The sequence below is a fragment of the Triturus cristatus genome, chromosome 6 (assembly GCF_964204655.1).
Source record: "Triturus cristatus chromosome 6, aTriCri1.1, whole genome shotgun sequence".
NCBI lineage: Eukaryota > Metazoa > Chordata > Amphibia > Caudata > Salamandridae > Triturus > Triturus cristatus.
Genome location: NC_140589.1, coordinates 687347897 through 687419985, shown reverse-complemented (window position 1 = coordinate 687419985; position 72089 = coordinate 687347897).

Here is a 72089-nt window from a genome sequence, read left to right as displayed (position 1 = left end):
GGCCATAAGTTGAAGATTAGCCACCTTTTCTGCCACTTTAGCCATATAGGGGAGGAGTGAGATGGGTCGGAGATTATCCATCCTGTCCCAACTAAGGTTGGGTTTCTTTTGGAGTGGAAGTACAACAGCCTGTTTCCAGCTTTGAGGTACGCTGCCGGAGCTAAAAGAGAGATCCAGAACCTCTCTGATGTAAGGTTCAAGCGTCACAATACTCTCTGCCAGAAGCTTAGGAGATGCAGGGTCTCGTGGGGATCCTGACGTAATCGAGCGACATAGCCGCTGTAGCTCGTTCGAGGAAGGAACAAGAAAGTTAATCAAGCTGTTCGTTCCTATCTCGACTGATTTGCTCTCATTGAAAGCTGTTCCCTTTGTTTTTCCTCCCGAGAAAGTGGAGTAAATGGTAGCCACTTTATCCGAAAAGAAGGCAGCGATACGATTGCAGGAATCTTTCGAGACCAACAACGGGTCAGCCGAAGAACCACAAACGGCAATCTCCTTGCAGATTTTAAAAAGCTCCTTAGTGGAGTTATTGGCTTCAACTATTCTACCGGAGAAATAATTAGTTTTGGCACGCCTAATTTGGGTGTGGTATTCTCTGCGTTTATCGATATATCTTTGTTTTGCATGATCCAGATAAGCCAGTCTCCACTGTCTTTCAAGTTGTTTACATTCTGCTTTCACCAGGCGTAGTTCTTTGCTATACCATGGGGCGGATTTCTGACGTCTGCTATGCGGATTTTTATGGCATAGCGGGGCAGTATCGTCTAGGGCCTTGTTTATACGAGCTTCTAATCTCTCTGATGCAGATGTTGCATCCTCACCTCCTGGTTTGCCGCCTCTGGTAAGAGCAATGTCAAACTTAGATTTAGAGAAAGCAGTCCATTTGCGACTCAAATATTTAGAGATGGTACTCTTATAGCTATAACTAGGAGGGGTGCTTAATGTGAAGGGCACCAAAAAGTGGTCGGACCACGAAACAGGAACGGGGGCCTTAATTTCAATATCTTCCCAATTCATAAAAATAGGATCCAATAAATGTCCTTTTTGATGGGTAGGGGCTTTAGATTTAATCTCTAATTGGAGAGATTGTAGTTGCTGACTGAGATCAATTGCTCCTTTGTCCAGTGGGTCCTCCCAGTGGATGTTAAGATCGCCTAGGAGCATAAATTTATCTCTGCGTAAGGCAGTCTCAGTTAAGTCATCAATAAGGCTATTGGAGAAGTGAGTAAAAGGGCCCGGAGCACGATAAATCAGAAGGCCCTTCAGTGTGTTTCCCTCATTAACCTTGATGGAGAAGGCACCCGTCTCACTGTCAGCAATAGCCAGAGGTTCAAGCTGGCAGTATAGTGGTTGTTTGTAAGCTATGGCTATTCCACCACCTCTGCCCACAGTTCTATCTAAGCGTGCCATGGCGTAACCAAAAGGGAGAGACGCCACTACATCAGGCTCAGAGTCAGGGTTGAGCCAAGTCTCAGTAAGAAATAATAAATCCAATTTCGGGTCTATAAGTAGCTCGTAAATGTCAAGACTGTGCTTTCGGAGTGACCTAGTATTAAGTAGTCCGCATAAGAGCCTGCTATTCATGGTCTTATGCGCAGGTTCAATGCGCCAGTTATATTGACACTCTTTACAATTAAAAGTGTCTTCTGCCTTAAGACTGGGAAAACATGCTTTGGCGACAGGCGGGCAAAAAGCACGGAGTTGCTGTGCGCTCCAGCGGATAACTGGCCCTTTTCGGACAGGGGTTATGGCCCCTGTCCCCAGCCGGCCGCGGACGGGCGCAGACGGGCTTGCCTTAGGCGCGCCTTCGGCGCGCCAGCGGCGCGCCCGCTGCACGGACGCGGGGGCATCGTCCTAAGTAGGGGCCGGTGAGGAAGCCTAGAGCGCTACCCTCACTGCTCCTAAGATGGCGGCTCTATTTGAACAGCTAAAAACTGTCGAACTGTGCAAAAGGCTCTAAGAGAATTCAAGTGCAAAATAGCAATTAAAGTTTCGTAGCAGCAGGTAAAATAAACAGTTTTTTGCATAAAACAATTCTATATCAACTCATACGTCGCGCGCTCACACTATGCACCCGGCTCAAGCCTCAGGTGCCCATCCTCCCTAATGACCCTGTGGCTACCACTGATATCACCCTTTTCCTGTGCAGCAGCTTGCTGCCTCAGGGTTTCAAGAGTGGGACAGGTTTCTTGCCCCTGGCACAGATCCTCCCTAGAGGGCCGATACTAAGGCCCAAGCTCCTCAGGCTCAGTGCCCTCAGGGTCTAATAAGTCCTCTTACCAAGAATAGGGGCTCTGACTTGGAATCTGTTTAGAAGCTGGTCCCCCAGTCTTCTTGCGTTTTCTCTAGGGGGGCTGGTCCATTTTTTCAGGATCCAGCACCTCTTTTTCACTCTGGATACTGCTCTGTGCTCTTGTTTTCATACAACCCCATTCTGGGAGCCCTAACCTTCTTGCTTGGGACCTCAGTTTGATTTCAGTCCACGGGGAAGTCTCCAGATCATTTCCAAGCAGGCAGTCTACAGGGATGGTTGGGTAAATGGACACTTACTTTTGTGCAACTACTCCCCCCTCATCAAAAAATACCATAGCCATGGGATGGATCTTTGTGACATTGTCAGCATTGGTGACTGGATAGGTCCTCCGAATCAGTTACTGATCTGAATGAACCCTTTAATGGGTCACCATGGTTACACTTGCCCCAGTATCTCTCAGGTCCTCTACTCTGGTACTATTAATCAAGGGGTGCTGCCTGTATTTTTGAATATTAGTGGGCCAGGCAGCAGAGGATAAGTCTACCCTTTCCTCAAAGACTATGGTTGCCATGGCATGGTTGCCAATGACATGGTCAGGCCACACCTGTGATCCCATCAGGACATTAGCATCTGCATGTACTGCAGGTTGACTAGGGGCATTTTTCTTATTTTTACAGCTAGGGTCTCCAGTTCGGTGTCCCAATGACCCACAGTCATGACACTAAGCCTTCTTGGGATCCAAGTTTTTCCCCTGGTACCCACCATTTGGCTGTGCGGAGTCTCTGGTCCCACCCCCCTGAGAAGATTTTTGGGGGATTGAAAAAGACTGTTTGTTTTGAGGGTTACCCTCTTTCCCTTGGGGGTCCTTTTGACTATTTCCATAGGTCTCCCCCACCAATGCTAGTCTTGGTCACCCTTGTCTTGACCTGGTGGTCTGCCTTCTTCCCCAGTTCTTGTGGAGAAAGTGGACCTAGGTCTACCTGGAATTGATGTATTTTGTCTTGGTAACAATAACGTAAAATATGTTCCTTCATTATCAAATTATAAAGCCCTTCAAAGTCATGTAAATTGCTACCATCTAACCAACCTCCTAGTGATTTCCCTGAGCAGTCTATAAAATCTACCTATGTCTGGCTCTGGGTTTTTTGACCATCCCTGAATCTGATCCTATACTCTTCCGTATTAAATCCAAAGCCCTCAATCAGGGTACCCTTCATGTGGTGATAGGATTTAGCATTGTTTTCAATGAGTGTCAGAAGTCTATCCCTTCAATTTCCTGGGAACATTTACCACAGGATAGCACTCCACAGCTTCCTGTAGACCTGTCTGCCAAGACAGGCTCTCTCAAATGCAATGAACCACTTAGTGAAATTATCACGGTCAAAGAATGTTGGACAATCCCTTTTGGGACGTCCCGGTGAGAGTGGGGCACAGTTTGGAGGGGGTACCTACAACTATGTTGGGCACTACGAGACGTACCCAGAGGTTGGAGGGCAGATAATACACCCCTTAACAGTAGAAGGACGGTCCCCACCGAATAATACTGGCCATTGCTCACTTGGCCGCTCTGATCCTACGGTGGCCAGAATATATATTTTCATTTATTCACTTACGCAAATATCTGCAGAGTGACTGTTTAACCTTGATGTTCTGATGAATTCCCCAGGATCCCTGTATGGGACCTACTAGGGGCAAGAACATGTTGATCCCTGTGAGGGATAAATTTGATTAAATCCCCAGTCCTCTCTTTGAACCTCTATCCCTGAGGCCACCCAATAAAGTTTAAGTGGACCCCTGGAGATAGTTCTACCCACTACCACAATCACATTTTCTTTGCACTCTGCCCCTCATTCACCTTCTTTCACTGCTCATCTTTGAGCAAACACCTCAGCTCCTCCCCTTGGGGGAGTTATAGCCCACACCTTGGACCTTGCAGTCCAGGTGTGAGGAGGGAACCCATTGATGATGAAGCCTGTCACCATATGGTTAGAGAGGGCTCTGGTCCTGAAAGGATTCCTTTCCTTTCTTCCTTCCTGGCAGTTCCACTACAAAAAGTCAATTGCCAACATACTGATCTTATCTGTTTGACTTTAACGCCAGATGTACATTGGGTGAATTTGCGCAAATGCAGTTACCGTGCGGCGACAACTAACCAGTGACCGATGTAAACTGCTGAGCGCTGAAGCAGCGGAAATGGCTATTTACCACAATGTGTGTACGCAGATCGAAGGCTCGTTTCGTGGGACTGACCCTCCAATGTGAGACAGCACCATCCCTGAAAGCTTGCCTCTTTCTTAGCTCCATTGCACGTGACTTCTATGACTTAACCATGAAATCACCATTCACTATTTAACCATCCCGTCTTTGTTACAGCCTGTGCCTCACTCTTCGGTGGTGCCCACATCTCTGTGATCTATTCCAACAAGCAAAGGGTTTCACAGGGTCTGGTGTATCCTCCTATTCCGAATCCTGACCCATAACATAGTCGCAAGACCTGCCTCCCATTTACATCAGAAGGACGGTGGACAGCCCATTTTGTCTCCCCAGTCCATCGCCCATCCTTTTTCGCCACTCACTGCTCTCGTCTGGTACACAGCCAATCCAAGACCAGGAAGTGGGCTGGCACCAGTGCTGTGTGTCTTACAAATCCCTCTCCTGTCGTCGCATTTGATTTAATCTGGCAAGATGATCGCTGCACAACTCCAGTCCTAGTAAACTTCACAGAATTAAAGGATGATCAAGTGAGTCCGATGCTGTATTTTGTATTCAATCAAGAATTAGCTTGGTATAAACAAAACAAAATACCGCCATATCACAGCACGTTCAGGCAGCACAGTGCGCTGTAGCGACAGTGTACATCTCTAGGGTGGAGCGGAACTCTGCGGAATTCCTCAGAGTTTTTATGCAACTCTTCAGAATTCTGTGTAGTGCAACTCCGCAAGCTCTGACTACCCTTAGTATCTACCTCATCTGGGACACTACTGGGGGTCAATCCCAGTAATGTTGCTATCTGATGGGGTAAAGATGGAGTCAGAGTCCCCATCCTCTACCTCTTGGGACTCATAATCCTGTTCATGAGGGGGGTAGGGTTACTTGCTAGGGACTTGCCATTCTTTGCCAGCAACTGCTGGAGATGGGATTTTGTGGGTTTAGGACCCTTGGCAAGTTTCCATGCTTTGCACAGGTCTTTGGGTTGCTGAACTCTCATATGTACCTAGGGGCCAGGTTGAGCTCCTGCAAACTCGCAACATTCGCAGTCATGGTTCTTAAAGAGTTGGGGTCTTATTAGGACTGGTAAGGCCTAACTTCTTTACAGACTTTCAATTTCTAAACAGTGGGGGACTTAACCAAGGCTCCAAAACTAGTTTAAATACATTTTGAAACAATTGAACATTTTCTTGACAGTATTTGTATTAGAACAGCAGTCCTGACACAGTATCCAAAGGTCAGAAAGGTACTGAGAAGTTCATATCTGAGGTCCAGTATTTATACCCAGTTGTGCCTTTAAAGGGGGAGAAGCCTCACAGGTTTCTCTTTGAAGTCCCCAGACATCCTGCCTTCCCTGCCCTGGCTCCAGAATAACTATAAGGGATATGAAGCTCGTTTGTGGAGGCAGGACACAGCCTATTCAGGAGTAAGTGGGGCTGTACCCAGCTCCTCCCTCCCATCCTGCAAGTGATGGCCCATCCAATCACACTTAATCCCCCATTGTGTGTGACTGTATCGAAGGAATACACAAATAGCAACAGTCAGCTACTCCCAGTCATGTGACCTGAGACAGGCTAAAGGCACTAAATGGCTAAGGCAAGAAAATGGCAGCTTTCTAAAAGTGTCATAGTCATATTTGCTATTTAAAATCTGTCTTCATCAGAAGTTAGGATTTTAAATTGTGATCCTGATACACCAACTATGAACTGGTTGTCCCTTCTAATTTGAAAGTTACACTTAGAGTAGTGAACAATTAATTTAAGAGTGTTTCACTATGAGGGAATGAAACACTTAAAAGTACATTTCCTGGTTTTTAAATGCATTGCACTCTGCCATCTGGACAGTCCAGGGCCTACCCTATGGGTAACTTATCTGTATTAAAAAGGAAGGTTTGGGCCTGGCATAAGGTTTATTTTGCCAGGTCAAAATGACAGTTTAAAACTGCACACATGCTGTGCAATGCAATGGCAGGCCTAAGACATGTTTAAATGGCTACTTAAGTGGGTGGCACAATCAGTGTTGCAGGCCCCTATAAGCATTTAATTCACATGTACATGTAGTACCAATTTACTAGTGACATATAAGTACATTAAATATGCCAATTGGGGATAAGCCAATATTGCCATAAGCACTTTAGCACTGGCTAGCAGTAGTAAAGTGCTTAGAGTTCTAAGTCCAGCAAGAACGAGGTCAGTAAGGCGGAAGGCAAAAAGTTGGGGGGGAGACCACCCTAAGGCTGACAGGTCTAACATGCCTTCTGAGTTAAGATACGAAAACTGAATTCATGAAGAATATTTTCACACAGTATTGAAAAATATTATTAATGACATCATCTGATGAGTATATTGTGTCAAAATAGTATGGGACGCACATCGAGACCTCTTTCACCGCCGTGAGGGAAACGGCTGGGTTGCTGTTCACTCCCTGCTCCTCTGAACTGGCTACCACTTTGTTTGTAACGCCGTGAGGGGAACGGCAGCGCGCGGGCCAAACCACAAGCCCCAGAAGCCCCTGCGTGTCTGACGCTGTCACGCATCAGCCGGACCAGCTGCCAGCCCCTTATCAGGCCGGGAAGCCTCCCGCAGCGCGGGACGTGCGCGGGCAGCGCCCGGGCCAAGGGCGGGCCCGTCCTTGCCCGCCATCGCCAGGAGGAGGCAGGGCTGGGCCGCCCCTCTAATATTGACACTGTGATTGTGATTAAAAGACAAGTGAAGCCTGTTCATCTCACCGTGAGTAAGCTGTGATCTGAAAGTATTGGGTAAGCAGAACAGAACCAGCAGCAAGTGCTCAAGATCTGAGGCCTAGTAATGCTCATTTGGGCCAACGCGGCTGTTGTATGACTCAGTGGCAAGGTGGTTGGACTGACATCATTGACACATTTAGCCACTGAGGCCGTAACCAAAACTGTCTTCGCGCGTGGTGGGAGTGCCCTGGGAGGGTTGAAGAAATTAAGTTAAGGGGCTGGTGACCATTAGGGGTGCAGAAGGCCCCCACGGGCAGTATGGCCAATTTGGTAGGGAATATTGTTGCGCGAGTGGTGGGAGTTTAAGCTGTTTGCCTGGTGACTTAAGGATAAGATTCCGGTAGTATGGCAGGCACAGCTAGAACTCGCTCAACTAAATTAAAATTAAGGCCACCCACTCAACTAAAGCCGCCCCCTATGGAAGACGGGTTACTGCCCCCACAGGTTCATCCTACGGCAATCGACCGTATGTTGCAAAAAGCTATAGGGGCGGTCTCCAGTGAAATTGAACGCACTGAGAGACGTTTATCCCTCACACCATTATTGGATATATCGACTCCAACACAAGTGACAGTTAGCGACAGAGTGGAATCTCCCCCTCCCCTAAACTTAGAATTGAGTACCTTGGATCTCCCAGGTGCCCAGCAGATTTTAGAGAGGGACATGGGGGTCCACACTATGGGTATACCACCAGAGGCAAGTAGGAAACGCAAAGCCAGCCCAACGAAAGGCAGGCCAAAGAGATTAAAAAGCTGTAACACCCCGCCAATAATGAAAACTAAAACTGGGATAGGGAGGAAGGATGAGTCTAAACAATATTCAATTCCACCACTCTGGATGTCGCAAATAGTGGCAGATCTCCAATTACATCTGGAAACTTTTATAGTTAGCCAGATCAAACCACTTGCCAGCAGATTGGATAAGATAATCAATGAAATAAAAAGTAGGGATAGGATACATAAGTCAATATTGGACACCGCTTTCACCCCTAGTGCTAGTGGCCCTAATTGTGCCCCTGCGGATGAGGGACAATCTAGTAACTCGGAGGCGAATCAAGTACAAGCCTCGCAGTTACTAGTACGAGAGGCCCACACAACGCAGCAGACCAAGCCTACAAACCAAAAGGGGAAGGTTCAGCTAAAGGGAGCGCAAGGGCAAGATTCAAATGTTACACCAAGGGACCATCTAAGTCCCCAAAACACAATTCAAAAGAATCATGCAACCTATCAACCAATGAGTGTGCCTAGGCCAGCAGCCACAGTCTCCCTCCCAACGATAAATTTACCGCCAGAGGCATGCCCATTAGTTGTGATTCTGGCAGGGGTCCCAGAACTTAAAGGTGATCAGAAGGAGTCCCACCAGGAACTGAAAAACAAGGTTATATATTGGTTGGGCTGTCATAAACCTCTCCCACAGGGGAAAGATGGAGAGATACTTTTAGTCAGAAGGGTCAACTGGCTCGGAAATAGGCACAAAGATATCCCAGGAAACTGTATTATCATTAATTTCAGGGATAGCAGTGTAGCTAAATACATTCTTAGAGAGGATACAATGACACATAGTAGGATTATAAAACCCCTGCCCTTGGACTATTTTTATCCCCGTCAACATGTTTTAAACATGGAAAGACCTCATGAGGGTGGTCAAAGGGAGCTAACCCGTATAAATCCTCATGTAATACAGGGATGTCAGGGAGAAAGGCTGAGGCCGTGGGAAGCAGACTTGGCTAGGTGGGAAAATAGGTTTACTCCCCTTATGTCCCTAGAGGATAATGATTGACTAACCCGTTCTTTCTCCACATTGTTACCCCTATGCAAGGAAGGGAAGTTTAATAATCGGGGGGATAAGGTAGTCGAACTATGTACAGCACAGGTTGACACTTTTGCAGTTAAGTGTCAAATGAATACCACAGAACAATTAGTATTATTACCAGAAATAAGAGAGATTGAACCAGTTGATCAGCTAGTTGTCCCTAGCGGTGACATACCATGCCCCAATAGAGTGGAAAGCGAGATAGAGGAAGGTGGTATACCTCAGGATCACGAGGGTTTAAGAGAGGAGTCAAGGGTGATAGGAGGTTTAGGTGGGGCGCAAGACACTATCCAAAGAATGGGCCAGGTAAGGAAGCTAGAGGGTGGGCTAAACATTATCTCCTGGAATACGGCTGGTTTGGCAAGCAAGTTCCACAACCAGGAGTGGAGGGAATATATTACCAAATTTGAGGTATTAGGCCTTCAGGAAACTTGGGTAACTGATAATAGCTCCTTTCATATACAGGGTTTTAGAAGTTTTTTTATCCCAGCCCTAAAATCCAGTTCTGGTAGAGCCATGGGGGGTCTATCTATATATGTGGACCTAAGGGTGCAAGGCAAGTGGACAAATATATCAAGTCCATCCCGCAACGTACAGGCTGTAAGGTGTGAGGGGCTGGGACTTGGCCTGATATTATACAATATATATAAGCTGGGTGATGGTAACGAGGAAGATGATATCTTGGGAGTATTAGATTCCATATTGAGCAAGGATCACCCACACGCAAATGGAGCAATGCACCCACATCACATAATTATGGGTGACTTAAATACCCACTTATGCCCCTTTTTGCTTCCAATAAGCCCAGACTGGTCGCGCTGTCCCTCGGATAAAGGGCCCCATTTCGCTCATACAATAGAGGGTAGAGAACTGAGTAAACTCCTGATTAGCCACAATATGGAACATACAATGGATATGATGGCTATGGAAAGTGACGGCTCTCTCCCTCCGACTTTTAAAGGAAGAGGGTGCTCGTCAATTATTGATTATTTTTTAGTTTCTAGGTCCCTTAAGCGCTTGATAATAATGGTTGGAATTGAGTGGAACCCATTCAGTGATCACAACCCTTTAACAATGAAATTGCAGTATCAGGTCTCATCCAGGACATGCATAGTGGGTGGGCACACAGAGAGGGCGACAGACCAAGGAAGGCGGCTCAAGTGGGCTAAAATTGAGGGCGCAGTATTCTATAGAGCCCTGATTGAGCAAGGAAAAAAACCAATCGAAGAATGCCTTGACCTAGCAACCGAGGGACCTCAACTGCTAAGTGCATTTGGGAAGATTACCAGTTTGGTTGACGAGCTTCTGACAACTCGAATTGCAAAAAGAATCTCAAATCAACCAAAATGGTTCGATAGTGATTGCTCACATGCCTTTAGAGAGCTAAAAAGCTGTTTAAAACAGAAGCCCAGGAACACAGACAGGGTTACTCAGTGTAGAGCAAAATACAAGGCTGAGGTTAAAAGAAGGAAGCTAGTTCTCCAGGGGGAAGTGTGGGCCGACTTAAGGGAAGCGGCAGAAAGTAGGGATCTCTCAAAATTTTGGAGCATAATCAATAAACCCTGCTTTCACGATAGCCGCACACCGGACGTTAGTGCAAACATCCTCCCGGAGCAGTGGGTCGTACACTTTAAGAGTCTGTACAATCACGAGAGGATGATTGCTGCCCCAGAGGAAGATGTCACCTCGCAGGACCAGATGGTCGAGTTCACCCTAGCCGAAATACCCAAGGGAATTGAGGGCCTATCAAAAAATAAGGCACCAGGCCCCGATGGGGTCCCCCATGACCTGTTTACTAGCAATGTGGAATTATGGGCCCCATTAATGGCTAGGGTTATAAACGCAGCAATCTTGTTTGGTTTGCCGCGATCCTGGTCAACTGCCACTATCGTCACCATTTTTAAGAAGGGCAATAGGGATAATCCCCAGTGCTACCGTCCCATTTCCCTGATTGACATCTCTGCTAAGATCCTGGGAAGGGTAATCCTTAACAGACTAATTGAATGGACCGAGGACAATAATATTGTTTCGGACATTCAATATGGATTTAGATCAGGGAGGTCAACCAGTGATCAATGTCTGAATCTATACTTGCTAGTCGCCAAGTACACCATGACAAGTAATGAATCCATCCATTTAGGATTCATGGACTTGGCGGCAGCCTTTGATCATGTAAATAGGGAGAAATTGTGGCTAATGTTGAGCCAATTTGGCACTGACCAGGGACTGATTACTATCCTTACGGAGTTACATAGAGATACCACAGCCAGGGTAGGCTATAATACTGAAGGGGGCCTCACTGAAGCTTTTGTGTGCTCTAGTGGGGTAAGACAGGGGTGTATTCTTGCGCCCTTTTTATTTTCCCTTTATATTAATAACTTAGAGCAGACCCTGATCGCTTTAAATACTGACTGCCGAGAATTGGTATGCCTCAAATTCCAGTTTTGCTTTATGCTGATGATGCAGTTTTGTTAGCCCGTACCCCGAAAAGCCTACAGATTCTAATTGATGGATTTGTGAAATTCATGGGAACTCTAGATCTCTCTGTAAATCTGGGCAAGTCATTTGTGATGATGGCAGGCAAAAAATCGCGGTCCAAGTTCACACACAAAATTGGGACTCACACACTGGAAAGAGTGCAACTCTTCTCCTACCTAGGGATATTGTTCGATGAGAGATTAAAATTTACATCCCTGGTAGAAGAGAGATGCGGAAAATTAATATCCTCAAATAGAGCAATGACTAGCTATGGGCGAAGACTAGGCAGATGGTCCCCTGAACAAGTAATGAACCTGTATAGTTGCATCTGCTGTTCTAAAGTTCTGTATGGAGCAGAAGTCTGGGGCTTTGTAAACACAAAACAATTACAGCGGGAGGAAAATAAAAATTTTCGGTCCAAACTAAAAATCCCGCAGAGTACCCCAGATATCATTGCCCACAGAGAGCTAGGGAGGCCATATATTGAAGATATGGTCAAGTACAGACCGATCTTAGCGTGGCTCAATATTTGGATTAACACTGAAGCCAAGATAAGTAGGCTAATATTGAGCGACTGCCTAGGAAGAGAAAAATGTATGGAAATACCCTGGCTTAAGTATGTTATGGCCTCCTTGGAGAAGCTGGGCCACATAGAATTTTTCACCAATCCATCAGTAATTAGAGCTCAGGATAAACCCTTGTTAAAAAGTCTGTTCCTGGCCCAAAGAAATACAACTAGAATGATGGAAGAAGGGACCAATGTATCAGTGAACTCTCATTGCCTCATCAAGACCACTGTGGGAATGGAACCCTATCTCTATTTAATGTATAATGCACAGGATAGATTTTTAATATCTCTTTTTAGGCTCAATCTTTTACCTTATTTATTAGCGGACCCGCAAGGCTACATTGTTCCGATTGAGCAGAAGGGTGCCTGCGGCTGCGACAATCGGTCTCCGCAGGACACCCTTCATTTTGTATTTTTCTGTTCTTATTATACCATACCTAGGCGAAGTTTTTTAATTGATATTTTGAAAAAGGCTAATTTGACTCAGGCTAAATCAGCATTATTGTTTTTACAAAGGGCAGCTGACCCATTGACTCTGTGTTGCATTCTGAATTTTATTAAAGTAGCACTGAGATTAAGATTAACTAAAGGTCAGGCCTAAACTGTGTCCGCTAAGAAGCTGTGTACCCGTTAGGTGACATGCCTGCCTTCCTCTTTTTCTTCTCATCAAATGTTCTTATGTGATTGATTTAATTGTTTTTTAAACGATTTCTGTATTGTATATATATGCTCTTTTATGGTGTTTTTAACATCCGAATAAAGAACTATTGATTGATTGATTGATAGTATGTGATGAGCGGTTCAAGTGTGATGGTACATTATAATGCGTTAAAAGCTGTCTAGTATATAAAGATTGTAAATAAGGTATTTATGTCAACCAAGTTTAAAATTACCAAACTATAATTGCTGTGTTGTTTTACCAATGATTAAGTATCTAATTTATTGGGAAATGTACTTTCACTGTTACTCACACATTGTGATGAGAATTTAGAAAAAGCAAGTATTTTTCAAATATCATACCAAATATGAATTTCAACTTTCAAATCCAACTTTAATCGGTTGAATTATGTTAAATAATGATTAGGTGACACTGGTTAAAAATTGGAATTGAAGAATATTTACCAATGTTTTACTAATGATTAAATATCTAATTCTTTGGGAAATGTACATTTACTGTTACTCCCACATTGTGATGAAAATTTGAAAAACAAATATTTTTCAAATATCATTCCAAATATGAATTTCAACTTTCAAATTCAACTTTAAAATGGTTGAATTATGTTAAAAAATTATAAGGTGACACTGGTTAAAAATTGGAACTGAAGAATATTTACCAATGTTTTACTAATGAATAAGTAGCTAATTCTTTAGGAAATTTACGTTCACTGTTACTCCCACATTGTGAAGAAAATTTGAAAAACACAAATATCATACCAAATATGAATTTCAAATTCAACTTTAAAATGGTTCAATTATCTCAAATAATGATCAGGTGACACTGGATAAAAATTGGAAATGAAGAATATTTATGAGGGGCTCAGAAGGGCTATATAGTCAAACAGCCCAGTAACGTATTTGACCTGCAGGGTTCCACTGAAATGATCCATAATTTTATAATTAGACCTGTTAGGGCTATATGCAATATATCATTTCATTATCTTAAGTTTGGCAAAAATAACCTTGTTACCAGAGAAAAGATCACAAATTGCAAGAATGGCCATAGGATGAGTAAATAACTTAAGATTTGTGAAATTATAACTCACCAAAATGTATTTTTACTTTTGTGAGAGAATCACACAATTGAATATCCATATATATTGTTATATACACAAGGTTAGCTAATAAAGAGAAAATCAAGGGGCAGAGAAAGCCTTTCAGCCTTGTGCCTCATCACACCTGAACAGTTAACACAAAGTACCGTAAATTTCTCCTGCAGCAGCATGAATATGGTGTGCATCTCTGACTGCAAGAATATAGTTCCATATAATTCTAAACACAGATCTGTCATGTCAGAGATATTTCTATGGTGAAGTGCTAATACTTTGTTGACTGAAACAGCAATGGGTGAAGGAGAAAATGAAGAAGCTGAATTTACAAAGGCATGGTATTTGGTATTAATTTCCAAATGTATATGTATGTAATGTAAACCAGTTATCTTCATGAAGATCACAAAAAACATTTTAAAGATGATTTGCCAACATTTGGAAATATATTGTACTAACAATAGTTAGCTGGAAAATTAGTCTGTAAGTGGTGATCCATCTAGTCTATAGTCCAATGCTTTTGTTTAGTTCAGCCTCCCAAGTGAGAGCACTGAATGTTCATATCAATGTATTGGAACTATGATATTCAGGGCTGTTTTTTTTAGCTAGCCATTTAAATATTGAAACACAATCCATTTTGGAATGGAGTCATATCTACCCAAATAACTGGAAAATATGGCATATTAAAATACTACTTCCAAATAAAATAATTCAAGGCATTCAATTACAAAGAGCATCTGTTAATTTGGGTTGATGAGTAGACAACCTTTTTACATCTAATCATTTTTACTCAGTGTGATATTCCACTCAACCCATACAGTACAGGCTCATTTCAGCATATTCCACCACAAGATGTAACAATAATTCAATCATTCTGAACATCTGATAGTGGCAACAGCCCAACAGTCTAATTTATCCCCATTTGTAGATCTAACGGGAACCTGAAGACCATTTATAATCAAAACTGTGTTACATTCCTGCATTGAAATAGTGGCTACTTAGGTACAATTTAAAGTAAACAAGCTAATTAGCAGGTTGTTATTTGAATCTCCTGCAAGAGGACATCTACTGTGGTGTCAAACGGCAACTATATAAGTCTTCAATTTTTTATAACTTTCCAATTGCTACCTACTTGTCATTCTAAAGAACCATGAGCATTTCTGCTGCCATGAACAATATAAATGTATATGTAATTTCAATTTAATTCAATATAAATAACTGCATATTGAAAAATACCTTTTCCCCATATTTTAAACTTCTGCAGTGCAAAGTGCCCCCAAAAACCATAACCCCATATATTGTTTCCACCCCAACCTCGTACAAGACCTTCCTCCTACAGGGATCACTAGCAATGTTTATTTGGTCTCTTCACTTACCGAATTGAGATCATTATAAGGATTAGACTCCTTATTACTGTCTTTCAGTAGCTGAACAATAAGGGCCATATTACAATGTTGGGCGGACAACACCATATCATGAAGGTAACCGCCAGACCATTGATCAGCGGTTCTGCAAACATATGCAGTGGCGGTCTGTGGAGGGAGTTCGGTGGGCCAGTGAGGCAGTAAATGTAAACACCGGAATATGGATGAACGGAGGTAAGTACACATTTAAATAAATAAAATAAATTCCTTGGCGCGCGCTGCATCGCAAAATGTGATGCAGCGCGCGCAACGAAATTTGTTTTATTTATTTAAATGTGTACGTACCTCCGTTCATCCATATTCCGGTGTTTACATTTCCCCACCCTGCCCCTCCCCCGCCCCGCCTCACTGCCCCACTGAACTCCCTCCATGGACCGCTACTGAACATATGACAATGCGACCGCACATGGTGCAGTTGCAAACTTTTGTTTTATTTTTATTTGTTTATTATGTTTTTTTAAACATGTCAAGAAAAAAAGACCTTCAGCATGATAGATACAATACATAGATAGATACATGCGTAGCAGCAACATCGACTTGACAAATTGATGTAATACAGAGCCCAGTGTAATAAAAAACAGCAAGGATTGTCTCGTAGTCTAGACATTACATAAAAATCACACACATAGTACAGGGAAACAGTTCTGGGTGGAACTAAAAACATATATGTACAACCTAGCACATGTGCATTACATGTTAGCAATAAGCAATCATGTCGGAGGGTGCAGCAGGTGGGGGTAATGGGGATTGTTTATGGCCTCCAGCGGGTGCTCCAGGGGATACAACTTGAGGGGATACTAAATATCACGAGGGCGTGAAGTGGGAGGAAGAAGTTCTGCATGCGCATCTGTTTGGTCCTACCAAAATATAATGTCCCTAGGCCACTCCTTAAATTTGGGTGCCCTGCCCTGGCCCTCGACCCCATCTGCAAGCTATCCGCCTCCTAGCCAAAAGCAGGCAAAATAAATAAATTTGCGATATACCACAGCAATGTTTTCAATATAGCCAAGGAGAACTAGCAGGCGACAGATTGGAAACTTCAAGGAGGTCATCAGTTCCTCCAGTGGTTTCAAACTTCCATTTCGCTATGGGAGCTTGTGCAGTGGCCTTAAACCATCAGTAGCACAAGCTCCCATGGAGAAATGGTAGTTTGTGTGAATCCCTGCACCGTGTGGCAGGCACATCATGGTGCCTGCCACACTGTGCAGTGATTCACAGGGTGCCCCCTCAGCCCTCAACCAGAGGACAGAGGGTGAAGGGGGCTTGCTAGGGGCAACCAATGTCGCTTTCCGACAGCCTTTCCATGTCGGAAAGCCCGATATGGAAAGCCTGTCGGAAACCGACATTGTAATCCCAACGGCGGAAACGCCATCCATTGGGATTACGTGCCGGTCTCAAACTGGCCGACAGGCTCCTTGAGCCCATCGGAATCCAGCCGAAAGGACCGGCCAGTTTCAGTTTCGACTGCCTGCATTGTAAATAGGTGGTCGAAACTTAAACCGCAATGAGTCTCGGAAAGCCTCCGGGCTGGGGTCGGAGGTTTCCCAACCCTCATCGTAATTGGGCCCCTAAGTGTTTTCAAAGAAAAGTTAATCTCAGCATGTATAGTGACATTTCTTAGTGCTGTAAGCATAAGGTGGCAAGACAACATAGACTCACTCAAGGAAAGATGACATTTAACCCTAAAAATTTTAACAAGTATTTTTTGGATATAGAGTGTTTCCTTTTTTTTTTACTGAACAAAGAGAGGGGGTTAAGCATATGTAGTTCATAAGGTAGTTACATTATTTGACAGCTGCCAAAGAAAATGCCCAGTCTCCAAAAGAGGTGGTCTTAACGTTGGGGATATCAAGCAAGAATTGGCAATCAGAGTGTGCTGTTGTGCAGAAAACCTGATGGACAATGACAACTGGTTCAAACAGGGCCCTCTCCCTTAAATGTGCATCCAACGAACAGGGCAAGAATAAAAGAGATATGATCACTCTCAGAGGCACCAGTAATCACCCGTTGTTAGACCTGTCAGCCTTAAAGTGGTCTTACCCTAAACTTTTTGCCTCTCCTCCACATTTTGCTGAACTTATGTTTGTTGGCTTTAGGACTCTGTGCACATTACCACTGTTAGCAAAGTGCTACAATGCTTGTGCTCACTCCCCTAAAACATGTTCATATTGGATTATGCACATTTGGTATGTTTAGTTTACTTATGGTCTGTAAATTAAATGGTTTCAGTGAGCCTACAGCACACATTGTACCACCCACTTAAGTAGCACCTTGAAAAGTAACCCAGGACAGCCATGTCGACTTTTTGTTTTTTAAAACAAATGTTATTGTTTTCAAGTGTAACCAGCTTCTCGATACAAAAATATACCACTATATATTCAATCTGCCCAAAAATCCAATTTAATTGAGAACCCTTACCCCTCCCGCACAGCAGGTCTCAGGATTACCGGGCATTGAATGGGGAAACTGCAAGGCTAAATGCATTGTTATCTCAAACATAGCATTCCCATTCATGCTTAGGGTTCCCTGGTTAACATACTGCAGTCTTATTAATTAAAACAACAGAACCCCCATCTGCCTCCCCCTCCCCCTGTCCCAGGTGTGCCAGGGCTTGGCCTGTTAGCCACTGTCAGGGGGATGTTTTAAAGCTTTCCTCATCATAGAGTCAAATAGGGTTCAACCAAAGCCCCACCGTGATGTTGCCACCCTGATCTGGAGATCATCCATGTGCCCTCATATTGGTGACTTCGACTTGCCTGTGGGACTAGGAACAGGGAGTGTGTAGTGGCTCCTCAGGCATGGGTATATCTGGGTGTTTCAGCTCTTCCACTAAAGCCTCCCATGCCCTGGCAGCTTCAAGGAATCCCCGTTTCCTTAAGGCATCTCTCAGACGACAGCTACCTCATAAACCCACCAACGCAAGACTTCCCTCTTCCAACCCTCGATACTGAGCCTCCTTGGAGACTTCCAGTTTCTAGCAATCTCCCTTTTTGCCAGGAGAAGCACCATGCCCTGGAAATTACTAGTCGCTTTAGTATTGACAGTGTGCAGGAACCAATGGAGGAGACAGTGTCCTGGTATGCAGTGGACATCTCTATCTATCACCTTGGACAAAATATCCATTACCAACTTCCAGTAGTCACCCAACGCTGGACAGCTCCAAAACATGTGTAGGAACTTGGCTCCTGGTTCTTCAGAACGGGGGCATTTAGCCTCCACCATCGCAAAATAACGGTTTATCCATTCTAGAGTGAGGTATGCCCTATGAAGTACCTAGAAGTTGATCAGTTTGAATTGGGCATTGCGAGACATGCTGTGGATGTGGGACAGCATACTTTGCAGTCTATGGGGGTCCCCAGGTCTTTTTCCCAGTGCAATCGTAAGTCATCCAGCGGTGTCAATCCCTCACCCCGAAGCCGCCGATATAGACAGGTGACCGCTTTGCAAGTGCCTGAGGAAAGTCCTATATATTGATACTATTCCACCAGTGGTAGTTCTGACCCCCTTGACCCCAGTGCTTCTCCATCACCACTGTGTGCACCCTATGTAATAGAAAGTGACCTTGTGGTAGAGTGTATCACTCTCTAATGTCTTCAAATGGCAACAAAGTTCCATTTTCATACAAAACCCCCATTGTGGTCACACCAGCTGCCACCCAGTCCCTTAAACCACACCTGTTACCTCCATGCAGGAGTTCGAGCAGAAATTCCAGCTGGATCTCTGGGGCATAGGGCAACTTAGTTTCCATCCCCGCAAGCTCCCAGTCCAGCACTTATGAAGCACTCTAAATTCAGCACTATCTGTTGTTCCCGGGTTTGGTAATCGCAGCACCAAGCGGGATAGATGACAAAGATCTGGCACAAAGGAGCCCAAATTCTCTGTTTGTCGGACTCTTCCTGCCATCCACTGTGTCAGCCATTGTAGCTGTGCTGCTGGGTAATCCAACTCAAAGTCAGGGAGGGACAGTCCACCCTTTGCATTCGGTCTCTGCATCTGCCTGACCGTCAGATAAATCCAATGAGCAGAGGTCTCGGAATGTACTCTCCAGGTTCCATACTGGGAGGGCTACAAAAAAATAAGGCATTCATGGTAATGCCACCATTTTAAAAGGGCGACTCTACCCATCACAGACAAGGAAAGTGAAATCCAGAATTCCCTAGATATGGTAGGTATCTATTCTCCCACACCACGTCCCATTCTATTACCAGTCTAACCCTACCAGAAACCATTGGAAACTGGCAGGATTTTCTCCTGTTGACCAATAAGCGTGAGACTCTCCCAAGATGCATAAGGAGTTCCTTTGCTCCTACGAAGTCCTCCCTCACAGTGTGGAGGAACAGCAGGAGATTGTCAGCATATAAAGTGATACGGTGCTGTTCGCTCTGAACCTCCAGGCCCCTGTAGGGGATTCCCGATCTGGCCTGACAAGCCAGAGGTTCCATGACCAGAGCAAACAGCAGGGATGACAAAGGGCGCTCCTGTCTGGTGCCCCTCCCCACCTGATAGCTATCTGAGATCATGCTCCCTGTCTGCAATTTACCCATTGGATCTGTGTACAGCAGGCTAGTCCAGACCACAAACCCAGGTCACAGACCGAACGCCCTTATAACCCAATAAAGATACGGCCATTCCAGGCTGTCAAAGGCCTTCTTAATGTCTACAGCAAATATTGCGGTTTCCCCCTTGTCGTGTGAGTTGGCCTCCAGCACCCGCAAGAGTCTCTGGATATATTACAGCCAGGAATAAATCCTGCTTGGTCTCCATAAACAAGCACCACCATATTTGGTCAGAGACGCACAGCCAGGATCATACTCAGGATCTTTTAATCCAAATTGAGGATTGAGAGCGGTCTATAGGCTGTCTTATCAGAAGCTGCTTTGATGATTTTCAAAAGGGGCACAACCAGGGCCTCTCGCGTCTTTGCAGGAAGCCTACCGCTCTTTTTGCTGAGTTTTAAAATTCCACCAACCGGGGGCCTATCTCCTCTATGTACATCGAATAGAATTCCACTGGCAACCGTCCGTGCCTGGGGTCTTGTTGCCGGCCATAGATTTAATGTCCACCCTGGCGTCAGGAAGCTCAATATCCCCTCCCAGCGAGTCCGCCACCACATCCACATATTCGGCAAAACTACTGGCTGCAAGAATGTATCAATGTCTACATCTGTACAGGTCATTCTGCTCTGAGATAAATCAGCATAATAATCATAGAAAGTGGGTAGGAACGTGCTACTTGAACGTAAATGCACCATTACCCCATAGCGTCTTGATAGTTGTAGTTTAAGGGTAGCAATTAACCACCGAGTCAGGGCCTCTGAGTATGGCATCCCCAATGTGCATTACCAGCCTACGCTCCTCTCCTGGCAGGGGTAAGTACTCACAGGCCCCCTGCTGTCCAGGGGGAGGGGCGTCTCAGTGGTCAGTCTCTGGTAGCATTTCCCCTCCTGCTGCCCCCACTCGCTTGGAACACTCTCCCCCCTCTGCTGCAACTTGGAGGTGCAGTCACCAGGGGCCACACAGTTTCAGCAGCAGTCAGATGGGGCCCCAAGAGGATCCTGCAGCCCACTGAGATCTTCTCCAAGCTCCCCTGCAGCCTTGCAGAGGTCAGTCCACCCGCTCCCTGCTTACATTCAGCCTCATGACCATCGACAATCTTCTCTGGGAGGGCAAATGGCAACTCCTCCTCAGAAGCACTCCTGCACTCTCCGGCAGTCAAGTGGGGGTCTCTATTGGATGGCTCCCAGCGGCCATCACAGAGAGCGTGCCGCCAGGTGTCTGGCTGCCCTCCAGTGGCGTCCTCTCAATGGCCTGGGCAGTTTTCCGTTCAGGCCCATCCGCTCACGCTGAAGTCCCAAATGGCCCTCAAGAGGCCAGCAGTAATTGTAGTTCTGCATAGCAGAACAGTCCAGTCGGGGATGCCTCCTTGCTACAGGCAGTCCCTGGGCTCTGCTCTCCCTTGGCCACCTCCGGAGCACAACACCTCCTAGATCACCCATCTAGTGATCAGGGGCTTGTGCTGGGGATCCTCACCTGGTCCATCGCCGGTCTCAGGGCTGGCAGTCAGTCCATTCTATGGCCAATGCTCAGGCGACCGCCATTTTGACTAGCGCAGTGCTTGGCCCATCTTCCCCACTTCCACTAAAGGGCCCTCACACCTCTCCTCTCTGGCAAATCCAGTATTCTCTCCACTCCAGTCCCGCTCCTGCAGCTCTGGCTACCAGGGTGAGGTGGACGGGTCTTCCGTAGCTCCTGCTGCTCTCCAGAGCCATCAACTCAGGGCGATATCCATGGGACCCCCGCAACCACCATAAAAGTCTCACCTCTGGGGGTTCTTCAGTCCTCCCACAGCTGCTATCCACCGGGCAGGTCAGTCTTCCTCCACACATGCGGAACTCAGTGGTGTCCTACTTTGTCATCTGGCCTGCACTTCTCAATCCAGCATCCGTGTCCACAATGCCTCACCCGGTAGCGTGATGGCCAGTTCCACAGATCGCCACCCACCCAGTCAGAACTCCACTTCTCCCAACCTGTTTTTTTCTATCGACGCAGGCCTGACAGCCCATTCACGGGGTCCTCTGTGGGTCTGTGTGCAGCCAGGGACGCTTTAGTCACGTCGCTACTGGGCCTGTTCCGAGTCCGGGTTGCTCAGGGGGCTACCATTTTGACTGCCCCAACGAAAGATGCATCTTTCATCACCCCACATCGCCGTGGGTCCAGCAGCGTGTCACCACTGTCTGCAACAGGGCTAATAGGTGCCCCCCAGCCCCTTCATTTGTTTTGTGGGGGCACTGGGTGTCAGGATGTTAGTAGATGGGGATTGCCGGGCAGGAGCTCTGCATGGTGCACGGTGCGTCCTACTCCATTGGCGTCCATGCCCCCTCACAGCAATGTCGACTTGGTATTAAAACTCTCATGTCCAGCCTTGAGCTCCCCTTTTACTACTTATAGGTCAACCCTAAGAGAGGCCATGGGTAGCCCATGGGGCAGAGTGCTGTGTAATTAGAAGGTTGGGCATGCACTTTTACATTTTACATGTCTTAGTAGTGAAAAACTCCTAAATTTGTTTTTCACTACTGCGAGGTGTACCTCTCCTATTGGATGACATTGGGAATTCCTTATTACATTTAATAGGCAGCAATTTCCAATTGGGAGTAGGCTTCCATGTCAATGTTTTGATTGGTGTCTTTGGAATTGTAATGGAAGACCCTATTTAATGGAAAAGTTTGATTTTTGACCAAATTTTGAAAATGCCACTTTTAGAAAGTTCAATAACTTACAAGGGGTTGGGCCCATTTCACGTCAGCAAGGTTAGGCCACTACACCCTCAAAACAAAAATCAAAAACACCAGTGCTAACTCTATTTAACAACACAAGGATTTTGATTTGTGATCACACAACTTAATTATCGTGATCACCATTCACCTATCACATTGTACATAGAAAGTCATCAATTTTGCATACAACTGTCAATGACAGAGGAACAACATCTTCATGTAATAAATACAATTTATATACATTACGTGTCCCACCTCAAATTAACATAAGGGCATTGTAGCAATAGTGAATTGATATGCACGACATGAAAACACAACAAAAACATGTAACATTCAATGTACCAGTTCTGAATTTGAAAGCAGCCAGAGGGACACAAGGTGGAATGCCCTTTCTAAGTAAGCCCATGCTTTATTGGCTTATAACCAGGAGTGTCAACTTAATCTTTCCTTTAGTTTAAGGCCTAACACTGGAATCTAACCATTAACTTTAGTGCCACCAACAATTCCCAACCCAGCATTGATTTGAGTTTCTCTGCAGGACCCAAAACTGCAGAAAACTGAAAAAGTAAAATAATACAATGGACCAATTAGTACAAAAAATGGATTAATTCTGAATGTGGGCTCTTACATAGCACCTTATTTGTTGACTCGCAAAGGTTTTATTAGTGTCCTGTGACAGAATTCTTCTGGCCTGTGTTTTTTTTTTACTGGAAACAAAATAAAGTAAAAGTGGCTCCTTTTAGATGGGGTATTAATAAACCAATATTTAAGGTGAGCAAACAAATTGTGAGACTCACTTGTTTTTATTGTTTCAGGTTGAGGCACAGAACATTATGGATTCGCTGAATGCCAATGCAATGTGGATGATTCAAGTCTCTTTCCAAATTTGTGTAGTCATAAAATGACAGTTTTTGGAGAAAAGAGAATGTGGGACATACTTTCTATTATTTAGGAAAAAGGGGAAAAGGAGCATGTCATATTGTTTTAAGAAAACGTAGTGAAAGCTTTAAAAAAATTGTGTGGTTTGAGAAGATTGAAGATAGATTCCACTCACTTTAATGAAGTTATTTGCAATGCAGAATGTCTACTTAATCTCGGTAGTGAATACTTTCCGTCTAGTTTTCAGAACACAAATACGGCCATAATGAATACATAGCCAATCGAGGGCTGAAACTCATTGTTTGTTACGTTTCACCCTATTCAATGGTGAAATACACCAGATATATCTAGCTCGATTAGCTTGCCATAGAATAACATAGGAGGTTTGTGTATCCAAATCACTCACCATCATGGTGGGCCATATTTTTTTACTTTGACCCGGTCTCACTTTAAAAATTCACAACTCTGGTTCTGCGGATTGGATTTTGTCTCATTGGTGTCAAATAATTTATGAAAATGTACTCTAGTTTTCGAAATTAGTGTGGGTTGTTTCTTTTGTTCAGTTTTCACTTTATTAATGTTTGAGTGCTGCATAGATAGTTGACGCATTGCCTCTAACTTCAACCTGACGCCTCTTTGTGCTAAACTTCCCAGGGTTAAGCACAGGTTCATTTAGTGACTCTGTGTTTCACCCTGCAAGATACTGTGGCTGTTGTTTGAACAGGGCTCACACCCCAGTCATCCAACAACCTAATTTCTCACATCCTTGCAGCAGTTTCCTGTACTATCTGGATTCTCCTTAATCATGTTTTAAGTAAGGGAAGGTCAAAAGAGTTGGGGCAGTCTAGCTGTGACTGTATTAGGAAAGCAATTACAGACACATAATGGTTTCCTAAAATCAAAGGTACTTTATTTTCGTCAGTTTGATATGCCAGAAACAGGTATGTGGAACTGTTTCAAGCTGAAGTTCAAGATAAACATTTGAGTTGATGATGAACACTACATTTCTGACATATACAGCAGTAGGGATATCCCATGATTGAGGCCCAGTTAGCCAGCTTCGATCATCAACTGAGTCTCTGGTGATGAGGGGCTCTGACGTGGGAGGATTATTCTTTAAAATATTTGTGGCCATCCAAATTATGGACAGTGTCATCAGTGACCATAACTTGCGGGGAAAAAAATATCCCCACTATCCTGTCTGTCCTGTATGTCAAGTGCATGTTTGGATTCATAACATGCCACAAGGCTTCATGGGATGTCTGTAAAGTTATGATTTTCGAGTTTATCCTGTAACATTTTCGTGTAAACAAAACTCACATGAGATACTGCTAGAGACTGGTATGAGCATAAAATGCCTCAGAAGGATGAAATTCATACAATAAAGACGTTTCAGAGACTTCAGTTATAAATAATAATGCATAAATCAGGAATTCTACAAATTTCAAATGTAGGGTAATTTATATTTCACCCGCACCTTGAACTCATTCAGGCTTTGGTTCTAGCACAGACAGTGGCTAACAAGTATCAGGTTTGATCAACTAGCACTGAGTAGACTTGTGGCATCAACCCAGCACCCACTTGGGTTTGCTACCAAATTCACCTCCTGTGAGACTTTGCATATACAGCCTTGAACACTGATGGGAACATCTTTGATGGCGCATGTAGTGCTATGTGACACTTTGAAAATAGGTCAAATTCAGGTGAAAGCAGCAATTAGAGGAGCCACGAATCAGAGCTGCAGGGTTGGATTGGATTGCAAAATGTACAGCTGCTGTGGGATTAATAGTCTCTGCCCTGAGTCATTCCTCGTCGATTGTAGTAGCCCCAACTTCATTACGTATGAGGTCTCGCGCTCATCACTCTGTTGCTTGGACCAGTAGTAGGTGTAGTTCCCCTTTATAATGTCCTGTCGGGAATGATGCCAGGCAACTCTTCTGGGTTTTCTGACATGATTATGTAAATGATCCTTCACCTCTGGAACTCAGCTACACTGCTCTTATCAAATCACCAAGGAATGATGTATGACCCGGCTAGAAGTAATGGATTCAGGCAGCATTGAACCAGCCTTTCTTTTGAGCACCAACAACAGTATTTTCCAGTTTTTGTGCCTTTTTCTCCTTCCTGGCAAATGATGAGTGCTCGCAGACAAAGCACTTTTTCTCACTTATTTAATAGCATCTGATATACAATGGAGCTACCGGGAATGAGGGCACCCGAGACACAGACAACTTTTCCAGAGCTCCGGCACCGAGCCACATCACACCGTAATCTTCTTTCCTCATGAGAGCATGCATAAGTATATATTTGTTGCTATGAGTCTGTTTTGTGTGATTTGCAATTGTAACTGGTAACGGAGCTCAAGCAACTTTTTAGTTTGGGGCTGGACAATCTACACTTGACTGAGGGGGCTACAGGAACAGGTCTTTCACCATTACTGACTCCCACAAAATCTACAGGTAATTTGCTCTTCCAGTTTGCAGGCAGTGATTGTTATTGGTGTAATGGTGATCGAAAGTCATGTTTCGTTAATTGTTAATTTTCATTCACAATGTCTTTACATGGAAGACTTGTAAAAATTCAAGCCTTTAATGTAAACTTTCTTTTCCTTTGAGTACAGATATCTTTAACTCAGGACACCCAGTGAGCATCTTTGAAGTCTTAAGATTAGGCTGAAACTGTGGGCTCATGGCCTTTATTGAAACTAATGGTGCTCCTTATACAAAACAATGGCTTGTCTAATACTATATGAAGACGTTTACAAAGAAATTGTTGGATATTCTCTCATTTGAATGGGAATGTGGCCCCTGAACATCTGGACTGGCCAACTCTATAGGCAATCCCTGATGAGGGTGCAGGGTGATTAATGAGACTCAGCAGCACATTGAGCACATTTCATGATTCCTGTTCCAGTGAAACCCTTGCTGTCCTGGAGAAACTTTTACACTAATTTGGAATTTCCTAATTATCTCTTCCTCAAAGTCTATTTATAGCCCAGTTTTAAACCTAGAATGCCCTCATAGTCCGAAGGCAAGATAAACAGAAGGGGCAAAATGTAAACTGCCTAACGTTATTTTAATATTCATATCTCTCATCTCTGGTCATTCCAGTGCCGTTCGTGGTATAGTATGATGAAAAGTTTAGTAGTACAATTTTATCACTCCAACTTCAGAGTAAGGGATGGAGATCAAAAAAGGAGTTATGAAAATGTAGCTAGTTGCTGTGATTAAGACCAAAACAGCGGAAAAAGGACTTGAGAAAAAAACCCAGATGAAATGTAAATATTTTTCAGAGCAGTTTTCTCAGTATTGATGAAAAAATGGCTGACATTTTCCGCCTGCTTTGAGCAGGTGTGAACTTTTAGTGGGACTGCTGGTGGGATAGAAATGATTGGCAATGGGTGAAGTGCATGCTTGTCCCTGTCCTGGGGTAGAATTATTTGCTCCCCTGCCTGCTACGGGCAGCAGGTGGGTGCTGCAGGATCCCCAGCACAACTTGTAATGAGAGAATTTGTGTGGATGTTAAAACATTTGATAGTTGTGAGGCGAGTTAGAGAGAGTAATAATGGTGTCTTATGGTTTCCCCTATCTCAGTAGGAACTGTTCCTTTTTGTTGGAGAGCATAAACGGGATGGTACCAGACTGATTCTTAGAACCCCATCAGTATATGTTGGCCTATGATCGTGCTAGCTCACAGTTCCACCATAAGTACCCCTAAACCTAGTAAGGTAGCAAATGGTTTTGGGCAACCTCTTAACATGACAGCCCTGACTTCCCAAGCAATCGTGGTAACAGATGTAGAACCTTTTTGTTCATCTCTTGTTCATACTCAGAAAGATACACAAGAAATACACAAAGGGGTATTTCAATATTGATTGAACCATTGTGATTCTTGTATAAAAGACATGCGCTGAAATGATTAATAGACAGAAGCAGATAAAAGAGATTAGCAGTATAAGAAAAGAGAATAGGATAAATGATTCAACCATTGTGCTAAAACAGTATAAATATGCTGCCATATAGAGACTGTGTATTGTGTACTCCTACTATGCCCTCCCAAACATAGGTGCCTATGACGGGTGTTCTGCCAAAAATCCCCTACTGGATGATCTAACTCCCCATTACCCAAAGGTAAGTGTATGCAGGTCCCAGTCTTGGTCACAAGTTGGACATCCCTCCTTGCAGAATGTAAATAGATGGCAGCTGGGCTGAGACTTCGACACAGTGATGACCTCGCAATGACAGCAGAGTGCGCCTCTGATTTGAATACAGAAATTTGTGTGTATTTATGTTACCAGTATCCATGCTTCCATGTTGAGGCCTCAGAAATGTGGACATTTGTTTATTCTCTTGTGATAGCGATGCTGCCTCATGAACGGAAAACAAACAACAACATTTACACAATGTCTTCAGGCCTTTAACTAAATGTTCGAGGTTTCGTGATAGTGTAAATATGAAGTAGAATTGTAAGCAAGGTGGTTTCAGAGAAACTAATCCTGCACTGTCACACAAGCAAATTTGTGTCAAACATCATTGTGTAGGAAAGTAGACAACTTAAGAAACATGTGCACGTAAAATGACAGGGTTTCTTTCCGGGCCTAGCGTAACCATGTGACTATGGGCTCTATAGGAAAATATGAGTTTAAAAAAAATGGAAATCTATGCACAATGCAATCGGATCTGAAATAGCAGAATGTTTTAGAAATATTAATCATGAAAGTCAGACAAATCTTGACTCATTGTAATGTTTGATCTTGGAGTCAGTCTAAATTAAATATATGTATTATATGTACTCTGCATCTCCAGCCCATTTTTGTTGTTATGTTGCGGAGACCAACATATTATTATGATAAAAAATGAGGCGGTTAGAAAGAGAGTCCTTCCTTGAAATCTTTCACATGCTGCGTGGTTTGATAATCTGGCACAGTGTATATTGTGGTGCAATCTGTAATGGAGGACTAACTTGCGGGTGGTTGACCGAAAATAAGATTGTGCCCAGTACCTGGTTAGACGTCACAATCACACCTATTTGCAAGGAACACAGTTGTTCTATTGTTGCATATTATAGGTATAGTTCTTTGTTTGAGCCAGTCAATTACTAACATATTTTCAAAATTCATTCTTGCCTGATATCAGTCTTTGGGCCAGATATACAAAGCAGCGTTTGGGCCACAAATTCTCCAATTCAAAATTTGTGAAAGAAAAACTGCTTTTAGAAATGTGCTAAACCCATTTCAAGCAACCAAATATGCAATAAGCGTTTTGGCATTTCTAGGATTGCACCAGACCTGTTGCATTGAGAATTTAAGGTCAGTCTGGGGGAATTCTAGTCCACGCGTAAAAAGTAACTATGTATTCCATCAAGTATCCAATGTTCTCCACTTAAACTGATTATTTGAATTTTGCCTGTGGCAAAGGAGATTACAAATCATATTGAAGTGTGCCGATTGTGTGTTGATTACAGAACAATCAGACTGAAGCTTTAGGAAATTTCCAAGATAGCCATTTAAAATCAGTGGTTGCCTGCGCTCCATGCATAACTCACAAACTGTATCTACCTTAATGACAGGAAAGAATGTAGATCCCTGAGAAATGCACAGGTCAAGTCACCGCCTTTTGTCTAGCCCTAAACTGTGAGAGTCTCCTGCCTTCTTGGAAGAAATACGGAAGCCATTTTCAATCATCACCATATTTTCGACCCTATAACTAAAGATGCATTTAAAACAGCCTGTATTAATTCAAGCTATTGACCACCCTTTTTCCATAAATACCAGAGTTACTAAATGTGTGTATCATTATGATGTCACACACCTTCTACTGTTCCACCATACACCTAACCATGATCACGAATCTTGCCCATACTGTGGAACCAACATATAAGTGTGTGGTTATACCACTTTGATTAAGCAACAGTTTGCTTAAATTGTACTGCCTTTGTTGGTGCCCAGTGAAACTATCAGGGCAACTTTACCTCTCTCCTCTGGCTAGCAAAACGCTGCTTATAATACATACTAGTGCTTATAAACATGCCTTCTTTTTTAGAGCTAAAGGCTAGTTCATGAAATGCAGTAGCCACCAATTGAGGCTGGGACCTTAACTCCACCTATGAAGCAGTTCCAACTATAACTGAAAAGAAAAACCCCTTGGCTAAAAAAAAACTATAATCGAATAACGCCTTTTTATAATGGAACATATGCATGTATCTGTGTCCAACCTAGATGTCTCATTTAAACTATTGTGTCTACCGTATAAAATCACGGGGCATATTATCAAGAAACGGCGTTAAAATTATCGCCGCTTTGGCGGCAGAAAACTGCCGCTAAAGCGGCGATAATGGGCTTGATATTATGTCCGTGAGAATTCCCATAGAAACCCATGTTCTGGTGTCAACATGGGCTTCTATTGGAATTCTCTGCGGCATATTATCACAGCTTTAGCAGCAGTTTTCTGCCGCAAAAGTGGCGATAATTTTAACGCCGTGCTTGATAATATGCCCCCACATTTTTTAAATCTTTGATTTGTAAGTGCATAATGCAGTCATTCTTCACCTGACTGTCAAACAATACCAGTACCTAAAAAATTCACAAGATATAACTCATTAAAGTTTCCGTTTGCGAGGATTCAGTTTGCCAAACACCAATCATTGGTACTTATTCAACTTAGGGACCTCCACAAGAGTGCGTTGACCTTTTCTACATTCCCGCTATGCTTCTGCTCTTAAATTGTTATCAGACATCTGTGTTTGTCAAATACACTGTTTTCCATCTTCAAAATTAGTTACATTTTGATACATCTCTTCCCCTCATCGCTTAATAATATCTGAACATGTGAGCCCTTTTTGCAGCAACTGTGTAAACCTATTGAGGCATAGTTTGTCACCTAAGCCAGCGCAAACTGTTTATTTTGAATTTACTTTCCAGCGTAAAACGTGTTTTGCTCTGCAAAGTCACCTAAAAGTAATGCAGAGCACTGTTTTGCTCATCTTTGCTTTACTTTGCATCAAGGGGGTGTTCCGCTGGTGGTACCTGGGTTCTCCCATGCAATCTCCTATTGATTTTAATGCAAAAGACTATCTACTAACAATGGTGGGGCTTGCACCAAAAAATAATGCGTCTTTGAGGCAGGCGTATAAATGAGAGATGATTTTATTTCTCCAAACTTTTCGGACTTTGCATGTGTGCTGCACGGAACACCATACATCCACAACGGAAAAAGTTTTCAAGTTTTTCTAGACATAATATTTTGTAGTGAAGGATACCCTTTCAGTACAAAACCTATGCTAGACATCATGCAGACACCTTTGAACAATGGTGCAAAAGATTTGTGCATGGTTCTAGGCGGTCTGATTGTGTGCCAGTGCTAGGGAGGGAGCATGATTGTGCCGTTTCTTAGGCACTGTCTTGCTCACTCACTATCAAGTGACGTAGCGCAGCAACTTTGGGTGCTGCACTGCATGACAGTTTTGTAAATCTGGGCCCTTATCTATAATTAGCATACACGTGTGAAATCATCAAAACAGCCACACCCTAGTCTTGCCTTGTCATCCATACAATATTATTTATCAGAGAGTTATTAATGCAATTCAATCAAATGAAGTAAACCCAAAACTGTAGGTTCCAAAAATCTTGATTTAGTAAAAAATGAACAAAACGGGTCTGGTCCCTTGCACAACAGTACTAAATCTCGGGAAACAATGATTTACCATGCCTTCCGTTCCTTTCTCGTTTGCTTCTCCTAAAAGACTGAAGTTTATGTGGCAATCATACAAGAAAAGCCGGCCTATCCCTGACATGACCTCTGAGGGTATGGGATGATATTGTCAATATCGGGACACCAGGCTAGCCTTTTTGCAATGCCACCTACACTGGTTCGCTCTAATAGATGCTTCACATTCACATACATGCCAACCCTCCCGGTTCAGGTGGCAGAATACCGATTTCAAGGCTAGTCTCCCACCTCCCGATTCCTACATTCAAAAACCTGATTCCTCGGTGGGCTTCTGGCGACAGGGACTTGTCTTGTGTAACTGGGAGTGTGCACTGCTGGTAACCTGATCCTTTGTCACACTCTTGCTGCCTGCCATAGCACTTTATCCATGCTCTTGACAGGCGAGGGAAAAAAATATATATTTGCATTTCTAATATCCGTTCCTGCAGCAGCAGAGTTGCAAGTCCCATATGCGACAATAGACCAGAAAATGGTATCAACATAAGTCAATGGAAGAAATACAGACTTCCGATTATTTTTTGTAAATCTCTCTCTTTCCTCTTATAAAATGTAGGAATGTATGCATTCAAGTTCTGTTGTGTAGAACTCTCTCGACGCAGATTTGAAAAAATGTATACTATCTGAAAAGACAAAGATCAGGCATATATATTTGTAATCATGTCTGGAAATACAAAGCACGCATTAGCATTGGTGGTAATTTATTTGCTGCTGCATGAGTTGAAAAGCAATCCAAAATGGATTATAAGTCCAAACTCCCAGGTGACCTCAATGCATTAAATGGAAATCTCCATGCTTTATATTGGATAAGCCTTGCTCTGCTGTTATGCATTCGACAAAACAATGCAGCTTCCTTTAATAGACCGGAAGTAATTCTGAATGAATGAGCAGGACTAGCCATGTTCTTTCACTATGGCATTTTACCGGCAGGCTGCAGGCTTGTGGGATGCTTTCAGAGCAGGATTGCTTGCCATGACTCAGCCATGGTCCCATGGCACTAATGTGATCATGACCTCCTGCAGAATGCGGCTAGTATAAACATTTTTCCAGGGCTGTTTTTTTTTCTTTTTCTTTCCAGTCCTGCCCTGGTAAACAGACGGATTTATCTTTGATCATGTTGGGAGGTGTATACAAATCGAAAGATACTGAAATCGAACTCAGTGCTTGAACACCTTTTCCAGAGAACTTTTGTTTTTTGCAGGGTTTTATGTAGCGTGAACTCGATCTGAAGGCATTGGAGCGCTTTACATGAGCACCACTTACGTTACATAAGAAACATTCATTTTTGGTAGGCACAGGGAGATTAAGTGATTTGCCCAGAATCACAGGATGTTGAGGCAACGCTGAGGCTCGAACCTAGTTCTGCAGCTCCAAAATCAGGAGCTGTGGCCGTTAGGCCACATCCTTTCCCAAGCCACAGTCTAATAAACTGTAGCACAGTTTATAACACTGTATAGGTGTCCTGAGCAGTTACATCATCAACAACCTTTTGTTAAACTAATGAACAACACTGGTATAGTATTCTCTTTTGTTGTAGAACTTTTAAATTGCAATATTTATGGGAATAAATAAGTTACATTAATAGAAAATCTATTAATGCTAAAATATCTGTTCAAGCTATTTACACTTCCTAGTACACCTGGAATGCTTCCAAATGCATTCACTAGCACAAAATCAATACACATTTAATTTGGAGCTTTTATTTTCTCAGTGAAAATCTGCTCATTTCTCATATCATTCATTTATATTGTCTATTTTCAAGTATTAAGTTTACTGTATTTTTCTTAGATCACAACATTGAATAAACTGTTGTCACATCTGTTTTCATTTCTGATTCATGGATGTTGCCTAGGGATGTTCAATTGCATTTCAGTTTGAATTACTGATTTAAGCCTCACAAGTGCCACTGTTTCGTGCAGGAACAAACAGACAACAGGCTCTCTTAGATTCACAGCTTCATTTTGTTTCTTCCAAAAGGTAACCAATACAAACCAGGCTTTGCCTTCTTCATTTTCCACCTCTACCGCAAAGCACATTTCTTTTTTATGTCTACCTACCGTCTTCCTTTCATGTGGTAATGAGGATGGGATATGAACCTACTCGTGCAAAGCACAATGGATTACATTTTTGTTTAATTTCTGTTATCCCTAAATTAAATTTGCCCCCGTATATTACATGGTTTTCTTTTTTGCTGGCTAACATTTTCCAGCATCTACTCTAGTCTCTAGTTCACTTCTTCTTTGCTGGTAATCTTTCCCTCTCTCCTGTATATACTGTGGTAATGTGAGAGTAAAACTAAGAATAACACATTTTGGTTCTCTACTGTCTACTGCGAAGATTGCAGGCTCGAGTAAGCTAGTAGTATAAATAATATTCACCATGTATGTTTGTTGAAAAGGCTTTCTTTTTCCTGCCCATACTTTAACAGTTTAGTTGACAAGAGAGTGGGCATGGTCATCATGGACAACCCCCCCCAATGTAATGTGCTGCTGTCTCATTCATTTATACAGTATACCAGCAGTTTCCCATGACAGTGCAGCATGGCTGGAAAAAAAGTATGAGGTCCCACTCTCACTGAATTTGCCAACCAACACCATATATCTTTCATTGACCATTAATGCACCCCTGGCTTGTCTAACTTCGTGAACCAATCAAATGCCCAGAGTGATATTTTTATTAGAAGGTACTGCAGTGCCAACTGAACTGTAGTTATGTATTGCAATTGAATTTGGGAGGGGGGGTGTATCTGGCATCCAAGATCTGTATAATGCTTCATTCTAGCCACACAGAGAACCAGTGATGCCAGCTCCAGTGCAGCTGCAGGAGTAGAGTCCAGGAGAATGACATAAGCAAGGTGAGCTTCATGAGGAGTATATCGAGAAGCCTCAGAGGCAGAAGAAAAAAAAACACAAGGGGGACTCAGAGTTTCACTTTTTCCACAAGTCCAAAACACACACACAGCAGTATTTCACAAATAAGCATATCTCTCTCCATTCCACATAGGTGAGTACTAGGCTTCAGACTCCTGGTTTACCTTTGAACTGAAGTCAATAACTTCTCGCATCCAGCTGTTGAATTATTGATGAGGTAATCCCCCAGCTCCCACCCTGAGTTCTTCCATGCTCCTCCTGACTCTGTGTAACTCCGTCACAGAACAGTCATTTTGACCCGAGCAAATTAGACATGTAGTGCACTGTTTGGTATAGAACAAGTAGAGAAACAGAATTGCAGTATTTTGCATACGTTTTTGTTTGTCAACTAAAGTGACTGTTCTGGTCTCTGAACAACCAGAAAAAAGGAGAGGCCACTTTAATTAAATCTGGCTATGTGTGAAAGGGCCAATGACCTCCAGGGAAAAAAAGATCATTCATCACTCAGGCCCCAAACATTAGAAATTAATCATCTCAATAATGCTCCCAGAAAACAGTTCAACACATCCTCCCTCACTGTCAGTCACAACATCAATCATCACTCACAGTTACTCAACAATCAGATCACTCATTGGTGCAATGGTGACCTGTTCCAATCCAAGCACAGTGGTAGGTACCTTATCTCCCCTTTGATGCAAACAACAGATTAGAATTTGGCAGTCTTGTAAATCAAACGTTTTTCTGGGGAAGACATTCTAGATGATAAAAAAAGACAGAAGGATCATAGGAGTGGAACATACAGGTTAATTCATTTTCAGTAAGTAAGTTTGTAAAGGCCAATCACCTCCAGGGAAAAAAGATCCCCCATCACTCAAGCCACAAACATTGCAAATCAACCATCCCAAGAAGGTTCCTGCATTACAGTTCAAAACACACCCTACCTCACTGTCAGCCACCACACCATGAATCATCAATCATCATCATTTACTCACTGTTGCTATAGTTGTAGTTTTACCTCTTCAAATCCAAGCACTGGTAGTTTAGGTATTAGGTATTCATCTTTCATGCAGACAAAACATTGAAATGTGGTATTGGCAGGCACTCAGGCAAATCAACGATATTCTGGGGCAGACCTGTTAGTGCTAAGTGATGCAAAAAGGGATAGGCAATAGGCATGCGAGGGGACCAAGCATTGTCTCCTATGTCATGAAGGAGTTGTGGAAGGTTTGACAATGCACAATGGTCAAACTACAATCCTGCAATATACGTGACTAAGAAAAATGGTGGGGCAGCATAAATCTGACAAAAATAATAAAGTTCCACAAGCTACTTTTTTTTTGCAAAGACAGACGTTCAGTGCGAAATAAATTTAAAGTTCTATAGGGGAACTGGCATACTTAGTCTCGGAAGCAGAGTTCACCCTCAAACTCAGGTGGTTCACCCAGAAGTTGATCAGCTAACAAACTTGATTCAATTTCTGACCAATCATCCTCTTCTTACTCCTGTACTGTTTTAGGAACGGTGTAATTGTGTGATATAAAATGTTGGTTCATTTTACTCAAAGTCATCTCTCCATATTTTGAGGTAAGAGATTGGTCCTTCTCACTGTAACAACTGCACCAGCTGCAATGAACACACGCTCAGCAGACACACTGACTACAGACCAAGCCAGATACTTTATTGCCAGCCTGTTCAGCTCTGGCCATTGACACATCTTCCCATATCAGAACAACAATGAATTTTGATCCACATAGACTTTCTTTATAGCATCATGATACCCCTGGAACATCATGTGCATGGTCATTGACCCTGCCACTTGCTCATCCTGTTTTGCCATCACCTCTGCAGTGGAGGTGAGCCTTGCTGATTAAAACCAGTACAAAACAGAGGTTGAGTCCGGCCCTTCTCTTGCTGTTGTTGCTGGTGTTCTGGCGGATGGTGATGTTGGCTGCTGTGAGGCAAGACTGCCCTCTCTGGAAGTTGAAGGCCATACCCAAGAACTGTGGGGTGGGTCTCGAAGTTCCAGCCATCCTTCTAAGTCACCAGCTTGCTCTACAATCCACCTCTATTTTAAAACATCCCCTTCAGAAAAAGGAATGAAAATGAGAAGAATTATTTTGTATCATGGATCAAGTAGTGTGACAACAAATGTACTCTTTGGACACGATGATGTCATGTTGCAGCCTTGCATTACAAGTCAAGCGAATGATTAAGCTCTCAACGAAGGCATGCACTTCTGTGTTTTCATTCATACCTGTGGAGACAAACCTTGTGGACACCCTCTTTAGCTGGTCCTGTAGGAGATACAACAATAGGATAGTTTGGCCCATCATACAGTCCTCCTTGCTAACTTCCCATGTGAAAAGGGAGTAGCATCTGTGTCAGGCATTTGACCAGGCCTCATTAGTCCACATCCATGGTTATAGCTTTCCCAACTGCATCCCCTCCTCTTTGACTGACATAGTCATTGATCTGTTTGTATTGCTCAAACAGACATTGCAACATGTAATAGGTCGAGTTCCAATGTGTTGGCACCTTCTGTAGCAGGGCTTTATCTGGTGCGTTATTATTATGCTGAATAATCCACAACTGTTTCCGGGATTTAAAAGAATGTCTGAAATGAGTGCAGATTCTTTTGCAGTTGGTCAGTATGTTGCTGGCTATGTCTTCTTGTCTTCTTTTTTGAGAACGTTTTGAACCACCAGTTTGATGCAATGGGGCAAACACAGGACTCTAACATAGCATCCATCTGACATGGCCATGACTATGTTACTGCCATTGTCTATGGCAACAAATATAATTTTGAGACTTCTGGGTCACAGCCATTCATACACCTTGCTGTTAAATACCTCCAAGATATTTACAGCTGTATGTGATATCTCCAGGGTGAACATGTCCACTGTTGCATGCTGCTGAATACTCTTAAAGCTTTCATCAGGGCCAAGACCTGCAGATATCTTTTGCTTTACCCCTGCGAAAGAGATCCAGTGTGCAGTGATGCATATGTAATCAGTTACCTGACAAATAGTTGACATGTCTGTCACCAGGTGGATAGTGTGAACAACACTTTGCTACAAAGCTTGTCCGACCAATTGCAGCACATCATGATGCAGTGATGGAACAACAACTCTGGCCAAATTGGAACCTTCCATTTCGGGCAGATGGCTGCCACAAATTCTAGGAATCCCTCTCCTTCCACAAAAGATGAAGGGAGGAGGTCCAGCCCTAAAATATTTGCCAGTTTACCATTGCACAAATATGCAGTTGGGTGGTTCCGCTCATAGTGCCTCTCCTGCCAAAACATGCCCGGTATTAGTACTCTAGATTTTCTCCTTTTCTGGGGTGGTGATAGACTCAATGTGCCTCGTGGTGGGACAGTCACTGTGTGCAGTGGTGTCTCCATCTCAATCTGAATCTTGTGCCATTATGAAGTCGCAGAGGTGGGTGAATCTGCTGGTGCACTGCTGGGGACAGGGCTGCTTTGTGTGAAGATGTTATCCTGCTCTTCCTCATCATCATCACCTTCCACCATGATTTTAAGGTGCTCCTCCCACTTGATTGGGTGGTGTTTTTTTCATATGGGTCATTTGGCCTCCAGTACCATAATACAAGGCTCACCTCAATGAACATTTGTGTGGTAAATACTGCATACTGTAATGTGCTCTCCCTCTTTGCTAACCATAAAAAGTCCCAAACTGGGGAGGAGTTCTTTTTTACTGTGCCACTGCCAATGCTTGAAGACGAATTGGAGATAGGTGGGTGTGTTGACAATTGCCTCTCTTCTTCTGAGGTGGGGGTTGGAATAGGTCTCAGCTGGGGATTTGCAAATATGGGAGCCAGTGTTGGTGCTACCTGTGCCACATCCCTCGGGGGAAGTTGAATAGCAATGTCAGACTCCTCTATGCCACCTTCCACAATGACTGCATTGTTGTTACCCTCCTCGTCATTCCCTTCCATAAGTCTAAGTCTTTCAGTAACATTTCTTTTCCCTTGCCTTGCCCGTTGTCTCCTGAACTCTGCTGGGGTCCACTTCATGTTCCTCTCATCATCATCTGAAGTGGTGCTTGGAGAAGGTGGTGGAGTATTACCCTTATTTTTCCTTGCTGGATATCTGGGAGGCAATGATTCTAAAAGAGAAGGTTCTTGTTCGGAAGGAAGCTCTACCTGCTGTTCTGCTCCAAAATCAGGTAAATGTACTATTGCTGGCTGCGGCTGCTGTCCACTTTGCTCTGTTTCCTGAAATGATTCTGTACTACTTTGCAAAAGGGGCATATCCAATTCAACGTCACTACTCATCCGCATAAATGTGATTGCAGTGGCTGCCCCACTGACAGACATCGTCCTGGGCCTAGGTTAGGGTGGTGCAGTTGGTGCAGGAGTGCTGCTCTCAGCTTGCTCCCCAGAGGCCGGTGCAGCTTGCACAAGTTTGCTCGAAAAAGGTCTGGTCAGCACCCCACTGGTGGGAATTGACTTTTTCTCCCCACTGGCCACTTTCTTGGCAGAAACTTTCTTGTGGGCCATCTTGAAGCTGTCAGTTGACAGTGGCACTTAGGTTCACAAGCTGAAGAAATGGTCATGTTGTGTAGTCAGTCATGCGTCACATAGTGCAGAGGTCTTCTGTCTGGCAGTACTGTAGGTGATGCCTCTTCTCTTGTGCATCTAAAAGCTAACAAGCAAGAAGAACATCAGTGAACTGTGGCATAGTTGCAATTCAATTAATATTAAAAAGAAACAATATCATTTAGTGTTAAGAAAATGGGAAAAATAAAATAAATATTGTAGAAAAACAAACAAATATTTTTTTTTTTAAATAAAACAATTAAAATAAAAAAAATTAAATTGAAACATGTTTAAATACAAATTTACAAAAAATTAATATAATTTAATAACATGATTTAAATAGGTGAAATTATCTTCAAGCATATAATTTATTAAACTGATATCTCATCCATCCATGCAAGCCTATAGCAAAGGCATACTGACTAGATGCACAAAATGGTTGCCAGCTAGTGCCATATGGTCAACAACACTGAGCAAAAAGGCATGGGCAACAAAGAAGACATGCTGGCCTATGGCAAAAGTACACAGGCTGCCTACACAAAATGGCCACCAACCACATGACAACAACAACAACCAGCAAGGAGGCATGGCCGCAACAAAGAACACCTGCAGTCCTATGCCAAAAGCACACTGGCTGGCTTTACAAAATGGCCGCCAGCCACATGGTCAAAACAACAAAGCAGGAGGCATTGGGAACAAAGAATACATGCAGGCCTGATGCATAAGCACATTGGCTGCCTACACAAAATGGCCATCAGCCACATGGGCACAAAAACAAGCAAGAAGGCATGGGGAACAAAGTACACATGCAGGACTATGACAAAAGCACACTGCCTGGCTGCACAAAAAGGCCTCTGACCACATAGTCAAACAGCAAGCAAGGAAGCAAGGAAGCATCACCACAACAAAGAAGACATGCAGTCTTATGGCAAAGGCATACTGACTATCTAGACAAAATGCCCACCATCCACATGGTCACATCAACAAGCAAGAAGGCATGGGGAACAAATAACACATGTAGGCCTACGGCAAAAGCTCACTGGCTGGCTACACAAAAGGACCATCAACCACATGGTCAAACAGCAAGCATGGAGGCATGGCCACAACAAAGAAGACATGCAAGCCTGTGGCAAAAGCACCATGGCTGCCTACACAAAATGGCCACCGACCACATGGTCAAACAGCAAGTAAGGAGGCATGGCCACAAACAAAGAACAAATGCAGGCATATGAGTACTGACTTAACAAATAGGTTCTGGCAACATGGCAATGAGGATAAAGACAAATGGTCACCTTTGGCAAGCACACTCAGACACTGGCCAGACAAAGGAGGCATGGTAAGGTAACACAGGAGAAAACATCATTAATTCATAAATGCCAAAAATAAAGATTTACTGGGCCAATATTTTTCCCAATAACATTCATCCTTCAGAGGCATCAAACATATTATCCCACCTATACACTGTTTGTAGAAATAAAAACATGAAATGCTGCTTTAAATCAAGAGAAACCACAGAAACCGTTGTATCATGCACACATAGTGAATTAAATGAATATGCCAAATTTGTTACAAAGACATGAAGAAAATGTACTAAACTGTGCAAAAGGTTTCCTTTACTAAACAAGAAAAATTACATTAAAAAAATAACCAGGCCCCTACTGAAACTGCAGGTCACTCACCACAAGAATTTACAAAAATCCAATACAATTACAAATTAATCCAGATGCATGCTCACAATCAAACAAACAACACCCTTATAAACCAGTTTTTGAACTTACTTGTGAAATCTCAAATACAAAGTCCTTATATAGTATAGTATACACATAGCAGACAAGGAGAGTGATCCTTCCAGCCCCAAATACAAATTAAAAGTGACCAGGAGATGGACAAAGAGCTGGGAGGAGCCTGCTGGACACAAACATGAAGTTCAAGTCTATGGGTTACTTCCTTCCTGTGGGAAAAAAAGAAAAAAAGGCTTCTTGCACACAAAAAAACAACTCCATCAGCCAGTTGGAGAAGAAATTCCACTAGAAAAGCATATCAGCTGCCTTTCGAGCACAAAAGCTGTTTGAGCACTCCATTTGCGATCACAATCGGCACTCCAATGGCACCGTCGTGGCCAGATGACGTGTGAGTGAGTGTGAGTTCTTGCTGGAGGTCTCTATAGCGCACAAAGTCTCTTGAAGGCTCGAAAGTGGACTGAGAGTATCTTGGCACTTGAAAGTGAGTGCCTAAACAAAACTTGAGTGCATGAACAGAAAAAAACTCAACTTCGTGCCTGAAAGGGGAAATTCAATTACTCCACGTTCCGCCCCAGAGCGCAAAGGGCCTGAATTCTGCAAACTCCACGAGTGGAGCAGAATTTTACACCCGGGCCTAATTAGCGACTCATTCCTTTTAAACATAGGTATGTGAGTTCTAGTATGGATAGGACACTGAATCTATAAGTAGACATATGGGTCTGCAAGTGTGTCTATAACTCAAACTTGAAACAACATGTCTTTTCTTGTAAGTTTATATCTTCCTTCCGTATGGTCTACCTATAGCCTCTCTCAGGAGTTATTTGTATGTAGTAGAGAAGGAGTTTGATACTTACCAACATGTTTATAATGTCAACTCTGCCTAGCAGGAAAATTACATATACATGATGTAGTGTAGCAGGCCTAAAACATGTTTAAAGGCCTAATTATCTGGTGGATGGATGACTTGTTGATGCCATTTCTTCAGTACATGCCTAACTGAGTGTCTCAGCACCTATATGGGTGTTATTTAACCCTGGGCGTAGCACTACGCTTCGCCCACGTAGTGTACGTAGCGCTGCCTGCTTCGCACTTTCCGAAGTAGGCGAAGCAGGGCAGCGCTACGCACACGCCTTATAATTCTTATATATATATATATATATATATTTCTTGCGAGAAATGCGCATGCGCGGGCGTCCGCGCATGCGCATTTGTCAGAAGAAATTAGAAACGAAGAAGAGGGAGCCCCGGAGACGCCGCGCTTAAGGTAAGTCTCTTTACTTTAATTTATTTTACATTGCTGATATTATTTAAAAGGAGGGCGGGCGGGAGGTGGGTGGCACGTAGTGGGGCTACGCGAAGCGCGTAGTGTGCGTAGATTTGGGCACACTACGTGCTGCTTCACGTAGCCCCACTACGCCCACTACGCCCACCCTTAGTGTTATTGGATATGTAAGTTAATATGTTGACATCTGGCAGAGTCACTTAGGTAGTCTACGGGACTCTCAATCTCTAGGGTAGGACTTGCATGGAATGCTTGCTGGCTGTGTTAGTGAGTAATGGGGTATTTAAACTGAGTGTGCAACTGATTCTGTTACTCCTGGATACATAAGAGCTGTATGTGTAGAGTAAATGTTTAAGTGCCTGGGTCACTGTGTGGGTAGGTGTATTACTGGGTCTATCCTTCTACACATAGGTATGTAACTGCTTGTATAAGTAGGAGACTAGATCTATAACTGGACATATGGCTCTAGTACTGTGCATGTAACTCAATCATACTTCAAAAACATGTCTTATCTTTTAGTTTGTATCTCCCTACCCTGTGGCCTACCTACAGCCTAGCGACGGAGTGAGTTATATGTACTGGCAACATGTATTGAATGTCACCTAAGTCAAAGTTGCATTAACAACCAGGCAGAACGCGTCGGGAGTGTACTGCAACTAGAATCTAGTTTCTCACAGGTAGTCTGTGGAACTCTCAGTCTATATGTAAGAACCTGCAGACTTTGCTTGTTGGCTGCATTAGTGATGATTGAGGAGATTAACTGTGTGTGCAACTTCCTCCATTACTGCTGGATACATAAGAGCTATATGTGTTGAGTGAATGTTTAATGCCTCTTTCACTGTGTGACTAGGTCTATTAGTGGCTCAATACTTTTTCACATAGTTATTCGAGTTCCAGTATGGGTAGGAGAATGGATTTACAAGTTTACAAGTGTGCATGTAACTAAATCACACTTAAGACAACATGTCTTATCTTTTAAGTTCATAGCTTTGTGTCCTATGGCCTATGTACAGCCTATCTCAGGAGTGAGTTATATCTAGTAAAAGAGCAGTTTAAGGCTTAGAAATATGTTTTGAATGTCAACTCTGCCTAGCAGGAAAACCGCATATACACGCTCTACTGTAGCAGGCCTGAAACAAGTTTAAAGACCTTGTCTGAATGGATGACTTGTTAGTGCCAGTTCTTCAGTACATACCTAACTGAGTGTCTCAGTGCCTATGTGTGTGTGTTTGGATCTATAAGTAAATATGTTGATATGTCAGGGTCTCTTAGTTAATCTATGCGACTCTCAATCTGTATGTAAGGATCTGCAAGGATTGCTTGCTGGCTGTGTTAGTGAGTTTTGGGGTATTTAATTGTGTGGCAACAGCCTCCATTACTACTGGATACATAAGAGCCATATGTGTGTGTGAGTGAATGTTTAAGTGCGTTTGTCACCAAGTGATTAGGTCTATTAGTGGTTCTATCCTTTTTCATATAGGTATGTGAGTTCTAGTATGGATGGGAAACTGGATCTGTAACCAGACATTTGGGTCTGCAAGTGTGCATGCAACTCAATCCAACTTGAAACAACTCGTCTGATGTATTAAACATATAACTCCCTGTCCTATAGCCTACCTACAGGCTATCTCAGTTGTAACATATCTAGTAGAAGAGGAGTTTAAGGAGTTTATAGCTTTCTGAATAGGTATCTCAGTGAGTACATAGATAGATAAGTGGATGTATACCTAGGCATATCGGTCTCTAAGAATCTTTCTAACTCATTAATAAAAATTCAAAATACATATTTCGTCATTCAAACACATACCATCTCACCCTATTACCTACCTACAACTTACATTAGGGGTGATTTGTATTTAATAAGTGGAAAGTTTGAGACTTTTGGAAAGCATTGTGAATTTAATTTCAACATAGCAATGTAAACTGCAAACACAGGTTCTGGAGTAGCATCCCTTACACATATTGGAATGCCTTCTTCTCTGTGTTGCACAATCAGACATACAATATGTCTACTAGTATATTATTTACAAATCCCAGCACACCTACAGTACTGAAGTACAGCCTTACAAATAAATTAAATATAAAAATTGTGGATAAGTTAACAAAACTATTTGTAGCACAGAAAAAGTTTCACTTTATCACTGTCAAAGTTTTCAGTCATCTAATACTAACTACATGACTCAGTGCATAACTATATTTGTTTGTGACTGCTTTATTATCTAAACGCCTATATGTCAGTCTGTTTACATGTATGTATCAGTTACTGATCAAATGGTTGACTAGTTCCATTAGCACTTCACTTCATATATAAACAAATATATCAGCGCTCTTCAATTATATTACAGGATATGCAACTAATATTCAAACTTTATTAAATGTAACTGACACTTATAACTCACTATATTTTTCCATATGTGCAGTACCACTCTCTCTAAGATCTAGTAATGGCAATTTTCCCCTCTGTTTTGCCAGTGATACTGATATATTTATCAAATCAAAACATTCCCTTCAGGTTTTCCTGTTTATATTCCAGTATTCATTGTTAAGTTTTTTTTAAACCCTTTATTAGTCTTCTGATAAGAAGCCCAATCTGGTAGTGCCTGTGGGTGGATTCGCAACTCTGTTGTGATACCCACCATGGCCCCCCCTTGAAACATCATGTGGGGGTCTCCTATAACATTTTTTTACAATGATGGTGCTATCATTTTTCAACTACATTTGACATTCTATGATAATATTGAATTAGAAAATGAGAATTTCACAATACATGCTCCTACTCTGCTTTGTTGTTTAAAACTACAGTCTTTTTGGAACCCTTCTGTAGGAAGCTGGCTCTCTATATAGTGTATAAAAAGAGTACACAGTGCAGGGAGTCCATAGAATCCCCAAATGGTACACAGAGGTAAAAGCAAATAATTCTAATGCTGTTTTTGTGGTAGTATGGATGAGCAGTTAGGCTTATCAGAGGGTAATGCTAAGTATTTGTTGTACTCACAGAGGCAATAAATGAGACACATACTGAAGAATACACCTGAGACCAATTTGTAAACATAAAGTCGATTTTATGTATTTTATAAGACCAAGAACACAGTTCTAAGGTAAGTACTTTCAGAGTTAAGATTTTTCTAAGTCCGGAAAATATATCACTTTTGTGTGCGATTTTGCACCATAGAAAACAATGGGAAAAAGAGGGAATATGCAAAGAAAATCAGACAATGCTTTCACAAAGCTCACCTTCTCACCTTCAGGTTGATGTCAGACCATGTTCAAAGTTCCAGCAGGAGAAGTTTGGGAGTGTCCCGGATCGGGCTAAAGCAGAATGCTGAGTGTCTTGGAAATTGTGTGCACAAAGACGAAGGGGGCCACTTGAAAAAGCACTGCACAGAAGGACCTACAGAGCTGGTTAGTCGGTGCTGCGGCCATTGGGGCTGTGTGCAGAGCAAACAGGTCATCCGGACGTCATGTGTCTTCAGGGTCCTCACAGTCAGGAGTAGGCAACTTGTAGAGGCGATCTCGGGATAGATAGGCCACTCAGGAAGTGGGTCTCAAATGTCTCGACGTCCCTAAATGGGTGCTTGCTTCTGGTCTGTGGGAGAGTCTTGAGTGGGCGCTTCTTCTTGGTTTTTACTGTTAGGGATCCAGTACCCTGGGTATTGGTACGCCGTGGCTTCAGTAGGATCTGGTGCCTCAAAACTTGGTGGAGAGGCAGATTTGACTGTCCAGAGCTATTGTACCTCTTCTTGCTTTGGTGCTGCCTCAAGGTTCCTGGGAGCAGCAAGTCAACAAACCAGACTTCATGGGATTGGTGCCTGCGGTGTGCAGGAGAGCGATACCTTCACTCCAAGGAAGCTTCTAATTTTCTCAGGTTGTAGGTTCTTTTTGGTTCTTGGAGTCCTTGCAAGTTAAGGACAATACAACAGGCAGTGATTGTCAAGTCCTTGGAGCACCTGGCAGGGTTTGGCATCTTTTTCTTCTGCAGCAGGCCTTCAGTTCTTGTGCAGCAGGTCTTCTTTGTCCTGGTCTTCTTTGGTCAGATGAATTTGGGGGTCAGGTCTCAGGGAGCCACCTAAATTCTGACTTTAGGAGTGTTACGTGGGGAGACAGGTAATAGCCAAGAAGGTACCTACTTTTAGAGTGTCCCTACCCTTTAGTGACCACTTCCTGTAGGAAGCGTCACTACCCTAGCTCTTATTGGAGGTTTTCTCACCATCGAAGATGGTGGAATTTTAGGACAGTGGTTCACATCGCCTGCCCTAGGGGTGGTGCAGGCTGAGGGGGGACCCTCCTCCTTATCTAACTCATTTTCTCACCTTTCCCCCCACCAAAAGTGGAGCAGGAAAGGGGACTTAGCGTCCCCAATTATCTGAGGGTTACTGAGTTGCATTTCAAAGGTGGCATTGCCTTTAAAGCTTCCCGCCCCAGAAGGCCATGCTGTCCTGGGGGAGGTGTGATACACCCCCACCCTCAGCATGCATTGTTTGTGTCCTCTGAGAGTGCTGGCTTTCCTCCCATGAGATCAGAAACATGTCTGGTAATGACAGGCTCATGAAACCCAGCCAGGGACCCTAATAGTGTTTGGTTAGGTTTCAGGGGACCGTCTAAAAGGATCTCCTGTTTGAATTTATTAATAAATCCAACACTAGAATCAGTGAGGGTTTATTAAGATGAGATGTTTGGTGCCAAGCATCTTAGAAATCAGTGAAGCCATCATATACCTAGGAAACTCCTGTTGACAAGTATCCAGCCCATGTATTCTTTATGGTTTCCCTCTTCACTTACAACATCACAGAATGGACTGGACATTTTAGGGGCATATCTGTTTATACTGATATGGGCACAAGTAGGATAAAGCGCACCCTGCCTTAGAGCTAAAAGCCTTCATTAGGAGTTACTTACCTATATCTTATGCAGTACATTGGAGGCTTGGGCACACAGGGCTGTGTGCCATATCTGTTCTTTGGATTCTCCTGCACCAAGACATGCAGCCTGTAATTACAGAGTTCTTACCCTTGGTGACGAGGACCTGGGGTTGTACAACCAGTGCTGCAGCACTAGAAAACCCTCTTCAGTACCCAAGCCCTAGGTACCAGGGGTACCACTTACTAGGGACTTAAAGGGACAGCTCACGTTGTGTCAATATTATATTCATTAGCTACTTGGAAAACTGCATCCTGTTTTATGTGTAGTTATCGTCTACACACAATAAACCCAATGGCTCTTCTAAGAACCACCCCATTACCAAACGCTAATTAATTTTCATTTTAATAATTTTTTCTCAAAAATATTTTGCAGAGTTGGGACTCCGTCGCAGATCCTCAAAGCAAAATCACAAATTCAATGCACAACAGCATATTTAAGACTTATAACTCTCTCATTTACTCTATGCACATGACAATGGCTCTGTGAGTACTTTCTAGAGTGTCTAAGTGTGTGTAAATAGGTGCATATGTTTCTCAGTGAGTATGTGAATACATACATTACTTTCTGAGTGAGAGTGGGAGTAGGTGCATGAGTGTCTCAGTGGGTCTTAGAGTGGGTCTGTCAATAGGTGCGTGTGAGTGTCTGAGTAGGTCTCTGCATGGATGTGTGAGTGTCAATTGGGTCGGTAACTGGATGCATGAGTGTTGAAGTGAGTCCGTGAATGGGTGCATGAGTCTGTGAGTGGATCTAGGTGTGAGTGTTTGAGTGTCTGAGTGGGTCTGTGTCTGGGTGCCTGAATCTGTGAGTGGGTCTGTGAGTGAGTATGTGACTGTATGAGTGGGTCTATGAGTGAGTGTGTGACTGAGTGGGTCTCTGAGTGTGTGTCTGAGTCACTCAGCTGGTCTGTAACTGGGTGCATGAGTGTCTGAGTGGATCTCTGTGAGGGGGCGTGAGTGTCTAAGTGGGTCTTTGACTGAGTGAATAATTGTCTGAGTGGATACATGAGTGTCTAGTGAATCTGTGAATGGGTGCATAATAATATGAGTAGCTCTGTGAGTGGGAGTGTCTCTGTTGTTCTGTGAGTGGGTGCATGAGTGTCTGACTGGATCTGTGAGTGAGGGTGTGAGTTTCTCATTGGGTCTGTTAGGGGATGCATGAGTACCTGAGTGGGTCTGTCACTGGGTTTGTTAGTGTCTGAGTGGGTCTGTGAATGGGTGCATGAGTCTCTGAGTGGGTATGTGAGTGGGTGCATGAGTCTTTCACTGGATATTTGAGTAGATGCATGAGTTTCCAAGTGGGTCTGAGAATTTTTAATATGTATAGTATTAGATCAAGTCGGCATGCTTTACTATTTTGTATGAAAGGGGAGTCTCCCCGAATAATATGAGCCTTTATAAAATGTTATCTTATGACAGAGAGGCTTCGAACGGCAGAAGGTCTGATGAACAAAATGTAAAGAAAGCACTACAGTGATTTTATATAAATAGAATATAAAACGATTTTAAGTTCCAGATAAATATTATGTAATGTCGGTACCCTCTGATGTGCCTCTGTGTGATAAAATTTCATCTCAAAGTGCATCGGACATTAATCGTAGTGGGGTTGATGAACCTTTAATACAAGGCCGATACTATAGAAACTTTTTTATCAAAGCAAAACGGCAAATGATTGTAAAACCTCGGAGGAACATCAAGTTCAATAACATTTGTAACAGACATAGAAAAATATAACGTATGTCTAATCAACACACCTCGGTAGAGGTATGATGTATTTGCACCTTAGATAGGAAGGCATAGGCTGGTCTGTGTACCATTTGATTCCTTTCAAGTGTCTGCAAGGTTTTATATATAATAACAGGTCCTTGACTATAAGATTATAACAAGATTAGAAATATACAGCTGCCTCAAGACGCTCTAATAAGTATTTGTCTATGACTTTTAGTGTTGAAATTGTTGAAAATTGATCGGCAAAAATCATTGCACTTTCAATGTTTTATTTGTGCAATATAATATGTTTTTAATTAAATAAAATAAAACTACCTTTGAATGAGTCTGTGAGTTGGTATGTGAGTCTCTGAGTGGGTTTGTGAGTGGGTACATGAGTCTCTGAATGGGTCTATGAATGGGTGCATGAGTGCCTAAGTGGGTCTGTGTGGGGGTGCATGAGTCTCTCATTGAGTCTCTGAGTGGATTCATGAGTGTCTGAGTGGGTCTGTGAGTGGGTACCTCAGTCTCTGAATGGATCTGTGAGTGAGTACATGACTATCTGAGTGGGTATGTGGGTGTGTGAGTCTCTGAGGGGATCTGTAGGTGTATGTATTACTCTCTGAGTAGGTCTCTCAGTGGGTTTATGATTCTCTCAGTGGGTCTGTGACTGGGTGCATGAGCCTCTCTCTTAGTAGGTCTGTAAATGTGTGACTGAGTTCTGTGAGTGGATGCATGAGTGCCTCAATGTATTGTGAGTGGGTTTGTGGGTGTCTAAGGGTACTGTGACTGGGTGTGTGTGTCTCTGACTGGATCTTTGAGTGGGTGCATGAGTCTCAATCGGTCTGTGAGTGGGTGCATGAGTGTCTGAGGGAGTCTGTGAGTGGGTGTGTGAGTCTTTGAGTCAATCTCTTTCAATTCAAAAGCTTTATTTCGATATCCAGTATCTTGAAAGCAATTCTATTATTACATCCAACAATTAATAAAATAAGTTAAAAAGATATATAACATCAATTAAAAGAATAAAAGCAAGCAACATTAGGCTCATCAAATACAGAATGCCTTCAAATCTAGAGACAACAATTGCAAAAATCATTTGGTTGCCCTACAAATCGAGGGGAGCCCTTTTTTCTCCCCTTTAATGCGAAGTAGCTCTCAGAAATAAAGTGACTGTGCAATGGATGGCAAAAGGGACACAACAGTGATGGTGAAGACGTAATTAATTACTAGACTTTGCTCAAGTGTTTAAACCTTACAATCCAGGCACGACCAAGATATTTGGCTACACCACAGGCGAAGAGAGTTCGCGGGTTGGCCTTTAAAATACGTAAAGCAGTGCAATAGTCACGTGTCTTCAGGTCTCTACAGATAGGTTTTAGCCATTTTGCCCTTGCGCTTTTGTAGGCGGGACAAGTAAACAAAAAGTGGGCTATGCTCTCTGTCGGTGCTTTGCAGCAGGGGCACCCCAAAGGCGTCTGATGTGGCGTGCTCCATGTCGCTGTTAGTTCTCTAACCGGCAGAGAGCCAACCCTGAACTGGATATAGAGCGCTCTGTCTTGTGGTGTTTTTATAAAATCAAGATATGGTTCAAAAGACATGCAATTCTTATGGAGAGAGAATTCTTCCATCATCCTGGCAATTCTTGGGTTGCTATGTTCTTGAGCGTCAACCCAGGCCCAATAGTGTTTTTTAAGATCTGCCTTACCAGGCGGGGATTGCATGTCCCAATGTTCCTTTAGACCTAGGGCATAAAGGGATTTTTTAAGGTTGGCCAGCCAGCTGATTCTTTTATTGACATCTAGTGCCATAACTTCTGTTAGTGCGGCTGAATAGTTGGCCAATTCAGGGTTCCGACATAAGCGGGCCCAAAAAAGTAGAGGTCGTAGTCTCGCTAGGTCTTTAAAGGAGTGTCTGCCTAGATCTTTTAGCAGTGGTTTTAATGGCGTGCTTCTGGGGACCATCACTAGTTCTCTTAGGAACTTGTGCTCGGACTTACAGATGCTTTTGGTGTTTTCAAAGCCCCACAATTCTGCTCCGTAGAGGGCGGAGCTGACCGCTTTAGCTGCATAGATTGACAGGGGAGGAGCCACGGGTCTGCTCGACGATAGGCGATGTTCTTTACTTAAAATGCCTGGGGCACGCTTGTGGCTTAGGAGCATTTTGTCGATGTGATACCTCCATCGCATTTTTTCATCCAATCTTATTCCCAAGTAATCGAACATTGGGACTTTTTCCAAGTGTGTTCCTTCCAAGCTAAAATTATTTCTGAAAGGTTTGTAGGGGTTAAACACCATGAGTTTGGTCTTGGTGGTATTTATAGTCAAACCCCTAGTTTGACAAAAGGAGTGAAATCTATCTAGGAGTTTTTGGAGCCCTGCTGGTGTTTTAGAAATAAGGAGCGTGTCGTCTGCAAAAAGTAAGGTAGGAACCCGATCGCCTGCCAGGGCTGGTGCGTCAGATGGAAGTTCCTGTAAATAGCTGCCATCCCATTTATATAGAGAGAAAATAATATAGGAGCCAATACACAGCCCTGGCGAACTCCTCTGTTTACCGTAATCCTATTTGTTTTTTGCCCCTGGGATCCCCATCTCACTTGAGAGTAGTTGTCTTCATGTAATCGAATCAGAATATTCAATAGTAGAGGGGGCATCCCCATGTCTTCCAACAGATGCCAAAGCTGGGCACGGGGGACTAAGTCAAAGGCAGTCTTTAAGTCAATAAATGCCAAATAAAGGCTGCCTTTGCCGATCAAAACTACCTTCCAATAAATTAAGAGTAGTCTAAAGGCTTGGTCCACCGTCCCTGTGCATGCCCTGAATCCAGCTTGGTATTGCGAGAGTATATTTTCTTCCTCAATCCATTGCTGGATTCGCTGTAGTAGAATCCTGCCAACTACTTTCTGTATAACATCTATCAAACTGATAGGGCGATAGTTGGCGGGATTGTCCCTTGCACCTTTTATAAAAATTGGTACCACCTCTGCCCCTTTCCACGAGTCTGGCACTGGACTCCCTCTGGCAATTGAGTTGATTAAAAGGATGATGTAATTTGCCCAATTGCGGGGATCTGCAAGAAGGAGATCTCCTGGAAGGCCATCTGGTCCAGGAGCTTTAGATGGAAGTATTTTCTTTATGGACTTCTCGGCTTCTTCTAAAGTGAAAGGGTCAGTGGTGTTTGGGATGGGGTAGGAAATAGTTTGTTTATATATCCCACTATTCCCAGAGGTATCTGGTTCAGAATATAAGCTCTCAAAGTGGTTGAACCAATCCTCGCCTGAGATATGATTGGGAATCGTGTCAGGGTCCTTAATGTCGACTCATCTGGCCTTATTCCAGAAAAGCTTAGCATCTCTGGCTAGGCTTGCATCTTTTAGGTCTTGCCAGTAGGACTCGTCCCAATCTAATTTAGCTTGATGAATTGCAGCTTTGTAGGCCTTTCTAGTCTCTCTTACTAAAGGGCAGTTTTTACTTTTGATTGCCATTATCAGGTCATTATTTTTTCCCCTGCAATCTCCGTTATACCAGGTATGGGATTTTTTGGTTCTGCAGGTTGTCTTACCTTGGCTATCTATTGTGAAGAAAGCTCCTATCTGAACTATCATATTATTATACAAAGTTGGAATTTTCGCTAGACCCCCTAATTCCTCATTGGCCTCAGATAGTAAACGGGTGCTTGCGCTTAAGGCTTGGCTTATGCCAGCAATCGATGAATCTTGGGCAAGAACTTTGGGCCATTTGAGAGTTCTTCTAGAGTTAGAGGGCACTAGTTCTTTTGTGATCATTGGGGGGTCTAGAGATTGACTGTTGGAGGGGAGGAGGACCAAGGATTCGTTATAGTCATACTTAATGTATTATGGTCACTGTCCGTGGAAGGAACCACTTCCATGTCCAGTGCCAATTTCCATAGCCTCATGTCTAGTAGGATATAGTCGATTCGCGAGGAGCTACCAATTCTATTAAATGTGTTTGCTCCTATGGCATCAGAGGGGGTTCTTCCATTCAATGCTCTAATACCAAATTCTAGTGTTAAAGCATTGATCTGAATTGCAAGCTGGGACCATTTTTTGATAGGGGGTAAATTTAGCGAAGGGACTCCCCACTTGGTGTCTGCGTCAGCTGGTCCCAGCAAATCCTCTGAATCTAATGGTTCGAAGGTACAATTGAGATCGCCTCCCATCATGATACCTGAGTTTGGAGAGCAATTAGATAGTGCCTGTTCTAAAAAGGATACAGTATTTGACAGTTTGCCCCCAGGTGTACCTCTTATACATACATTAAACAGGTCCACAGTTATACCACATCTATGGGCCTTGATCGTAAGTCGTATGATGTCCAAATTGTCACAGTGATGTTCAGTAAATATACACCCCATATCTATCTTAGCCCAAACAATGAGGCCTCCAGATGGCCTCCCCTTCCCCGTGGAAACAGCAGGTTTGAAAAATCAAGCATAACCTGATTTATACAATGGGGTTAGGCTCCATGGGGCATATCAACAACAACCGGCGATAATTATCGCTAGGCGCACTTAGCGCTAGGATAATTATCGCCGGCTAGCGTGGATTTTTATCGCTGAGATAGCGTGCTATTAGCAACGCTTATCTCAATAGCGAAAAAAATCCTCACGCTAAGTGGCTAATGTGAGATTATCGCTGGAAACCCAGCGATAATCTCACGTTAGATTGTTGATAGGGACAGACAAACTTAGCCATGATATCCTCCTTCCATAGGCTATCATGGCTAAGTCAGAAAAATACCAGACGTAAAAAAAGCAGCGTTAACCGAGGTTAGCGCTGCTTCTTTTTGTCTCTAACAGGGTTAGTGATATTCTTGATAATAGGAGAAATGTCGCTTAGCGACATTTCTCCTATTATTTTACTCTGGAACGCCTCCTTTGCATCTCATTAGAGATGCAAGGGGAAGCGTAGAGTAAAAGGGTGCTAACATGCCAATTTGCATGTTAGCACCCTGTTGTTGATAGGGTGCTAGTTTTATCTCTGCTTTTTTGGCTTTTAAAGCCAAAAAAGCAGAGATAAAGCCCTTGTTGATATGCCCCCATGTTTCTTGGAACATACAGATATGGTGTTCCTCGATCAAGGTGTTCCAATCAGGTAGAAGGGTTTTCCTGTAAAGGCCTGCAATGTTCCAAGAAAGTATCTTAAGCTGTGAAGATGAGATTCCATTACAGAGAGGATTGGGACATTTCGGGTGAGGCAAGGTCGATAGCTGAACAAGGGTGTTATTAGCTGTTACCTCCCTCAAGAATTTTGGACCAATAGACGGATTATTATTGTTATGGGAGGGTGAAATTTGAAAAACTTGGGCTTCATCAGAAGTGAAGTTTAGTCCAATGTTGTTGGAGGTGGTAGGGATGGTAAGCGATAGGATGTGATCAGACTCCTTAACAGAGAAGGCAGTCTGCCCTAGTCAGTCCACAGCCTCAAGTGGAGAACTGCTAGGGAAAGATGACAACATGACACTTTGTCATGAGCCCTGGCCATAGCAGTTGTGGGGAAGCGCTTAACCTGTATGGAGGAGGAGACAGGAGAACAAGATCTATACTCCAGAGCCAAGAGGTTTTCTGCCAGGTTAGGATTAACCAGGGTAAGCTCCATGCAGTCCCAAGGTTGGCTAATGGACGTGCGTCTTCTTACCCTAGCTATATCTTCCCTGATCAGTGAACGACAGCCCCTGACATGTCGCAACCAGTGAATGGACTTATTTAATAAAGATTCAGTGTTCTCAAACTTGGTGCTTATTTTGGGAACATTGGCCATGTAAACTGTCTGAGCCTGGTGAGTGGAACATGAGGGTTCCGAGTTTAGTCGGAAAGGTGTGTGGCCACCGGCAGAGGGGTAGGTAAGGTGTTCATTGGGCTTCTATGTTTTGCTACTACTTGAGAGTAGGGACGTTTTTGTGAGATATTAATAGGACGTTGTCCAAAAGAGCCTACAGGCGGAATAGGTGAAGCCTTGTTAGAGCGTTGAAGGGGGGGGGGGAGCTTGTGGCATAGAACTGTCTGGGTGATTTCCTGGCGGCGCTATGCATTGTAAATTATGGGGTGTACAGATGGTAGTTGTATGCAGCGCGCTGTTGGTGACTAGGAGTTTGACAGTAGTCACAAGCTCCTCTATTGTTGATTTCAAAGAATCAACCTCCTCCCTAAGTAATTTGACTATGTTGGAAAGAGACTGTATAGATGGTAGGTCTGTATTATTTGACTCTTTTTGTATCTGCTTCAAAGTGACAATAGGATATATTGTTTGGACATCATCAGTATAATCAGATGCTCCTGCTAATGCTGCAAAGCGATTTGTGCAGGTAATTGGGGGGGCTATATCAGACACTATATCCTGAAGAGGAGCGGGAGACAATTGGGATGAGGGACCAGGTAAGTTGGAAGCTAGCTCTGGTTGAATTGGCTCTTTACAAACAACAGTTTCCTTGTGTTGCGATTTCTGAAACATTAATGGTACTACCAGAGGGTGTGGGACTAGTGTGTTTTTTAGGGGTGTCAAGTTGGGAAATTCGGTGTTAGCTGGCGGACCAGCCCCCAGAACCCCCTCACATTCTGAAATGAGGGAGTCAATCCTGTCCATAACACAATTGTTAGTGCTAATTTTTTTCTTGGCTTGCTTCCTGGCCTTTTGCTCTTTCCCTACCCTGCTGGTGGGGACATTTGGCCCACCCGCGCCCTCCATTTCCTTTCTTTTGCCCATTGGGGGATCAAAAATGATTACAGTATCTGATTTAAAATGAAAAGCGGTTGACACAAATCTGGATACACGATGTTCGCAAAACCTAAGTCTTACAGCCACACGCTCTATAGAGGGGCATATAAATTACTCAATCGTTAGACAGTGCACAATAGTGCAATACCTGATGTATCCAGTCTTTGGGGTTCAAAGTAGTCTAAATGTTGTTTTGGCGAGATGACAGGGGCCAGTAGAGAACTGGAAAATGAGGAGGCCCAGCCCGGCCTCCACCGGCCTCAGACGGCACCGCCCTTGTCTCGGGCTTCTCCTGGCGCGTCCCGCGCGCGTTCTCGCGGGGCGAGGGACCAGGCGGCCCTTTGAGCGCCTCCTGGTACGTCTGCCGCTGACGTCGTGCCCCAGGGGATCCTGGGTGTTGCAGTCCTAGGGTCCGGCGAAGCCAAGCCCGGCCGGTCCGTTGGTGTTGCGCTGGGGGTGCGAAGCCAAGCCCGGTCACAGGGGCTGCGGGGCTACAGCAGTCAGGTTGGTGGAAACAGTCTTGCAAGGTGTGCACCAAGGGAAACAAGAGGCTCAGCACCAGGCGGCCCTTTGAGCGCCTCCTGGCACGTCTGCCGCTGACGTCGTGCCCCAGGGGATCCTGGGTGTTGCAGTCCTAGGGTCCAGCGGAGCCAAACCCGGCCGGTCCGTTGGTGTTGCGCTGGGGGTGCGAAGCCAAGCCCGGTCACAGGGGCTGCGGGGCTACAGCAGTCAGGTTTGTGGAAACAGTCTTGCAAGGTGTGCGCCAAGGGAAACAAGAGGCTCAGCACCAGGCGGCCCTTTGAGCGCCTCCTGGCGCATCTGCCGCTGACGTCGTGCCCCAGGGGATCCTGGGTGTTGGAGTCCTAGGGTCCGGCGGAGCCAAGCCCGGCCGGTCCGTTGGTGTTGCGCTGGGGGTGCGAAGCCAAGCCCGGTCACAGGGGCTGCGGGGCTACAGCAGTCAGGTTGGTGGAAACAGTCTTGCAAGGTGTGCGCCAAGGGAAAACTAAGTGGATGCATGAATCTCTGAGTGGGTCTGTGACTGGCTGTGTAAGTCTCTGAGTTATTGTTTGAGTTGGTGCATGAGCCATTGAGTGGGTCTGTGATTATGTCTGTCAGTGGGTGTATCAGTTTCTGAGGGGGTTTTTGAGTGGGTGCATGAGTCTCTGAGTCAGTATAATCATGAGTGCATATGTTTGAGTGAGTTTGTGGGTGGCTGTGTGAATCTCTGAGTGAGTCTCATAATGAGTGCAATCGCCTATGAGTAGGTCTGTGACTGGGTGCCTGAGCCTTTCTCTGAGTGGGTCTGTAAGTGTGTGAATGAGGCTCTGAGGGAGTCTATGAGTGGTACATGAGCGGGTCTGTGAGTGGGTGTATGAGTGACTCAGACAGTCCATGAGTGGTTGCATGGGTCTGTGAATGAGTGGGTGTCTGAGTGTCTGAGTGGGTCAGGGAGTGGTTGCAAGAGTCTATGAGTGGGTCTGTGAGTCGGTACATCAGTCTCTGGGTGGGTCAGTGACTTGATGCATGAATCTCTGAGTGGGTCTGTGAATAGATGCCTGAGCCTCTGAGTAGGCTTGTGAATGGGTGAATGCATCTCTGAAAGGGTCTGTGAGTGGGTGTATAAATATCTAAGTGGGTTTGTGAGTGACTGCATGAGTCTCTCAATGTGTGAGTGACTGGGTGATTGAGTGTCTGAGTGGGTCTGTAAGTGGGTGCATAAGTCTCTAAGTGGGTCTGTGAGTGAGTGCATGAGTCTCTGGGTGGGTCTGTGAGTAGGTGTGTGAGCCTTTGAGTGGGTGGGGAATAAGTGGGTATATAAGTGTTTGAGTGGTTCTCTGAGTGATTCCATGAGTGGGTGTGTGAGAGTTTGAGTGGGTCTGTCAAGTGGGTGTGTGAGTCTCTCGTGAGACTGTCAGTGCATGCATCAGTGTGCGAGGGAGTGTGTGAATATATATATTTTGTATTTTTGGCAAGGTTTGAGACTCCACCCCAATGCTTCAGAGGGGTGCACTGAGCATCATGATTGGTCTGCGACTCCAACCACATGAAAAAAAAACGTGTGTGGCCATTTTCATACTCATAAGTGGTCCCTCAGTGACCCCCACAATGTACTAATGGGTCAGGAAACCCCTACCCTGACCCCTTCTATAATTCCCAATCTTTATTTTCATTGCCCAGGACATGGTCCTGGTTTACAAAATGGCAGCCACAACTTTCTAGACAGATAGCGGCCAACCAATCACAACACTTTTCCCGGCACTAGGGTTCGTGAAGCTCCGCATAGGCATTGCGAAGGATGCATGTACCTAAATATACAAATTTGGATTTCTTTTATCTCACAAACTACTGAATGGATTTACACCAATTTACAATAATGTCACTTTCTGAACCAACAGCTACTATTCTGCCAAATTTGGTGTAATCCCATTCAGTTGTTCGGGCTGTATGGATGTCTAAAATTCCTATTTGAATTAACGTGGAAAATGTAAATTTTTTGATCCCCTCTTTTTCTCATCCCCCCTTGACAGATCTACATGAAAATTTACAAGCACAGCCATAATCACCAGTACACTTTTATTTAAAAAATGTCATAAAGATTTGTCAAACAATGCTGAAGATATAGGAAAGTAAAAAAATGCTTTGTCTATGGAAATTAGGTTCTACCTACTGGTAACCGGTTACCTACTGGTGGTCACCAGTAGGTAGTTATAGTTACAACCGAGTTTTCATAGGAAATGTGCTTTTTGACTTGCCTATATCTATGGTACTGTTTGATGAATCTTCACGAAATTATCCTAAAAAAGTGCGCTGGTAATTTGAGTTGTGTGTGCAAAGTTTCAGGGCGATCCATTAAGCGGGGACCTAAGAAAAAGGTGGGGTCAAAAAAGTGCATTTCCCATGTTATTTCCCATAGATTCTTTAGGCACGCCTGCAGCCCGATCCGCTGGATGGAATTACCACAAATTTGGCAGCAAGCTAGCTTTTGGTTCGTAGATTGTGCTTTTTGTTATTTGGCATAAATCCATTCAACAGATTGCAAGAAATAAAGGGGAATCCAAATTTGTATCTCTACAATTGGGAAGCTTTCGGAAAAATTGTCATGCTTGTGCAGAGATCTGCAGAGCTCTGATTGTCTGCCAGCACTTCAAAAAGGAAATGTTGGCAGCCATGTTGGGACTTGACTTCAGATAAGTCCTGAGAAAACAGCAGAAAAAAAGAAAAGAGATCAGGGGATGAATACCCTGACTCTCTAGCTCTGGTGCTGGGGTCCCAAAAGGACACAGTTAGGAGAAACAGCAATTTCTTTTTGATTTCATGGAAAGATTCATGAATATTCATGAATATCACCGTGAATTGCCTTCTGCACTTGCTTTTAATATTGCCACCATGTACCAGGTCCCGGGGGCATGCTGCTTTTAATGATGGAGAGGGGGCACACAGGCCCCCCTTCTACAGCCTAATTATGCCCCGGGGACCACCACCTCCCTGGGGCTCATGTTTTAATAGCACAAGGACTGCTTGAACCATCTCAGGGAACACCACCTCCCAGGAATACATAAAAAAACTGCAATAAGGACCAGGTGAACCCCCCTGGTCCTTGGGCAAAAAAGCTTTTTTTATTATTTCACTAGTAAATTCATGAATATTCATGAATATTACATGAATTTAAAAAAACACTAACATGGTTTCCTGGGCTTGCTTTTAATATTGGCACCCAGTGGGCCAGGTCCCGGCGGCATGTTGCTTTTAATGGATAAGGGGGTGCCTAATTATGCACCAGGGCCACCACCTCCCTGAGGCTACATACAAAAACTATAATGTGGGCCGTGTGTCCCCTCCCGGACCCAGGAAGAACCACTTTTCCGGGGCAAAAATACACATTAAAGAGGGGGTCCGTGCCGACTCCCGGCCTCGATGACAACCACCTCCCCAGGGCTTACTATTGGTTTTAAACAGGAGGAGGGCAGGTGACCGCCTCCTGTGCTGTTCTTGGCCTAGGGGCCCACCACCTCCCCAGGGAAGGCCCTTGAAAATCAAAGGAGGTTTCAGTGCGCTCCCCCTCCTGGAGCCATATACGGCTGTGGGGACTGCCACCCCTGAGGGTCGGCTCCTGCTGTGTCCCAGGGGGCCCACCCCAGGGACATAGCTGTTTGCTGTGACAGCTCCCACCATGCAAAAGGAAACACTCCAGTCCAGTAAGTGGAAGATGTCAAAATGCTTCCACTTGTTGAAAGTGGAGTTTTCATCTCTTCCCTTCCTGCAGACATGCGGGCAGGGAAACAGATTAAACTATTACTCTCGTATGCAGAAAGCTGCATTTCCAGCAGCTTCCTGCATGCAAGAACAATGCTGGCTCTCACAGGAGGTGGAGAGCTGGCTGGGACCATGAGCACCTTGAGACTCCACCCATGGTCCCCTAGCACACTGGGTACCCTGGGTTGGACCAAGGCACTCAGCGAGACATGGCTAGGATCTGGGGAATGAGATTCCTTGGGCTGAAATCGGCATGGGGAGAGGGACAGGGCAGCTCATTCCCCTATTGAATTATGGCTGGGCTCCAGGGTTGGGGTCTCTTAGGCTGAAAGCAGCTCAGGGGGGAGGCTGCACAGCTCCCCTCCCTCATTAAGTTTTGGCTAGGCCCCAAGACAATTTTGGCTGTAATGCTTATTTTACAACAATTAAAGCTCAACAGGTGCACTTATAAATATAAACATAGCAGGTGCCTCCGCTGAAGCTACACTTCTGTAAATGACAACTATTCCTAACTCCCGGGTTCAGCAAAGGCAAAGTAAGTATGTTTTTGTGGTAATTTCATGCTGAAAAATGGTCTGAAATGCTTTGCAGCGGTGAATTAATCGATTATCTACTGAAGCACAATCTGTATGTGACTGAGGGGTGGGTTCTTTGTTGTCCTGTCCTGGTGAGAGCAAAGTCCATTGTTCTTCTTTTAAATGACTACAAGTATGGAGAAATCCAAATCACTTTGACGCTTTGCCCAGTTGGTCCCACACATCTTTGTTGTATGAAAAGATCTTCCTGCCTTTTGCCAGGATGATGGACAGCTTCAAGAGCAGCCACACCATGTGTTTCCTGCCACTTTTGGTAAGGAGTTCTTGATGCTGAGGAATAAGAGGACATCTCCATCAAACAAAGAAGTATTTACTTCATTTAGTTAAGAGGAAGGACCCTTGTTTGGTGGAGATTTACCTCTTAGTACTCTTGTTGTCTTCTCTATAGGAAGATTCATGTTATCAAAAAGTCCTGGAAAAAATGCATGAAGAACAATCACATTGCTAAAACACTCAAAAGGTCACTCGTGCTCCATTATGCAGCGGTAGTGTAGAATATGTACTTTTACCCAAGGAGGTAGCACTTAGTTATTAACCAGTGGAAAGTATTCCACTTGGGTAGACATTTTGTGAAAAACTGTATCTTAAAGGCAGACGGTGGCATTGCAAAAGCAGACTTTTGTATCTATTGTTGGGCTTTTTTGGTTAAAAAATGTAAGACCCCTCTTTTTTGGATCCTCATGTTGTCCTTTTTTGGAAGCTATGATGACTACTCCTTCATGGGGTGGCGATGGCTTCCTCTTTAAGTTCGGTCATCCAAGTTCTTCAAAAAAGTCAAAAGAAAAGTTCTAAGATCTGCCAGCAATCTCTGGTCAGAAGAATCCTAAAGATCCAATATCACAGCATTGGAGCCCCTATTTGGAACTCCCCAGGCATGCCCCTGTGCCTTAAAGACAATCTGACTGTTTCATTGATGAAAGAAGGGATTGATAAATGGGGTCAGCTTTTACAAAACAACAAGCTTCTCCCTTGGGATTTTCTAAGAAATACTACGAACCAGAGGCTGTCTAGGTTCAAATTTTATCAACTAGCAAGCTGGGCCGTGAGTTTGGGCAAAGATGGGGAGGGAAACAAAGATTGAGAAGATACTCTGTTGGGCCCCCTCCATCAGCGTAAATAAGTCACTAAATGGTACTGGATGCTGGAAAAAGGGGACCCTATACCAACATGTATGGGAGAGCCCTGGAAGAGATCTGCCTTCAACCAACATAACATGTCTATGTCAAGTATCAATGCACACTTTATGGAGTGTTGTTAAAGCTGCACCTCTCAGAAGGAATCATGGGCCTCATTTATGAAAAGTGACGCATCATTGCGTGAAAACAGTGATGCGTCACTTTTCACTGCGCCCTCCCTGCGACTCCAATGATGCGTCATATTTACAGTATGACACATCATGTCGCAAGGAGTCACAGATACGTTAGTATTTCTGACGTATCTGTAAGCGCAAAAGTGACGCATTGCTGGAGTGTGTCACAAAAGTGACGCAACTCCAACAATGTGTCCTTTCACATGGGGCAAGCCCCATGTGAAAGGGCCTGCGTCAGTCTTACGCCTGCTGTGAGGCAGGCGTAAGATATTGACGCATTTGCACCCTAGAAGTGGCGCAGTGAAATCTCGTAGATTTCACTGCGTCACTTCTACGATGCTTACTTACGTGGGAACGCCCACCCTGCATACATTATACCTGACGCAGGTATAATGTAGCGCAGGGGTTTACAAAGTGACGCATCTAGGTAGATGCGTCACTTTGTAAATATGGCGCATCATGGCGCAATGTTTTACGCCACAGGTGCGTCACAAAAAGTGACGCACCAGTGGCGCAAAAGTGACGCAGGGGCTCATAAATGAGCCCCCATGTGTTTACACTCCACAGAGCATATTGGTCACCTAAAAGGCTTTCAAAATTGGGAGGTGAAGGAGTGAAGCTCTGCCTGAAGTGTGGCTCCTCAATGGCAGATGACTTGCATATGTTTTGACAGTGTCCCAAGATCCAGGGCTTCTGGCAAGATGTTGGTAAGACCATCTCAGAGGTTTTGGGGAAAGTAATTTAGAAAAGCCCAGCTCTGGTTATTTTTGGGGTTCTTCCCGAAGAGAGTGTTAGGTGTAAACTCTCAAATATCAAGCACACTTACTATTTGTTTTAATTATTCTGGCAAGGAGAGAAATCTGTTTGAAATGGGTATCGCCTGTGCACCCTGTTTTCTTGGACTGGGTTAATTCAATTGTTAGAGTCACAACCACTCACAGACCCAATCAAGCATGCATGGACACGCTCAAAGAAGCACTCAGACAGTCTCACAGTTACTAACAGACCCAGTCAGACACTCATGTACCCACTCACAGACCCACTCAGACACTCATGTACCCACTTATAGACCCACTCATACTCTCTCACACCCACTCACAGACATATTCAGAGACTCACACACTGACTCACAGACCGACTCAGAGACTAACACACCCAGTTACAGACTCACTCAGAGACTCATGCACCCAGTCACAGACTGACTCACACTTTCATGGAGGCACTCACAAATCTAGTCAGACACTCTCTCACCCACTCATATAACCACTAAGACACTCACTCAGACACTCATGCATCCACTCACACACTCACTGATAGACCCACTCAGAAACTCACACACTCACATGCATACCCAGTGACACTTATGCAGCCACTCCCAGACCCACTCAGGCAATCACACACCATGCATACATCCATTGAGACGCTCATGCACTCACTCACACTCGCTCTCGAAGGTAACAGTTGAGAAATAGAATTTAAAAAACGTAGAAATTCACTTTAAAAAAAGCAAAGGCTACAGGGACGTTATAATTAGGAGACAGATTTTAAAAATCCATAGAAATCCACTTAAAAAAATGAAGGTTACAGTGACGTTATAGTTAAGAAACAGAATATAAGAAAACATAGAAATTAACTAAAAAAAACAAAGGTTACAGGGTTGTTATAATTAGTTTCACAATTCACTCATACAAAATCAGTGAAATCCAGTGGTTATAGTTACCTGAGCTAATTATAACTTAGGGCTCCACAATGCACTGCTTATGACCTCACATATTACACCACTCATGACATGGTCAGTGACATCACTGATGACATCACTGATGACATCTCACACATGACATCACTGATTATATCATCCACAGAACCAATCACACATGCATACACCCACTCACACACCCATATAACCACTCACACACCCATTCACACACTAACACAACTGCTCACATACCCACACAACTACTCACACACCCACTCATACACCCATACAAATACTAACACAGCACTCACTCACCCATACAGCTAGTAACAGAGTTACACAGTCTCCCATACATCCACTCACTGACTCATTCACTCACCCACACAATCATTTACATACCATTCTCACATCTGTATTAACACTCACATGCCAACTCGTACACTTATATATCCACTCACATATATACTTATGGTACAATACAACCAGTCACACAGCCAATCACACCCCTTTACAACCACTCACATACCCATTCAGAGACCCATTCAAGTACTCGCACAACCACCCACTCACCCATAGAGCCACTAACACACCCACTCGCTCACTGAAACAGCCACTCACACAACCACTCACTCACTCTTACAACCTCTCAACATAGCCACTCACTCATCCATACAAGTACTCTCACACTTACTTATACAGCCACTGACATACCCAATCACAAATTCATACAAGCATTCACACATACAGTCACACACACATTATGCCATTAACATACTCTCCAATACAGCCACTCACACCCAAATCACTTAACCAAAAAGCCAATTAAACAGCTACTCATTTACATATACAGCCATTCACACAGCCACATAGTCACTCACTCAGCCATACAGCCACTCACATATCAACTCACTCACCAATGCAGACACTGAGACACCCATTCACTCATCAATACAGCCACTCACACATCCCCTCACTCACCCACATACCTTCTCACACACCCACTTATATACCCATACAGCCACTCAGACACCCACTCTCAAACTGATACATACAATCACACAACCACTAATTTAATATATGTTAAAAGTAGAATCACACATTGGTAGTACAGATACTATACTAATGTACATTTTGTAGTAGCTTTTTATATATGTTTAACAATCAAAATCTTAGAAAAGACTTAAACTCACTGGATGATGTCATCAGTGATGTTATTTAAGATGTCATCGGTGATGTAGCTTAACATGTCATGAGTGATGCAATATGTGCATTGGGGGCATAAGCAAAACAAAAAAAAATGTTTTTTAATTCTCTTAATTGGGTTTTCATAGCAAAACAAAAACATTGTCGCCTTGCATGGCGATACAAACCAAGAACAGCAATCAGTTGATTTATGCTTAGCTTTAGCGATCGAAATACACAGTGATCATCAGTGTGGATGGCCATGACATAGTCAATATACTCATACTCAGAAAAATTATGTTGGTACTGCATTACAATATATGCATCAGGGCGATGTGACATTCATTTGGGCTTGATGCGACAAGTATTGCTTCAGTGGTTCCCATATGTCCTTGGGTCTAGATGGTACAAGCAGCTCTTCAGAAAACAGTTCCAAATTTTCTTGGCATTACAAAAGATCTCTGACCCAACCTTCAATCTGAGGACTAAGCTTGCTCTCCCACGTCATTGCTACCCGCCTCTTGGCCAGTAGGAGGGCAATTCGTACATATCTACCCAACACACCCTTCAGCAAAGGAACATAACCAAGCAAGCCTGTAAGCGGCGAGCATTGTAGCGAGGACCCCTTCATAATATGTGCATGATCTAACACCTCCTTCCAGTATTTGAAGACCGGCCTACACCTCCAAGCAAGATGAAGAAAATCCGCACCACTTTGCCCGCATCTTCTGCATTGGTCTTAGTCTCGAAGCCCTATTTTATACAATTTAACAGGAGTGTGATACATTTGATGAATAATTTGAAATGAATAATATGTAAATTGCCATTTGGTGTGAGTCTACCAGTCAGTGTGCATATTTGTTCCCATTCCTTCAAAGTGATTGGGGGATCTAGTATAGTGTTCCAGCGCTCGAGACTTTTATCTGTCACTCTCACCGTCTCCTCCTGTACTGCCATGTATAGCTTAGTGATTAGTTTTTTTTGGTAGGAGCCACAATGAATAGCTGCAGTGAATGAAGAGATGGGGGTTCATAGGAAAGGACAGGTAGTGACTTCTGATAGCTCGCTTTAAGCGGTGACAAGTGTAGAGAAAAAGTGGGGTGGGATTGGCAATCTCCATCATTGATGTATCTACCATCAGGATAGAGATCTCGCATATGCGTTATTCCTACTTCGTTTAAAGATTTCAAAGGGCCAGCCTCTTGCGCGACTGACAAAGCCGCATGTCCAGCTAATGTCAAGGCTGAGGCGTATATAGGAAGCCTATATGCAAGCTTTCCGATTGTCTGCCCCGCTGCAATAGTAGTCTCAATGATGTTAATCTCGGCTTTGGGTGTACCTCTATGAGTGTGTGTGATTACTCCTGCTAAGGGTGTAGAATATGCGTCCCCATCCCCTACTGCTATATGCGGAGTGAATGCATGAGGTCTAAACCAATAGTAGGCATATTGAGCCTGCGCACATAGATAATAAATATAGAAATCTGGTGCACCGAAGCCCCCTTGAGCATATGGAAGTGTTAATGTGGACCATTTAATCCTTGCCCGTTTGCCTCCCCACACAAGTTTCAAAAGTTGTGTCTTAATTGTAGTGAAGAAGTGCTTATCTTGATCACTGCAATGCGGTCTGCCAGGGACAGCGGAGGCGGGACCATCTTTCCACTTGGCTCACTAAAGTACTGTACGCTCTTCCGTAATTTTTTCCTAATGACAGTCTCAGGGTCGCGGTGTACCCAGACCCCGAGATATTTGACAGGGTCCGTTGTCCAAATTAAAGGGTATTCCAGCGGGGGAGGAGTCGTGCAGGTCGTCAAAGGAATAATGACCGACTTTCCCCAGTTAATCACGAGTCCAGAAAAAAAATTCAAATCTGATATATTCACAGAGAACTGAGGAAAGATGAGTCTGTGGGTCACGGATGAAAAGGACCATGTCATCTGCATACATTGATATGCTGACAGGTCGTTGATTAAAATTAAGTGCAGTATGTCTATGGCGCTGACGAATTATACATGCCAGGGGCTCCATCATAATAGCAAATAGAAGGGGCGATAGTGGGCACCCATGTCATGTGCCTCGATCTATACTAAATGGTTCGGAGGTGAGGCCTCCTACTCGTACCCTCGCTGACGTGTCATTATATAGAACCTGCAGCCAACGCAGCAAAATGTTGGGGAACCCTATTCTCTTCAGAAAGTGAAACATATAACTCCATTCAATGGAGTCAAATGCCTTAGCGGCATCGAGCATAACCACTGCCGCTGGGAGACCAGGGTTTAGAATGTGATACATAGCGAATATTGTGCATAGATTATGGGACGTGGAGCGTTCAGGTATGAAGCCAGATGGATCAGGCAATACTAAACTGGGCATTAGAGGTTGTATTTTAGTGGCTATAATTTTTGCTAATATTTTTGCGTCTAAATTGATCAATGATAAGGGGCGGTATGATTCACATAATGTAGATCATTTCTCCTTCTTCAGCAGAGTAATGATGAGAGCTTGTCTTAGGGACGGAGGCAGGGCACCAGAATCATGAGCCTCTGCGTACATCTCTAATAAGTAGGGGGAAAGAAGGTCTACATACCGCTTATAAAATTCAGTCATAAGACCATCAGGTCCCGGGGCCTTGTTGTTGGGCAGTGACAAAATCGCCTCTTTAATGTCAGTCTCATCTATATCTATAGGCTGACTCAAATATTCTCGGTGTCCGTCCGACAGCCATACACAAGCAATGTCGGGCAGATAATCATTCAGAGCATTGTCATCAACCCCCCCACATGTATTGTATACATCTCTGTAAAAGCCTCTAAACTGATCTACTATTGCTTGTGACGTGTAGTGTTCGACACCTTGATCATCTACTATCTTAGTAAAGTGGTGATGGTCGGATCTGTGGCGTAACGTGGATACAAGCTTCCTACCCAGATGCCCCGCCTCTCCGTAAGCCCTTGCCACATGGGGACGTGCCAGATAGCGTGCCTCCGACTCGGCCAACGTGTTATATTCCGCTAATAACTCCTGCACTCTAGCAAGGGAGGCGGCTGTCGGAACAACTGAATACTGTTTTTCTAGCTCGCCTAATAGTGTCTCAGTCTTGGAGAGTTGACCTCTAATATCCTTTAAAATGCCTGATGTCATACTTATGCATACCACTCGTATCATGACCTTGAAGGCCTCCCATAGTACGGCCGAGCTCTCTACCGAACCCACATTTATTTCAAAGAACTGTGTAATTGCACGTCTGATAGTGTCCCCATATATAGGGTCAAGTAGGGCCTCAGAACGAAAGCGCCATGTAAAAGGGCGGTGCATATTTGCAGGGATTTGGATGCAGAGAAATACAGGGCTGTGATCTGATAGGGTGCATGGTAGGTTGTATACGTGTGTTACCCACCCGTTAGCCTCTTCATTTAATAACCAATAATCTAAACGCGACCAGCTGTTATAAGCTGGGGTAACATGTGTTCCAGCTTTATCATTAGCGTTGCGAAGGCGCCATACATCCACTAGTCCCAATTCCGACATGGCCTCCCAAACACACTGAGCCACCTTGACAGTTCTAACACCATACGGATAAGATTTATCCAAACGCGGATAAAGATGTGTATTAAAATCGTCCCCCCCCCAGAGGACTGCTGTTTCCGGCCAAGTAGATAGCACATTTAACAACTGAATGTAAGCTTGTGGATCATCCACAACCGGCCCATATATGTTAATAATCATTACCAATGTAATGCCACCCAATTTTCCCTGTACCATGACCCAACGGCCTTCGCTATCTGTATGTGAGTGTATCGGGAGGAAAGGTGTTCCTTTTTTAATCAATATGAGTACCCCTCTCGCATAGGTGGAAAATGACAATGCTAACTTTTATCCCGCCCATTTTTGTGCAATGTTAGATTCCTTCTGTTTGTTCAAGTGTGATTCCTGCAATAAAGCAATTTGAACCTTGTGACGCTCTAAATATGCCAGTACCTGGCGGACCTTTTTGGGGGTGTTAAGGCCGGGGATATTCCATGTTATGCAATTGTACCGCTCACCCGATATATCTCCTGTAAGTTTTGGACACCTTCTGAGTAGATATCGATCTATATTCTAACAATACTATGACAAGACCCACATCTGTAGTTGACTTAACGATCGCAGCAGACATATCAGTACCAAACAGTAATACTCCCCACCCACCACCCACTTCGGCATCCCCAATTTTCCAAAGCCAGAGCCCTGTAATACAAACAACCTCAACAGAAAACAAATTACAACAATTGCATGGTGGGGTACACCCATTGGAGGACGTAGTGGAACATACCACTCCCGGATGTTGTAGGGAGGGGGCCGCCGCATAAAATTGTTAAGCCCCAACCTGCAAACCACCTGCAGGGGAGAAGAATAATTATCATTCAAGGAGATGCAAATAACAAGAGCGGTTAACAAAACCCACCCGTACAACAGAGGTCATTTACTTGTAGCAGACATAGGTCTGCGGTTGCCACAGTACCTGTAAGGAGAGGGCTTCATAGTGGGACATCATGCAACAAGCTCAACTGAATCCTGTACGCGCCTTACAAACATATACCAGTGAAATAAACCTAAGCATACATGCGGTTGATATAACATAGGCAAACACATGCCATTCTAATCAAATTCACCATCCCTCACTGCAATAGAAATTAGGTATTTGTTGCAGACATGTAGAACCACATCGACCAAAAAATAGATCTGACACTCAGATACAGAGTTTTGTGTTAATCGTCAACATCTGATGTATTGCCAACGGATTGCTTTTTGCGTCTCAGAGTTTTGGCAAAGTCCATAGCCAGTTTCGGATAAGCAAAGATCTTCACCTTATCATCCGTGCCTATATGAAGGTGAGCAGGGTACAACATCACGTAGGGAACTTGTTCCTGCATGAGAAGTTTCTTGACACCTTGACATTCCTTCTGCGCCGCCTGGACTGTGGCCGTAAAATCAGGGTAAAACAACAGAGTATTCCCTTCATAAGTAATAGTGCCCTTTTGACGAGCAATACGCAGTACAGTGTCACGGTCTCTGAAATTTAGTAAACATGCGATGATCGGCCTCAGGGGGTGCTGGGAGGCGGACGCACCACCAAGGTCTTGTTGGCGCCCTCCACAACCAGGATATTTGAAAGGTTTTCAGTACCACACATGTCGTGAAACAGGGCCTCGACGTATTCCTCCAAACGCCCCACATTCGTGGATCCCAGCATGCCCAAAATGCGCACGTTATTGCGCTGGGAGCGTGCTTCAATGTCTTCATTTTTATCCCGAATCAGCGCCAGGATCTTTTCCATATCAGTGGTTTTGGCAGCTACTTGTTGTAACCCATCTTCGGTATCGGATATCCTCTGCTACGCCTCCCCTAGCCTGACTGCCTGCTTGTCTAGCTTGGATGAATTATGGTCCATGTGGCCATTTAGCGCTTCTATTTTGCCGTCTATGGCAGCAGACTGGCTTGAATCGCTGCAAGGGTTTTCTCCAGGGCAGTGGAAGCCTGCGCAGCAGAGTTTAGCTCAGAGTCAGATGCAGCGTTCTGTGTTGATTTGCCTCCTTTGCGCAGTTCAAAATTGAGGCGAGACTGATTTTTCTCTGGCTTACCCATGTTGCCAGTTTGCGGCCCAATAAATTTTGCAGTCCCTCAACTGAGGCAAAGGCTGCCCACACCACAATGCTCCTATCCAGCAGGGGTAGCACAAGTACCACGTACCCACTTGTCAAGTGTATGTCCCCGCGCACGCTACACTTCCAGGTGCTGCCACACAAACACTGCTTATCTTGTCAGGAAGCGCTTGGGGCACTCGGCGCACCAACCAGGAGAGCCCGCGGCAGTATCGTGCAGCGAGGCCTACAAAGCGTTTTGAGCCGGGTGGTCGCGTAGCATACACAGTCACAGGGTGGGACAGTTCCAGCGCCCGCGCTCACACGAGGCGATCGGCGGTTGCTGAACACGAGGCGATCGGCGGTCGCTGAATCCAGAGAAAATAGTAGGGACAAAGCGCAGCTCACCCGCATCAATGATGTCAGCTCTAGATACCAGCACAGCCGCTGTCCTCTCCTCCAGTGTCTCTGCGAGCGTCTGCGAACCGCGCGGCCACCATTATGGATTCCAGCGCTCGCACCGATAGTCTCCTCTCGGTTTCTTCAGGCATTGCACATCCACCTGGACCTCACCAGATGGGAGCGCACTGCAAAGGTGGCATAAGTTATAATTAGCTCACATAATAATAGCTAATAATGGCTGCTGTTTCACTGGTGAGAGAAATGTGAGCCTAACTATAATAACCCTGTGACCTTAGTTTGTGAATGAATATACATATATATATTTATTGTACACACCGTCACACTCCAAATACTGGCGGTAATTCACAGACCACAGGAATCGCTTGTTGTTATTTTATTTAGCAGTCGCCATAATATATATATATATATATATATATATATATATGCAAAAAACAGTCTCACTCCATCCAAGTAGACAAGGGGGCACGGCGTGGTTTGAAAGTTCATTTATTTAAAGGAATGGCATGACGCGTTTCAGCTTTCGCCTTCATCAGATGCAGTTCCTTTCCAAATGCCACTGACGCTGCAATCCTGAGTGTGGTTTATATGCTGGCCCATCTAAAGTAGAATGTTGCACACCTGAGCTTTGTTCAGCAGGAATCACTCCGGTAGAAAGACTGCAACTCCCAGCATGCAGTTTGTTCGTTCGCGAGGTCGCGGTGAGTGATCCTGATAGCCAGATTCTTGCAGTACATCCAATCGGAGGCTGGCTGAGAACGTAGTCAGGTTAAGGATTGCGGCGTATTACTGGGCAAAAACGAGTCTTTCAAACCCTCACTTCCAGCCTCACAATCCCATTGGTTGCAGGTCCGGGACATCAATAAAGTAGCGATGTCGCTCCACGAGTCCATGGACTATCACTGATAGCAGAGTCTCTGTTCCATGGGATGCAGGGCGGTCTGGGTAAGAGTGCCAATCAACCCTAGACACTAAAGGAAGGGCCTCCCTTGCGCGTCATGGCTACGCGCTAAAAATGCAATATATATATATATTCACGGAAAAAAACATAGGTTTCAGGGACGTTATATTTAGTTGGACATTTCACTCATACAAAACCATAGATATTCCCCTGTTATAGTTAGTTAGTATCTATACTCGCGCCCCCGCAATGCACTGCTGATTACGTCACATATTACATCATTCATGACATGGTCAGTGACATCACTGATGACATCTCAAATTACATCACTGATGAGTGAATATGTTTTTCTCTAAAATGTAAATATGTATTATATAAATTCCAAGCTGTATTGAAGAATGAATTGATTTATAAGAGTCTGGATGGAGGATTTAGTAGGTCTGTGACTCACTGTTTAAGTGAGTGATTAAATGTGTCCTACTGAATACATGGGTTAGTTACTAAACTGTGTGAATGTCTGTATCAGTCTGTCTGTTGTTGTATAACCTGCTGCATCAGTTGGTCAGTAGCTCCACGTGTGTGTATATGGGTTATTGATTAGTATCGGAGACTGAGTGTGTGTAAGGTTGGGTAGGGGTGTGTGTCTCTGTGCATAGATGTGTGAGTGGTTGATTGACTGGGTGTATGACTTTAAGAGTGCATGTGGAAACAGTTGTATGGGTGAGTGAGTGTGTGCATGGATGTGTTGGTGAGTGAATGGATGTCTCAGTGGTAGATGTCCAAGTAAGTGCAAAAGTAAAAGAAAGTGTATGTGAGAGTTGGAGTATATAAATAACTATATGTGACAGTCAGTGATTATGAGAGTGGCTGTATTGATGAGTGTATACTTGTATTAGTGATTATATAGGATAGTAAGTATGCGTTAGTATCTGTATGAATAAATGAGGTGGTTTGTGTATAACTGTGTAGGTGAGTAAATGAAACTGTGATTGTTTCTTTGCATGACTGACGAGGATGAGTGCATGACTGACTAGGATGAGTGGTGGTGTGTGAGTGTCTGTATACGTGTATGAGTGAATATGATAGTGTTGTATTGATCAGTGACTACATGTATGAATGGCTGTATGGATGAATGAGTGCATGTGTCTGTAGACCTAGGAATTAGTGAGTGCGTTTGT